General features: G+C 46.8%; 2 protein-coding genes across 2 annotated transcripts; both read right to left on the reverse strand.

The window, feature by feature from the left end:
* Nucleotides 1-4,712: 4,712 nt before the first annotated feature.
* LOC144257330 (uncharacterized) lies at nucleotides 4,713-16,577 on the reverse strand. Its single transcript, XM_077803577.1, has 9 exons — nucleotides 16,487-16,577; nucleotides 15,315-15,520; nucleotides 14,873-15,078; nucleotides 13,691-13,805; nucleotides 12,227-12,342; nucleotides 11,830-12,060; nucleotides 10,632-10,746; nucleotides 8,254-8,354; nucleotides 4,713-4,984 (listed from the first exon to the last, which is right to left on the reverse strand). Exons 1-9 carry the CDS (start codon nucleotides 16,546-16,548, stop codon nucleotides 4,979-4,981), a joined length of 1,158 nt encoding a protein of 385 aa, XP_077659703.1. The 5' UTR covers nucleotides 16,549-16,577; the 3' UTR covers nucleotides 4,713-4,978.
* Nucleotides 16,578-42,701: 26,124 nt separating this feature from the next.
* LOC144257326 (uncharacterized) lies at nucleotides 42,702-60,095 on the reverse strand. The gene is made up of 10 exons (XM_077803560.1): nucleotides 60,015-60,095; nucleotides 54,499-54,686; nucleotides 53,327-53,532; nucleotides 52,885-53,090; nucleotides 51,703-51,817; nucleotides 50,243-50,358; nucleotides 49,846-50,076; nucleotides 48,648-48,762; nucleotides 46,243-46,343; nucleotides 42,702-42,973 (listed from the first exon to the last, which is right to left on the reverse strand). The coding sequence occupies exons 1-10, from the start codon at nucleotides 60,054-60,056 to the stop codon at nucleotides 42,968-42,970; spliced, it is 1,326 nt and encodes a 441-aa protein (XP_077659686.1). The 5' UTR covers nucleotides 60,057-60,095; the 3' UTR covers nucleotides 42,702-42,967.
* Between the last annotated feature and the right edge of the window lie 11,552 nt (nucleotides 60,096-71,647).

Here is a 71,647-nt window from a genome sequence, read left to right on the forward strand (position 1 = left end):
CCCCCTGGAAGCCTCCTATTTCCACCTTCCAGGTGATCACAGCCCTGCCATCCAAGCATGGAGGAGTCCTCCCTGCTGAGAGACATCAATGTGGAGAATGGAGAGGCCTGGATGAGGCCCTATTGAAGGGAGGATGGGATCTGAGGAGTGGACCAGAGAGGAAAGATGGGAAAGGGCAGGAAGCTGGCGAGGGCAGGGCAGCAGCATCACTGGAAAAGAGGCCCCAGGAGGAAATGCTACAGACTCTCAGCTGAAGACACCCGTGCGGGCCTGAGGAGTTTTCAAGCACAGCCTTCCTTGCCAATATGTGTGAGCTTCGTGTTCAATAGACACTTTACAATTCTTTTTTTTTTTTTTTTTTTATTCCGAGAACCACTACCATGCTGGACTTGGATGAGTTGAGTGATAAATGACATGCAGGGACCCACATGCAACAAACAGGTTTGCTGATGGCACAAAGGCTTCAAAGTGAAACTGTGTCTGCCAGTTATTACAAGTATTCTGTGGCACTCTAGTTCAAACAGGGACAGCCACAAATTCTTCACTGGGAACACACTTTACTGCCACAAGTGGAAGCTGCTTGGATGAACCGCTTCACTTCTGAACTTCTAAGCTCTCCTAAGCAAGCACATTCAGAACCCACTTCAGGCCCAATAGGAAAAGTGTACCTATGAGAGAACCCTTGTAGCTCCAATCACCAACGTTAAAGAGGAAAGCTGCTCTTTGAAGAAAATCCATTTGCCAATGATTCACTGAAATCAATGGTTCTCCCTTACTCAGAAAACAAACTGGAAATGCAGGAGCCTTCATGCAGTGAATCTGAATTTCCAGTGGAACAGATGCTTCAGAGAGAAACTGAGAGTGCCGGCTCTGAGAAGCGGTTCCACTTCATGCAGCTTCAACCAGAAACAAACCTCAATGTGCTTACAGAGAACAAGACCATTCCTTCAATCAGAAGCTGCCTGCACAAAATGCTTCTGTTCTGCACTTCCAAGCTTTTCTCAGCCAGCACGTTCAGACGACGTTTACACCCAAAGTGCAAATTGTGCTCCCCAGAGATCCCCTGGGACATCACCAATATTCATGTGGAACATTGGACGGTTGACAAGATTAATGGCCCAGAGTTTCATTGAAATATTTTTCTCAATTTTTTTCTGAGAACTCACTGGAAATGACGGTGCCCATGAGAAACAAACTCTGCTTTATACAAGACACAGAAACTTCTAAGTAAAGCCCGTAACTGCTGGCTCTAAGAAGGATTCCAATTCCTACTAGTTCAACCAAGCCCAAATCCCAATATGCTCTCTAGAAACACTTTTACATCCTGCAACTGAAGCTGTTGCACACCCTGCTTCTCTTCTGCACTTCACACTCTTCTCACCGAGCACATTCAGAGAGCAGTGCAGGCTCAATATCCGAAGTGTGCTAGCTGGAGAGCCCTTGTACCTCGGAGCACTTGCTCAGATAGGAAGCGATGGGACTGCTGGGTGGATCAATTCCTCAAAGAATCTTTGGAATCCATTCCTCAAGCAGATTCTGAAAACTATCTTGAAATTGCATGAGCCTGTCTGCAATGATCTGTGCTTTACTGAGTGCATAGATGGTTCGAAGTGAAACGGTGCCATCAGCTCTGACAAGAGGTTCTGCTTCCTGCATGTTCAACCAGGGAAAAACCCACACGTGTTCACTGAGAAAGCTACTTTGTGCACAAATTTTTTCTGTTTGCCCCCTACAAATGGATCTCAGGATGCACATTCAGAACACATTTCCTGCAAAATCATGACAAAGTATCATTGCAAAAGTCCATTCTGGTGTAGCATCACCAACATTAATTAGGAAATGAATTGCACAAGTTTCATTGTATTCCCTTGGTCTCCTTCTTCTAAAAACTCATTGAAACTGCAAGTGCCTGACAGCAACCAACTTACCATTGACAAACAGCACAGTTGTTTCCAATAGAAACTGGGCCTGCTAGCTCTCAGAAGCCATTGGATTTAAGGCTACTTCAGCCAGGTACAAAGCTCAATGGGCACGATGAGAAAAAAGTCATTTCCTAATGTGGGAGCTGCTTGCCAAAGTTCTTCTGTGCTGCACTTCCAAATATTTTCGGGAAGCACACTCATAGCCCATATGCAAAGAGTGCTAGCAAGAGAGCCCTTGGACCTAGGTTCAGCAACTGGAGGAGAACTGTGGGCCCACTGGGAAGAGCAATTCCCCAAGGTTGAATGAAATCCATTGCTCAATTGTTTGTCACAGAATTCACTTGAAATCCAAGTGCCTGCCTGCATTGAACTCACATTGACCAATTGTACAGACACTTCAGAGGGAAACTGCCACCTCTGAGAAGCGGTGGTTCTTCATGCTAGTTTAAGTAGTGACAAACCTCAATGTGCTCCCTGAGAACAAAATGAGCTCCTGAATATTGAAGCTGCTGAGAGACTGCTTTACTTTTGCACTCCCAAACTACTCTCAGCAAGCACATTCAGAGCCGAGGTCAGGCCCAAAATACAATGTTGGCTGACAAGAGAGTCCTTGCACCCAGGATCACCAATTTTGAGAAGGCAATGAGGACTGCTGAAAAGAACAATTCCACAAAATTCCATGGAAACCCACTCATCAGACCTTTCTGAAAACACTGGAAATGCAGGTTTCATGCAAGGAACTCTGGGTGACAGATGGCAAAGTTTGCCAAATGCAAACATGCCTACCAGCTCTGAGAAGCCCTTCTCATCCACACTGCTTCAACCAGGGAAAAATCCCCATGAGCTCACTGAGAACAAGTTAGCTTGTGCCACTTGAAGCTGCTTCCACAAACAGCTTCACTTATGCACTTCTAAGCTGTTCTCCTCAAGCCCTTTCAGAGCACAGTTCAGGCATGAAACACAAAGGGTGCCAGAAAGAGATCTCTTGAATCTAGCATCACCAACTTGCAGGGCAAAAGAGGACCAGCTGAGAAGATCAGTTCTCCAAAGTCTCACTGACATCCATTTGTCACACTTGTTTACAACATTCACTTGAAGTGCAGGTGCCCACATGAGTGAACTGTTTTTGATCAATGGCACAGAGGCTTCAATGTGAAAGCATGTGTGTCACCTGTAAGAAGCAGTTTTGATTTCTTCTAGGTCATACAGAAAAAAAATAGCATGTGCCCACTTACAAGAAAGTTAATCAACAAAGCAAATTGAAACTGCTTGCAGCAAATGGCTTCCATTCTCCCACTCCGCAGCTATTTTCAGCAATCACATCCAGAATCCAATTCCAGCCCAATATAAAATGTGTGCTCCCAAGGAAGCCTGTATAATTGACATCACCCAACTTGGGGAGGCAAGGGGAATGCTGAGAAGATCAGTTCTCCAAAGGTTCATTGAAATCCAAAACACCTATTTTTTCATAAAACTCATTGAAATGCAGGGGCCTCACCTGCAGCCATCAGTGGTTGAACGATGGCACAGAGGCTTCAATGTGAAACCATGAATGTCAATCATTACAAGTGCTTCTGACACACTCTAGTTCAACCAGGGACAAACCAAAGTGCTCAAGGAGAACAAACTTTGAACCTGCAAGTGGAAGCAGCTTGCAAGAACTGCTTCAGTCAGGAAATTCCAAGCTCTTCTCAGCAAGCACATTCAGAGCACAGTTCTGGCCCAATAGAAAAAGGATCCTAGCAAAAGGGTCCCACACCTACAATCAGCTTCATAAGGTAGCTTCCCATCTTCTGTGTGGAAGTGGGTTTCTCCTTGGCCCTTATGCTGTGGAGGAGACCACTAGGAGCTCAGCTTCATGCAGGACCATCTGACCTGGACATTTTGCAAGCCCTATGAAGCCCTCACACATGCTCAAATGCTACAGGACTTTGCAGACTAGTCCAGGCAACAGTAGACATTCATTCATTGTCTAGAGTCTACAGGTTCCTAGATGCATGGCATTCATTATCATCAAATGCACAATTTTGATCAAAAATCATATATATATATATATATAGATAGATAGATAGATAGATATATCATTCCAATCTGAATCAAAAAAATCAGAAATATCCCCAGATCCAAAGAGTGGATCCCCATTGTGATGCTACCAGTGGAAAATTCCACAGCTGACCTCATGGGATGGTTCACAGTCAAAACACAGCTGCATGAAAAATATTATATGACATGACCTTCCTGCTATGTGAAAAGTGGCATGTGAAGTACACATGCATGTCTTCCTCAGACATGGGTTCATTTGCAAGACACCTTGTGCAATTGAAAATACTCCAAAAGGGGAGAAATCAGAACCACGTCTCCAAAGTATTTCAGCAGAGACCAACTCCAGCTGTGTATCTATCTCTCAGTGACTGTGTGTGCTCTAGTGTGTGTGTGTGTGTGTGTGTGTGTATGCTCTAGTGTGTGTTTGTGTGTGCTCTAGTATGTGTTTGTGTGTCTTTGTTTGTGTTTGTACCATGATAGCCGATACTTCATTGCCCCCATTGGAAAACTGACTCAGATAATGCCATCTGCCAAATTCCTAAAAACCAAAGTTCTTGCTGATAGAATGAAACATTCCTTCCTGTTGGTTTGGATGTGTCCTTTAGGAATCACTGCTACATTTAGTATACTCAAATCATCACAGTAGATCAGGTAACAAAAACATATATATTTTAAAATAATAATATATTAATGGAAACAACAAATACAGGATAGAGTAACAACTGTGTTACTAAACAAGGTCAAGGACAATGGCAAACTATAGATTCAAACTTTGAAGCAAATAATTATCAATGTAAATATTCCTGGGCTGCCTCAGCCCCGCCCAGGCACACAGCAGCAGAATGGTTTTGCAAGCATCCTCAGGAGGGCTGGAGCCTTCTTTGCAGGACGAGAGGGAGGTTGAGGCTGGATCCATTCATCATTCTTTTGGGAGAGGCTCCTTTTCCTCAGCACAAAGTTGGATTTTTTGTGAGGATTCTTGGCATAAAATACATTGGCCTGCGCTGGAATCCTCAGCTCTGGGGAGAGAGGGGTGTACAAAAAGAAGGTGGCACTCAGGAGGTGCTCCCTAGGACACGCCAACATCTGAGAGCCTGTGCCAGAAAAGGCCAGAGCCACACACCTGAGAGCTCTCCAATTCAGCACCAATACCAACAAAGACAGCCTCCACAGTCCTCCCTGAGGAAGAACTAGGCAGAGCACTTCAACAGACCTAATGTCTGTTCCTACCAAAGGCTTTGGACTCCAGAACATTTCAGGTCCTCTTGCATCTGCCAAAGCACACCACTAGATTTACATCTGAAATCTCCTACAAAAGGCTCCTGTGCCGAAGATTCAGTTCCCACATGAGCCATCTTCATAGGTGGGTTTGGAGGGAAGCTTTGGATGGTGAGTGCTCTGATGTCAACATGAAACTCTCATTCAAGATGAATACACTACTGGGAGGTGGGAGGGACTGGAAGAAAGGTTGAGCATGGTTGGAGGAGGACCTATACAAGGGTGTGCCCTGGACAACAATACCTTGTACCTGTTGGCTCCACTGAATCCTCATTCTCCAAGTAGAGGTCCTCCTTCTCCTCTCCATCTTTCTCTCTCTCCCTCTCTGCCACCCTCGTTCTCTCTCTCCCAGTCTATGCCTTTATGGCAAGGGCTGAGGAGCTCTCCACTGCCACACACTAGAGCTTTATGGACAGCCTCAGTGCACAACCAAAGAGAAAGTTGTGAAACCCAGAGACAAGGCCTAGGATTCCTCAAGTATGGCCACAGTGAGGACAGGCTGACCAGCATGGACACCACATTAGAGCCATGCTTCTGCATCGGTGGAGCCCGCCTCCATGTGAACCAGGCTTCTGAGAATGGAGGCCACATTCCAAATGCTGCCCTACTGAGAACAATGGTTCCAAAGACCAGCAAAAGGACTGCTTCCCTCCAACATGATGTATGGCCCAATGGTGCCATGACACCGAGTGGGGGAATACAACAGTCCGCTTCTCCTTCTTCTGAACACCTGTTTCCTGTCGCCCTCCTCTAACCTAGAGCCTGTTCTCCATCCCTTCTGGGTTGGATGTGGGGATCTCTGCTATGAATTTCTTAGGCTACCAAGGCCCCAGACAGACTTCCTCTTCCATAGACTCTACTAACCTAACAGTACGTTAAGATAGGAGACAAGTGATTCTTGAACTCATAGGGATGGTGGTCTTCAGCGTACATAGGCTGGGATAATGGCTGCTGTGGTGTTTGGCTCACAAAAAACAACCAACCAACCAAAGAAAAAGCACTGGCATTATTATCAGATGAGCTCTGTGGCTACGTGCTCAGGAAGCCCTCATCTGACTTTAGTTAGGGATCACAACCTGGCTACTGTGATCACTCCTTGGCAAGTGGACTCAGGTCGGAAGACCATGGAATTTATGCAAAGACATGATTCAAGCTGTCTCCCAGGCTGTGTTTTCTTCCCAATTTCATCCTGTTACTGCTTGCTAGAATCTTGGCAATTCTCTGCCAAGGCAGTGGTTTTCTGGTCACACAGAAGGCTTTAATAGTACTGCTTCAGTCCACAAAATGCCAGTTCCATCTTTAGCCCATGCATTCCCATGTTCCTTTGAAACTACTCCTATCCCAGACCATGAAAGCATACTGCTCCTGGAAAGAGGCTTTCCTCCTCACTCCTCAATGATGTCAGCTTTGGATGCCTGTTCATGTCCAGGGGAGGGCACCTGGTGGGGAGCCGCAATATCCACTGGGGTATACTATTGGACCTCAAGACCTTCCACCAGCAGAAGTGCAGTTGGCTTTGTGCACGAACCCAACACACCTGTTGGAGTGTTCTTGGGGGTCAGAGACTACTCTTTGTTGCTAAGAGTTGACCTGAGTCCACATCCTGACCCTTGCTCTCTGCCATCTGATTGTCTCACTTACTCTGACGGCGAGAGATGATTTGGCCCAGCTCATAATCCTCTGGATTCTCCTCAGTAAGGAAGTGTAGGTCGAGGGCCCTGCGGATGACGACAGGAGCCCTATCGTGGCAGGTCACCTGGAGCAGCATGGGAGACAGGCCTTCAGGAAATGGGCCTTGAAGTGACTACTCAAGGACAGTGGGCAGGGGCATTCTGGAGGCACCTCCACTCTAAATACAAGGGCAACATCCATGACCCTACTACCTGAGGCTGACCTCCTGCTCATCCTGTGGGCTCTTCCCATAGGCTACTAGCCCAATCCTTGTACATAGGACTTCCTGGGCTTGCCATTGCTCTTTGTGGAGCTGCACTCCTCTCGGAGTGAAAGGACCCCACTACCTGCATACAGATGCAATCTCATCCCACAAGTTGGGAGGAATGGGACAATAGCCTCCAAGATACCAGGTCTGCCTGAGGATGCAGGCGGCATTGGGAATGGCCTAGGCACAAAACCTAGAGGCTTTGGTCTGGATTGCCAGGGCCCAAATCAGACCCAGGAACATGACCACACACAGGAGTGCTGAAAGATAGCCTGAGATCTCCTGGCCTCCAGAGGCTCAGTGCTGGCTGGGGTGTACGAGGGCACCTCTTCCGGCAAGGGTGGTCATTGGGTTATCTGGACATTTAATGTGCTTGCTCCACATCCATATCGACTCTGCAAAAGAGACCCTCTCAGCTCCTTGTTCGAGGAACATGCAGAACCTCACACTGCTGTCCTCCTCCATAGACGTCAGCATCCCATACAGGGGAACCTGCAACCTAGGTCCTGTCCTGTTCTCATCTGTCACCCATACCTGCCTCTGCCCTTCTGGACTGCATGCTGCCACCTGACACACAGACTCCCTCAGACATGGCAGTGGACAAGCTGCTGCACTCCCTCATCTCAGCTCCAGCCCTTCACACTGACCTCTCCCTTCTTGATTCCCATCTATCCTCCTGATCATCCAGAAGCTCCAAATTCAAGAGGGCATGAGTAGTCCATGGTATTGGACCAGTGTCTGCTCCCCACCCAGGTGTAAGCACCAGGGGACACCCCTGCTCCCAGGCTTACCAAAACAGTCTTGGCCATCTTTGGACTTTGTCTTTCTAAGTGGACACGAATTAAGCAGGTGTCTCCCACCTGCTTGTGGGAAAGTGGCCTGGAGGACTTGCAGGTTGATTCTGAGAACTGTGGGGGATGGAACATCAGCAAACCCAGAAACAGAAAGCCACCCAGCCTGTCAGTTATTCTATGGGCTTCTAGCACATATGTCCAGGTGCTGAGGCTTCTTATTTCCCAGGTGGGACTGGAAAGGCAGCACAAGTACAGCTTGAATAAGGTAGGTGTTTACCTCCTTTCCCTTGACCTCGAGGCGTTTCCTCACGATGAAATAATATTTTATTTGTGGATTCATGGACAGATACATGAGTGAGTGGTCAGGGACCTTGATTTCTGCAGAGTGAAGTGGAGAAAAATGTTAGGTGGCACTCAAGGATTATACCACAAAACACCCACAACCCCTGAGAGTCTCCAAAAGGGCATGCCAGCACCAGAATTGAGAGCCCTCCTATCCAGCTACAGTGCCACCAAAGACTCCCTTAGTGATTCTTCCCTGGAGAAGATGATGTACAGGATTCTAAACCAAAAGAGCACCTGGCAATGGAAACAGCACCTTGGGCCCAGAACTTCTCAGTGCAGGTTGGATCTGCCAAAGGGACATAGGCTCTGCATCAGGATTGGCAAAGGCTCCTGTGCTTAGGCCTTTCTCCCCAGGGCAGCCATGCTCACACATGGGCATTCAGGGAAGCTTTGGATGGTGGGCGAATTCATCCACTTGCCCTGGATGAATCAACTCATGGATGAATACGCGGAGGGGAGGTGGTATCCATCAGAGGTGTGTTGGGCATGGACATGGGAGGACGTCAGCAGGGTGGTGCCCTGGAGAACTCTATTGTTTTCTAGGTTCGCTCTCCTTCCCCTTGTTTCTCATCATGAGCTGTCTGCTTGGTACTTTTATTCTGGTTCTTGTTCTACTTCTGGCTCTTCTTTCTGTCCTGCATCTTCTTGTAGTTCCTTCTGGGTCTTTTTCTTGTTCTTACATGATTCCTTCTTGTTCTTCTTCTTGTGTATCTCCCTCCACCCTTCCTTCAGTTCACCTCCTTCTTTTTCTTCTTCTTCCTCCTGATCTTCATCGTGTGATCTTCTCCCCACTCAGGAGTGTCTCTTTCTCCTCCTCCTCCTTCTCCTTCTTTCTCTGGCAATGGTTGGGTGTCCTCTGAGGAGTTCAAATCTATCACACTCTTCTGCCCAGATGCAGCCTCTGTTCAGTAGTCCAAGATGAAATCAGTTCTCAATTAATTGGCAGCAGTGAAACCAAGACCAAAGACAAGTGACTTCCTTTCTTTGTCATTGTCACAGTCAGGAAAGACTGAATAACAGACACCGCATTCTGGATAGGCTTCTACCTATGGTAGTCAGCACCTCATCTGGACCAGGATTGCTAAAATAGATTCCACCTCCATAAAGCTTCCCCAATGAAAACAAGGTTTCCAAAATCTAGGAGAGGGCCAGCATCACTGCCACCCTCCTGCCATAAGGCTTAGATGCCATCATACCTAGTGGGTTCCAGGCCCCCCGTAGTCCTCCCTTTTGACGTCTGTTACACACAAACCTCCCCTGGTCTGGAGCCTGCTCTCAACTGATGCTTGGGTTGAAAGTGTCTGTTTCTGAAATCACCTTTGTAGATTCTCAGTTTGGTAATTCCTTTTGACTGGCTTATTTTTTTACTAGGGATAAAACCAGAGGCACTTAAGCACTGAGACCATTCCCAGGCCGTTTTACTTGGGTACAGAGTCTCCCTAAGTTTCTGAGGCTGTTTGGAAATCCCCATCCTCCTGCACTGCCTCCCAAGTCCCTGAGATTCGCAGACACTGCCCCTTGCCCAGCTCCTTGCACCTCAGTCTTCCTCATGTGTGAGACAGAGCCAACTCAAATGAGGCGGTGTGTGAAAATGGGAAAACTCACTTACGTGCCCAACAGATGGTGGGTTCTATTGTGGACAGGCTGGGATGGTGGAGGCTAGAAGTGTCTTGCTCACAAGAAAGGAAAGAGCACTGGCATTGTGGACAGCTCAGCATTGTGGCCTCTGTTCTTCAGATGCCCTTCTTTGTTGCTGGAAGGAATAATAACCTGGCCATTCTGATATCTTCAGGAGATGGGCACCCAGGCACAGAGGACTTGGAATTGTTCCCAAAAGAACCCAAACAGGCTGTCCCCTGGCCTTGACTTCCTCTTCACTGAGTCCTGTTCCCAGTTGCTGCAATCCTGACATTCTTGTGAGAAGGCAGGACTTCTCATATCCTGGCCATGGATTGGGACCTGTGCTGCTTCCGTCCATAGCGATGCTGACCCAATCAGGACCCATGCTCTCCTCCTCTTCATTTGAAGGCATCCTTATCAGTGAGCCATAAACCAAACTGATGATGGATTGAGCCTCTCTCTTCCTTGCCCTCATCGATATTAGCTTTGCATTGCCAGACCAGGTCCAGGGGAGAACACATTTAGGGAGGTCCAGCCCACATTGGACACGCCCATCACTGCACTTGGTTTCCTGCACCAGGCCCACCACACTCTGGCTATTTTAGGGCCAAGGCCCACTTTCTCTTGGCTGTGAGTTATCCTGAGCCCACTGTGGATCATGTCTCCCCACTGTCTGATTGTCCTACTTACTCTCATGCAGAGACATCATTCTCAGAAGCTCAAAGTTGTCCACATCCTCATGCTGCAACGAATTTTGGTCCAAGGCCCTGCGGATGAGGCTTGTCACCCTCTCCTGACACGTCACCTAGATCAGGGTGGGACAAATGTCATCAGAGAATGGCTTTTAGAGGAGCTACCCAGAAGACTGTGGTCAAACATTCAGGAGAAATCTCAGCTACATATACAAGGGCACAATCTTGTTATCCTGCTACCTGAGTGTGGCCTCCATATAACCCCTGGGTTCTTGCAACGTGCTACTAGAACAATCCTGGTACAAATATCTGCCTGTACCTGCCATCTCCCCTCCCCCTGGGGAGCCACATTCCACTCAGGTCAAAGGACCAAACTGCCTATGCACACATACACTCTCATCTCACTGAGATGACAGCAATGGGCCAGGGATCTGTGCACCAAGTGTTCTCTGGGATGCAGGCGGCCTTTGGGGGTGGAAGAGGCAGATGCACTGAAAATTTTGGTCCTGACTGCCACTACACAAAACAGACTCAGATACAAGAGTGTGCACTTGAGTGCTTCATGATAGCCTGGAGAGGCCCTGGCCTCTGAAAGCTGAGTGCGGGTCTGGTTGTAATGATGTACTTGACTCAGCACTGGCAGTCACTGAACATGTCTCCTCTGCAGCTGGACACCTGCAGCATTAGTGTGTCTACTGCACATCCATAGAAATACTGCCAAGAACCCCTTTAGCTCCGCATTTACATACATGCAAAGGCTGACATTCCGAAGCTTTGGCATGACCCCCCAGGTGATCCCGACCCCAAATTTCCACACCTAGTCATGCTAAGGAGGTTCTCTTCCCTGCCACCAGGAACACATCCCCTCCTACACATGTGACAAGTCACTGCCACCTCCTCTGCTCCAACTTCACTCATTGAGAATACCAAGTTCTAGGCACTGCAGCCTGCACCCTGGACATATCTCTGCCTTCATCTGTCCTCAGCACTTCCGTCTGCACTTCTGGCCTGCCAAACCCACAATACACAGGCCCACTCACCGCTGGAGCTGGGCATGCTGAGGCTCTCCCTCCTCAGGTCAAGCCCTTAAGACGGACCTCTCTCTTCTTAATTTCCCACCATAGCCCCGGGGTTGGCTGTGTCTCCTGCCTTCCACTGTGTGGACACCCAGGAGGCAGCCCTGCTGTCGCGCTTACCAGGATGCGCTTTGTCTCCCTCAGGCTCTGTCCCTCTAGGAGGACGTGAACAAAGCGGCTGTCTTCCACCTGCTCGCTGGAGTGAAGCAGTGAGGAGCTGCTACTGGTGACTTTTCTCAAGCAGCACTCATTGCTTTGGGTGGCCTGGGGCAATGGTCCTGCAGCCACTGCAGAGCTGCTGCTCACAGCTGCTGGGGTCCTGGATGCCACTGCCACAGAAGGCTCCAAGAACTGTGGGGGATGACAACATCAGCAAAGCCCAGCACCTGCACCCCACCCAGCCTGGCAGTTGGCCCTGTGGGCATTCTCCAACATCCATCCAGAACCTGAGGTTCTTGTCCCCTTGGAGGATGTGGAGTGGCACCAGGAGTAAAGACTGAAGAAGGTGGCTGTTTACCTCCTTTGGCTTGACTTTAAACAACTTGCTGGCAGCTGTTTCCCGAAGGAGAAAGTTATAATCCACTCTGCCATCCAGGGCGTAATATACGTTTCCATCTGCAGGGATCCTTAGCTCTGGAGAGGCAGGGGCAGAGACATGGTAGGTGACACTCAAGGAATACACTACCCAACATCCCCCACAACTGAGAGCCTCTGCCAGCTCAGGTCTCACACACAGACCTGAGAGCCCCCGAATCCAGCTACTGTTCCACCAAAGACTCCCCACTGATTCCTCCCTGAGGACCCTCTATGCACAGGAGGTCCACTACAGGAACACCTTTCAAGGATATAGCCCCTTGTACCCCAGACACTCTTAGTTCAATTTGGACCCACCAAAGAAAAACAGCTAGACTTTGTATCTGGATTGGTCCCCAAAGACTCATGTGTTGAAAGTTTTCTCCCCACTGTAGCAATGATCACAGGTGGGTTTGGGGAAAAGCACTTGATGGTGGGTGCCTCCACCTTGCCAGTGGATTCATCCACTCATACAGGGCTACACTAATTGGAGCGGTACGGTTTGGAGGTGTGTTGAGCGTGGGTGGAGGATGCCCACAGCAGGGCTGTGCAATCCAGAGCAATATATTTCTCTTGAGTTCCCCACTTCTGCATTTCCTCCTCATGAGTATAATTCTCATTCACATTTTTAATCAATTTATTGTTATACTTCTTGTTTGGCTTGTGTTTCTCCTTCTTGTTCTTGTTCTTCTTCATCTTCTCCTCATGCTTCTTATAGTCATCTTGACCTTCTTATTCATGGTCTCCTCCTTCAACTTATTTTCATTTTTCTCCTCCTCCTCCTCCTCCTCCTCCTCCTCTCATCCTCCTCCTCCTCCTCCTCCTTCTTCCTCTTCTTTTCTCTTTCTCTCTTCCTCTCTCTCTCTTCCTCCTTCTTCTTCTTCTTTTCTCTCTCTCTCTCTCTCTCTCTCTCTCTCTCTCTCTCCAAGAAAAGTTTACAAGCTGTGAAGGGTTCTATTCTACCACATACTTCTCTCTAGAAATGGCCTCTGGTCCTAAGTGGACTCAGTTTGCAATGAATAGAAAGATTGGAAGCCAGAAATGATTCTTCATTGAACTGCTTTTCTCATGTACTCGTCTAGGTCAGGAAAGGCTGCCAAAGTAGGCACCCTGTGGTTGTCTGTCTTCTTTGACACAAGACAAAGAAGCCTCTCTTCTTGGCCCCATGTGGATAATAGCTTTGCAATGCCTCCTCAGGCCAAGGAAAGAAAACATGATAGGCAGGTCCACAGCCCCTGGGGAACATGAAGAACCTGCAGATTTATGCCTCATCATTACACTTTGTTTTGGGCACAAGTCCCACCATACTCTTCCTGGACATTGGGTCAATGCACACTGTGTTTGGGCTCCCAGTTATCGTGAGCCCACTGTGACTCACTGCTCCCTACCCTCTGATGGTTCCACTTACTCTGATGGTTCGAGCCAATTTGCAGAAGCTCGTAGTTTTCTGGATCCTCCTGCTGGAGCAAGTGAGCATCTAAGGCCCTGCGGATGATGACTGGTGTGCTGTCCTGGCAGGTCACCTGAGCAGGGTTGGAGAAAGCTCATCAGAGAGGGAATTTAGGAGTAGCTACCCAGAGGACAGTGCTCAAGGACAATCAGAGACAAGAGAGCTCTCAACACAAGGGCACCATCTTGTTACCCTGCTACCTGAGGCCTTCATGTGATCATGTGGGGTCTTCCTATGAGCCTCTAGCCCAATCGTGGTACAAGAGTTTTCTTCAACCTGCTATGCCCTACAGGGACAAGGGAATAAGGACCAAAAGGCTTTGTACAGACACACTCTAGTCCCTTAAAGATGGGAGGAATGGTCTAGTGGACTTCCATATCCCTGCTCTGGTCTGGGATGCAGCTGCATTTTCGTGTGGACCAGGCACAAACCCTAGGTGCTTTGGTCCTGACAGCCAGGGCACAACACACACTAGGACTCTTTAATGATAGGCATGGAAGCTGCTGGGCTCGAGAGTGTCAGTGCTTGCTGGGGTGTCAGGAGGTTCGGACCCAGCAGGTGCAGTGGTTCAACATGGCTCCCCTGGAGGTGGACACCAGAGTTTCATGATGGATACTCCACACCCAGGAAAATTCTGCAGAGACACCTGCTAAATCTCTATTCACATACATGCAAACTAGGACACTAATGGGCCCCTCCAAGGCCCCCAGTTGTCTGTGACCCACACCTACCCACCCTAATCATTCTACAATAGCTCCCTTCAACAACCAGCAACATATCCCCTCCCACACACAAGAAAATGACTGCCAACTCCCCTGCTTCAACCTCCACGGTTCAATATACTCCTCAATACCAAAATCAGTAGAGGATGGCCTGTACCCTCGATATTTCTCTGACTTCCTGTGAACCCAGCACTCACTCCTGCACTTCTGACCTGCACACCCCAAAACACGCAGGCCCACTCGCACCCAGACCTGACATGCTGCTGCTCTCCCGCCTCTCTCTTCCTCACTTTCTGCTCTCCTTCCTGACCTTCCAGAAGCTCCAGTTCAAGAAGACAGGCCTAGTCCAAGGTTTTTGCTGTGGACTCGGTCTTCCCCACTGTGGGCTCCCAGGAGACTCCCCTGCTCAAAGACTCACCAGGACGCTCTTATAGTGTGTCGTCCTTTCATTTTCCAGGTAGACGTGAATGAGGCACCTGCCTCTCATCCGCTTGTTATATTGGGGCCGTGGGGAGTCCCGAGTGGAGACCCCTGATGTCCTGGACTCCGGCTCTGCCCCTTCCCTGGGAGAAGGCTCTGGCTCTGGGGTTGGCTTAGGAGCCGTGACAGGAACTGAGCTTGTAGCTAGAGGAGAAAAGATGCCAACATGACTGCCTTGCCCTGAGCTTCGCACAGACAGACAACACCCCTGCTGCCAGGAAGAACTCAGGCCCTTAGCCCACACAGGACCTCTTTGCAGACTGGGGTCACTTCCTGAATGGACAAAGGCTTATCCTAATTTCCAGCCCAACACCAGGCATACAGACTCCCTGCAGTGGGACAACAGTCGGACCTTTCCTCATATACCCTTAGGTACTCACCACAGTCCGTCTGGCTCTCAGGCTTTGCCTGGCTTGATATGCCATCTTCAATGGGGGCCAGGAGGTGGTGTGGTTGGGGCTCCAGGCTCAAGCCACCCAGCAGGAGCCACATGGATAGCAGCTGCTGCAGACTCTGAGAGCCTGGGTGCTGATGAGAAGCCTCGGTGTAGAAGTTCACCCAGGTCCCCAGGAAGGAAGGTGAGGCACTGTGGGGAAGCAGGTGTGGAGTCAGCAAAACCCTGGCCTTGCCTTCACCATGGCCTCCAGAGAAAACCTCTGACCCTACACTGGGGAGAGGAGTCTTTCCTCAGCCTTCCCAAGTCAAATCACCTTGCAGGTCCCTATTCTGGAAACAGGAGCCCACCCTCTTGACCCCAAGCCCATTCCATGTTGAAGTTGGTCCAGGGGTCCACCACAGTCACTGAAGAGGACAACGTGCAGTTATGCCTCATGGAGTCAGGGATGCAGTCACATGTAGGATATGTACTCATGGCACCTGCGGTTTTAGGCTGACCCCCATGAATAGGGACACAATGGCAGTCATTTGCACCCCATTTTTCACTCAATTATGAAACGTGACTGGAAACGTGTCTTCATACAGTGGGTGCTTTCTCCATGTTCATCAGTGAATGAGCCCAAACTGCTGATTCCCACATATCTCTGGGTGTGGGAGCTGCCATGTCCAAAGCCCCTGTCCAGCTATGTCCCAGCTAGGACGCTCTGTCCCACTATGTATACTAACATGTCTTTATTAACCCAAAAGTGCTTCTCCCAAGGCCCGAGTTTTGAGATGCCTCTGGCACAGATCTACGTTCTTCACAAAGCCAACATCACACCAGAAAGACCACCTGGCCTCACTGAGTCCACCTGGGAATGAGCTCAGTGCACACCATTGAGCTGTGGTGCCCAGTGTGTGGGGACTGCTCCCGGACCTCTGTGGATCAGCTGGAGTCAGGATGGTTTCTCTGCCTGAGAGGGGGAGTTCACTGCCCTTGCAAGGCTGTGGCAGGCACCTCCAGGACTCGTCCCATTCGGGGCTGACATTCCACTATGAGTGTGGTCCTCTATCTCATTAGGTATCACAAACCTTTGGGTCCCTGAAAGGTTCATGGCAGCCCCAAGACCCAGGCATGAGGAGGCTACACACTTGGGCTTGGTGGTCTGGTGCTTACCTTGGGAACAGCAGGTCCAGCACCTGCTGGGTGAAGATGGAATCCCAGGAGATTAACCCCATGTTACTGCTGAAATGTAGGTTCCTCCCACAAATGACAGGCAGGAGCTCATTCCTAAGCTGGTCCTGCCTGTAAGGTTCAAGGCTCTGTACCCTGAAGGGCTCCTCCGTGTTCTCATCATTTTCACCCTGGGTTGGGACCAAGAATGGTGGGTTCAAAATGGAAATGGTGACAAACAGAAAAATGACTTGTGCCAATACACTAGAGTCAAAGCACAATGGGACAGTTCCCATCAGTACAAACACACACACACACACACACACACACACACACACACACACACACAAACACACACACAGAGTAAGAATAGGAGTCCTTTGCCATTCATCAGGGATCAGACTAGAGGGCCTGCTGGGCACACCTGCCCTGTGCTACTCACTGTTACTCTTGAGCTCCTCTGCGACAATCGCCAGAGGCTCTGGCGTCTAAGATGAAGCCTCACCCAGTGTATCCACAAAAGGGCTAGTTGGCCCCCCTGAGATTCCTGGGAGCCTGAGGCTCGGCATTGTCTGCAACCACAGGAGAACATCCTTCTCCCTCCAGTGGCTCCAACCAAGTGAGCTCGGATGGCTTGGTCAGTGAAGTGGGTGCCTGGATACCAGGGTTCCATGTTCTGTTTGATCCATTGTCAAGGCAATGATGTCATTTCCTGTGCCCATACCTGAGCCTCTTTTCACATAAGACCACTTTCAAAAGCCCTATGGGCTGCTGATTTCTCCTCCATGCCTACCCATCTCAGGTGTGCAGGTGTTCACCAACAACTACCCAAACATCCCCACCAGCATCTGCCCTGCTTGGTGCCACTAGAGTTCCAGCTTGGAGCCTTCAAAAATGCATTCACAACCAGTCCTTCCCTCTCAGCAGCTTTTGGACCCTGGTCCCATCATTGTGCAACTCATGGTGTGCCCAGTCTTTTCTGGAAAGTAGGGTAGCATCTAATCTCTAGGGTTTATTGTGTCTATTGGTCCATAACACCCTCTATTCTCTCTGAAACCAGAGATGGGACTCACAAGTGGCTAAAGCACAAATGTAGAGATGGGACAATCACAAGAAGGGGAGAGACAAAGAATGCACCCTATCTCAATCAGGCCTGTGTCCCACACAGGGACGTGGCCAATGTCCGTCCCATCGTGGCTACAGTTCCCTCTCTACACCATGGCAAGTTGGAGGGGACTGAGATGCAGAGGCTGCTCCCCTCTGCCATACAACTTCCCAAGGCTTCTCCTAAGATTTCAAAAGGGCCAAGTGTGTCTAGTGTTGGGGTCTCACAGAGACTCCGAGGTACCACAGCATCCTGCTGCCCAGAACCAGTTCACCCCTCACCTCAAGGGGGCTCAGCCTCTGGATTCATGGGAATTGAAGTGGGTACAGGCGATGGGATATCACCTCCAAGACTGAGTTATGCCAAGTCCATGACCCTGTCTGCATCCCTGTCTCCAGCACCACTCCCCCCTCTCTCTTTCCTCCTCAGAGCAAACAAATCCATTTAGCAAGTGTGTCCTGTGATAAAGACATGACGGTCACCCATCCTCTCATTACAAAAACACTGAGGCTCAGCCAACATGGATCCTACAGGGAACACAGGCATAAACTCAGACTCTGATCCTCCCAGCCGAGCCTCAGTGGAGCCTGGACTCCCAGCCTCCTGAGTCAAGGAAACAGAGGTGCCTAGCCGAGCCATCTTGGATGCAGCCGCACACAAACTGAACTCATCAATGCCCCTTGCTCTCAGTTGTGAGTAAGAGGGGAGGTGGTGTTTCACAACCCTGGACATCAAGTGCAGTCTCCAGGCTTTGGGGTGTGCCCTGGCCTCTCTCTATCTGCCCAGGCCCTCCAACCCACACTGGCCTCTTACCCAACCTCCTCCTAGGGCCAAAATCAATCCTGCCTCTCAATTTCTGCTGCCTTCCCCAACACACTGCTCCCCAAAATGAGCAGGGCTGGCTCTCGGTTATCATGCTGGTGCCAGCAGCAATGCCACCCCACTGACATAATTCTGAGTCCCAACCTAGGCACTCCAGCTGTCTTTGCCACACCTGGCCTGTTTGGGCTCTGGCTCTTGCTCTTTTCTTTCATGTGCATGTGTTTTGAGGTTTTGAGTTTCTCCCACTGCAGAACTGCAGCTGTGGCAGGGTAGAGCTCATGAGGGTGACATTCTGAGCCACATCCAATCCCATTAGGACTGTTAACTGGGGTGACTGCTGGAACACAGTGATGAGTGAACACATGGGAGGTGGTTGGACCCACCTTGCCTCTGAGTGGCTTCCTTTCAGGAAAGGAATGTAGGGATGGGAGCCCCTGGCATGGGATGCTTTGCACAAGGCATGACCACGGGCTCTTTCCTGGCAAAAATGGCTCCACTCAGCATGGAGAGCACTGTCATTCCTGGTGGCTAACAACAGCCCTGGACCCCAGAAAGGAACCCACACTTAAGTTTTACGTCTGAGTGTGCGTGTCCTCGAGGAAATGAGGTCTCCTGATCCCAGGTGCAAAGGAGTAAGTCCTCTAACTCCAGGGGCCATGAAGGGACATCTGAGTTTCCCTCGTCCTTCTTTCCCTCTCTGAACCCAGGATGTCCTCACACTAACCACAGTTAGGACCCTGGCCTCATTCCTCAGTGAGGATCATTAGGCTCCATAAAGGACAGTCTCTAAGATGCTCAGTGGACCAACACCCTCTGCACAACCCATAACCCTATTCACCCAAGAGGCAAGAGGATTTCTAGTCAGGAAAACCAGGAAAGGGAGAGCCTTTCTCAAGGACACAAGGACATTAGTGAGTGAGGGAGTGATTAATGGATGGAGAACTATTTCCAACACCAACTTCCAGGAGCATATATGGCCCTTTGGAGAATTCTGCAGTGTGTTGGTGATTAAGGAGAACGTGTGAATCCAGGGGTCACTAGGTCCTCTCAGCCATAAGGAGGGAAACTGCCATAAAGGAACTAGGACAAGGGTGCGAGGAATGCTCACTGGTGGGAGATCGGAAGGAAGGAAAGTGTACTCATTAGAAAAGTGTCGCCTGAAAATTCTTAGCCAGCCAAAAGTCGTGCGAACTTGTGTGGGAAAAGAGTCTTTGCACAGTGATGAAGCTAAGAGCTCACATGATGGAACACAGCATCAACTGGGACCAAATCCAATATCTGATATTCTTGTAGGAAGAGGAGAGTCTGGACCCAGTTACCAGGGAGACTTGGGGATACCGGCTATGTGAGGTTGGAGCCAGGACGGGATGCCCATATGGGAACCACAGATCGTGGACAGCAATAGGAGAGTGGGCAAGGGCTGGGAGAGTTGGGGGGATAGTCCCCTAGGAACCTGTGAGGTGTTTTGGCAGTGGGACCGCCCAACACCTTGTGTGTTGAGCCCCTGGAGCTTGAGGGAAGGCCCTTCCTCTGTTGTTGGCCACCCAGTTGACAGAGTTTGGTTGTAGCAGGCCTAGGACCCAGCTGAAGGTCTGAGCATGTTGGCCATGCAGATTGGATCTGGACCACAGACAGCCTCATCAGAGACTATAGGATAGGGTCTCAGCCCTGAGGCAAGACAAGCACTAAGTCAGGCCAGGTGGGGAAATGGCTAGGCACACACTCTGGGGGCTGGTGCCTCTGTTACTGGGAGCACTCCTGATCCCAATTCCCTGATCTGCTGCCAACACAGGCTACAGAGGAGGGTACAGGGACACAGAACACGGATCTGCCCCACTCAGTGGGCCCAGGCCAACACCACACTGAGCAGCCTCGTGCCATGCCCAATGAGTCTCGAAGTGGCCCCCTCTTCCCATCCTGAGAGCTCTTCCCTTCCTCATGTGCCACTAGCTCCCTACTGTCTCTGGCAAGATCTACTCTGTGAAATGAACATCCATGGGTACTGCTCTCTCATCCCAGGACAGTGTGGTTCCACACACCCTGGTGAAATGGGCCACCTGGAGGCTGGACCTGGAGGTTTTTGAGGCTGAATGGCAGGTGTGGTCCTCTGGCACTTTATTATTTAAGTTAAAAAAACAAAAACAAAAACAAAAAACGGGTCTTAGTGCTCAAAAATGTTTGATTTGCATATTCTCATCCCCTAACCCCAATATTTTCATTATTTCCTCACATATGAAATCTTACCTGCAGAAAGTTAATTTCGTATTATACAAAGTTGATTGAAATAACATTGGTATAAATAATCAATCACCATACTTTCAATTTTTGTTCTGCTTTCCTGTTAGAAACCACTTGGATACAAGAGAACAGAGGACAGACTCATGGAAATGCTTGAAATGACAAGAAGCTCCCACTCAAGCTCAGCATTCAGTCCTGGACAGGGTAAGACCAGGCCACTTTGACATCTGTTTCAAAGAGTCTACCAGACAGAATCCTCTGACTGATCCCTGACTGAGCCATAGGAACTGGCTAGAAAAGCCTTCACATCCTCAATACATTCTTCACTTCAGAATACTTGACAACCATTGATATCCATCTCTCATCACCTTGCTCCCCAGCCAACCATTCTTCAACAAATTCAAAGGAGCAACTCATGCAAGCACACAGAAAGGGGTGTTCACTACACACATCCATGTGTGAAAAAGACAACTGGTATTTCTTGCTTGGGCTATTTCAAATGAAATCCCTTCTGCATGACCTCCACAAACCAAAGGAAAATATTTGTGAAATTCCCACATAGAAGACAAGATACACTTGCCAAGGAAGCAGTGCCAAGAATTTTGACACTCCAAATGTAGAGTGTGTGTTTAGGAAGCAGTCACAGTTTCCATGAGAGAGTCCCATGAAATCAATTAGGAAGATCCATGCTCTAGCCCTACCATGCAAGTGATGTGACTTGAAAGAGTCACTTAGTCTTAGTAACCATCATCACTAACCACTAAGTCAATGAATAAAGGTCCTCAGGTGTCAAGCTACAAAATGTGGGATGAGCATGGATTAGGATGGGTGGGAGAAGTCTCCAACTCTAACACAATTAGGGAAGGCTGTGCCTGCCCTCAAGTGGCTGGGGGGGCTGGGATCCTGCCACAGAGAGGGATTCAAAACCTCACATCCCCTGACCCAGGCCAGAAGACCAGGTAGAGTCCAAGGATCCTGGGGTGGCCCAATGGCAATAAAGGTTCAAAGGAACTAGGGATCTGCCTGGACCCTCAATCCCCTACTCTGAGCAGGGCTGCATGACGAGGCCAGAGGCCATCCACAGCAATCTGCCTGTACAGGAAAACAGGGACTGCAGGCTGCCTCTGGCTCACTGAATCAGGGTGGTGTTTTCATAAAGCAAGACCACTTCCTCACATTTGACCAGCAGCTCATGCGCTGACAGCACAATGGCTGGCTTGACTCAGGCCCTGAGAAATGAAATAGAAAATTCATAGCAAACACATCTTTAGCTCTTCCACATCATCAGGGGGGTGTGATTCATTTCTGTCAACAAAGGGGTCTGAAATGGTGTCTAAACATGCTGGGGACTCACCTCTGTGTGGAACTCTTCAGGAAAAAGGGGATCAAATCTCATGAAGCAACTCTTCTCTCTTCTAGCCCATGGGCAATGCAAGGAACCTGCATGATACCAGAGGCTCACTTCTCTCTTCTCATGTCTTCTGGAAATGAATCATTAATGCTTCCTTCAAGGTGAAGCAGAAGCCTGCATTCCCAGCTGCACAGAAGTGTCTGAGGGCACTGTCTCCCTTAAAACCCAAGAAGAAAAACAGGTCATTAAAGTGGCATATGGATTAGAGTACATGTTCAATGATCCATCCTGCCTGGAGCCTTCCACACGCCCATCTTCCACATTCACATAGCAATGCTTGGCCATTCTCAAAGACCAGGAGACCATGATGCTCATCACCAGGAAGTCATTAAAGGACTCGAACAGAGCAGCATGGATTGCAGAAGGTGGCACACCAAGGATCTTCAGCTCTGCTGCTACAACACAAGACCTTAACTTCAGTATTGATTTTCTGCCACCTACCAAGTACGATATTAGTGTCAAGCACAACATGCAGACATGCAAGTAGCAGGTGACACCCCACATCCATTTACAGAAGTGGGCAACATCTGCATTGGAACAAGGAAGTATCTTATCCTTACTGATAAAAATCATAAGAAACAAAGAATAAAATGGATGCAAGATTTCTCATTTCACTATTATGTAGCTGTTGGAATTCCCTATTAAAAAATACCTCCTCCAAAATAAAAAGTATCTCAGACATGTGTCAACTATTCAATGGATGACATTTTAAAACTATGGCCTTTACTTAATATTTATGTATGCTATAGCCCTGCCTAATGCTCTCTGAGAAAGGAGCACATAGAATTGGATCTTTGAAAATCTCACATTTGCTGATAAATATTACTGCCTATGTCAGGCATGGTGAAGTGAAAAGTGGGACTTTGGATACTCAAAGAACACAATGTTGTGGGATAGGTCCCTGATTCATAGACAGTATGTGGTTTCTATGAAAGCCAGTGAGGGAGCAGGAGTAATGAAGCTCATTGAACAGAGGACCTCAGGGTATACTGGCAAATAGGCCAAACTGAAGAACATGTTCCAGCTAACAATGGTATTTGGGCTCCTGAGCCCAGACTGGTTGTTAACAAAGGTGCAGACAGGCAGTGTTCATGTACAAAATGTCTACCATTTAAAGGTAGGTAATTTAAATGGCATCTAGTTACACATCTGAAAAAATGGTCTGCCAACTTATGAATTTCATTTTAACAACAACAACAAGAAAAAAAATCCAGACAATTGTGGGAGGCCATCCTCGCATGTGACTTGACTTACCTCCCTGGCTGGGTGAGAGGCGCTCAAACACAGTTGTGTTAGAGCCATTCCCCACCCTTTCCCAGGTCCGAGGGCTTGTCCATGCAGAGGCATGCCTGGCCACTGACCTGAAGACCCAATCGTTGTCCTTGACCTTGGGATGCTGCCCCCCTTACCTTCACTGGATGGGATTTTCCCTTGAATTTTTTATTCCCCAATAAAAGCTCACTCCCTGCATGCTCTCCCTCTCTCCCTAGTCTCTTGTGTAAACCTTGCCACCACATTAGGTGGCTAGAAGTGGGAGCTAGGAGAAGCCGTCTCGGAGCTGTGTGAAAGGTAATGAGAATCTTGTCTCTTTAATTTAAAACTCACTAGCAATTTCTTATGAACTGAACTTTCTTTCATGAAGCTCGAGCTGGTCGCAAGGCAGAAACAATGAGACATATAAAGATAAAACCTTGTCTTCACCAGGATGCCTAGAAATAGGTTTTATTTGGCTCATGCAAATAGCTTTCAATAGAAATTCTGATTTCTGAATGAACCCATTCAATTTTATAATGCACAGATCACAAGGTTTTCTTTGCAGAATATTCTCTTCTTCTTCTTAAAGCCTCACATAGAAAATGTCTCACAGGACATCTGAGGGGAATGACCCAAAGGATGAGAGAATGGTTGGAACCGTTCTCAAATGTGCCCATATAGCCTAAAGTGTAAAGGCATCTAATTGTACTCTAAAACAATTATGAACCTATTTGATCCATTATTAATAAATATCACCACTTTTCCACTTGAACCAAATCACAGAAAATTGGAAACAGATGATCATTGGCTTTGATACCTTTACTTCCATTTCATTACCCAGAGATGATCAATTCTATACTTCAAATGATGCACATTTATTACAGAATGCCTAAGACCCTGAGGATATATTTTGGCTCAGCCCATGGTATTGCTTCATTATTTTATTATTTTGTAAGTAATAAAATGTAACTTCATGTTGGATAATATATTCAAGCCATGAAAATATCATCCAACATCATTCTTCCCATTAGCCCAATTTCTGTGCATGCTCACTTACTCTTTAGGAATTTTACTAATTATTTGAAGGTTCTAGAGGACCTGTTAGACTCCTAATGGACAAACCATACAACATACTCCAGAGAATGTACAAGTGCCATAAGAAGAAAATAAGGTCAGCCTACAGCAATGGGCAGCTGCCTGCCCCAGGCTGGGAGGAGCCCTGGCCATGGCACCAGGGCTGCTGGGCAGCAGAAGCCTCCACAGCCCTGCAGGGAGCCTGGAGCACAGCTCTGCAGAACCATGCTCAGCCCTGGACAGATGCACATGAGTTCCCATCACAGGCTCGAGTGTGACAGTCCCAGGTGCATGCCTGTCATGCCAGCCACCAGGGAGGCTGAGGAAGAGGAACCTTTGAGGCCAGCCTTGGCAATTAGACCTTGTGGCCAAGGGGGAAAAAATTACAAGGGTCTCTGAGGGTGGAGCTCAGGTAGGTCACTTGCCTAACAGGCTCAAGGACCTGGGTTCAATCCCCAGAACCACACATACACCAAAAAGTGACCTTGGCACATGGTTTAAAATGATGGGTCAGGTACACAGAAGGAAACAGGAGAGGGTTTTTAAAGCGAGGACTTAAAACAAAATCCACAGGTGCCACAGGAAAACAAAAGGATACAGAGTCAGTGAGACCTGAAATACCTGGGAGGGTCTGTCTTTTAAACCGCCTCCTGCTCCCCAGGTCACCTGGGCTCCTCCGTCGCCCTCCCCTCTCCAGGGGGCCTGCGGGTCAGGCCACCTCTTCTCCTCTGAGGTCCACGGCGCAGGCCACACTGCTGAAGCCACCGCATCCTGAACAGGACCCTGCAAATCAAAACCCACCCGCTGTGACCAGCAGCTCCGCCGAGGAGAGCCCTCAGGTGAGAACCGGGACCGCGGGGTCGGGCGGTGGGCGCTGTGGGGACCGCCCGGCGGCTCCAGGGGACAGGCAGCCCGGGACCCAGGCTCCAGGGAGGAGGCAGAGTCCTCCCGGGGTCCCACCCTCGTGTGGGCGCCTAGACCCGGGCCGCTCCCGGCCAGCTCACCTTCTCCGCTCCCGGCCAGCTCACCTTCTCCGCTCCTGGATCCCGGGAGCCGGACCCACCAGACCCGGACCTGCAGCCCCGCCTCCAGGGCGCTACTTCCGGGCTCCTCCCCCACGGAGCTGTGCGCGACCGCGGCTCCAAGTTCCCGCCCTGGCATAGGCCCCGCCCCCGTCTCCCTGGCGACGGCCCCGCTTCGCTTCCGCGTCAACCTCTGCGTGCTGAGGGCGGGGCCTTTGGCGCCCCGCCAGCCGCGCTGTCACCTCAGCTGATGAGCTAGGGTGGGACAGCAACTAACTAGCATCCTCACCTGTCTCCAACTTCCTAGGAGTGAGGCCTGCGGCTGCCCCTCGTGGCCCTGGGACAGAGTGGACGCGGCCCTGGATGCTGGGCTTTCCCGTGCGAAATGGGCCTCAGCCAGAGGGATAGGACTGCTGCCCAGGAGGACAGGGCTCCTGAAAAGGCGCCTGCCAGTCCCCTTGCTTTGAGGGACCGCCTCCAAGGGCCTCCTGGACTGACAGCTGCTGGCGAGGGCTTTCCTGGGCATATGTTGTGAGTCTGCCCCAGCCTCAGGTCTGGAAGTGGGACCTTCCTTCAAGCAGGCACGACACTCAGGGTAGCCCTGCCCTGTGGTGGCCCTGTGCAGTCAGCGATGTGGTAGAAAACAGTCTCTCCCGGGGTGTTGGGACTAAGCACCTAAGAGAAACCACACCAAAAGAAAGCCCAGGACCCTCGCTGCCCAGGCTGCCCAGGAGATGGGCCTTGGAGTCCCCAGGGCGGCTGTGCCCTGATGTGCTTCCTCCTAGACGCTTTCCTGCTTAACTGCTGAAGCGTTTGCTGTCACCCTGACCTCCATTACTGTTCCCATGCACTCCCATTAACTAAGGTAACCTGGAAGGAGAACTCAGTTCCCTGTTGTTTGGAATGGCCAAAGGATGCAAAGAGGCAGCACAGGTATGGATCAAATAGATGGTAGCTGATTGTATTAAGTAAAGGAAGTGTCAAGTAAGTGAAAGAATTGTCACTGCAGATATGATGGTGCCCTCCCTAATATTGTGTGTTATTTCTCTTCTTCAGTGTGTAGCACCCCTAGTGTTTGGCTGTGGTTGGTTCGGGATAATACATGCTCTAAGATGTACAGTCTTAGAGAGATTCAAGACTTCGGTTAATGTTTTGATTTAGATAGAATGCCCCCACCCTTGGGATATGATTGAAGAAACACAGCAGCTCTGATTGCAGTGGCAGACATTTACCCCTATGGTAGAATGCAGTCTGAGGACAAAATTGCTAAGAGAAATAAGGTAGGCCCAAGCCACCACAGAGGCATGAAGGTTCAGTCCTGGTCCATCTATGATCAGTGAGTCAATAAATTCCTTTTGGTAAGTAAGCCAGTTAGCATTGGGATTTGCTGTTATTTGTTTCCATGTACAAAATGTTTTGGGAAGAAGAGTTTTCCAAGTTGGAAAACAATGATCTCTCAATAGTGAGACAGTTTGAAAAACTGTTCATAAGGCTTGCTATTATGTGGTGCATCCAATAAGTCACTTATCTGTGGGACTAGAAAAATAATCTCAAACAATTATTTAGAAAACTAACTCCTAAGAGATATCAAAATTTTATCATATGTTTATGACAGTAAATAGTATTAAAGAAGAGTGGATAAATGGTTTGGCATCAATATTCAAAGTCTTAAAGGAAAAGAGGAATTTCTCCTGTCTTATGTCCACAAATACATTGCCTTTTATGTAACAGGAAATATTATATGTATACATGGACACTTAATTGAATCAATTAATTACTGTGGAAAAAGATAATAGGGGGCTGGGCTTGTGGCTCAGCAGAAGAGTGCTCACTCAGCACATTCGAGGCCCTGGGTTTGATCCTCAGCACCACATAAAAATTAAATAAAGATATGTGTCCATCTACAACTAAATATATATATATATATAGATAGATAGATAGATAGATAGATATATAGATATATAGATATATATAGATATATATAGATATAGATAGATAGATAGATAGATAATAGGAATAGAAATCAAGAGCACTAATCAACATTTTCCAGGTTTTGAGAAAGGTTAGAACTGAAACTTCAGGGATATTTTTCTATGTATTAATACATAGGATATTCTGTCACTTCTTCCCCTTCACTGTGGGTTTTGTGTATTGTATTAGTCATGTCTCTTCAGGCTCCTTTATTTGGACATCTCCACAGCCTTCCTAGGTCTTTTATAAAATTAACATTTTTGAAAGCTATAGTCCTCCTCACCTTTGTTTTTCAGTTGACCTAGCATGAGATGAACTTTCCTTTTGGCTTACAGTTCTTTGAATTTCAATGTACATTGAGAAAGTTGTTATTGCCTAAACTCCTCCATCCTATGCCATGGTAGTAGGAGTATTAGTATCTTTATAAAAAGCCAAACAGTTGATTGTATTGGTTTGGGTCCATTTAGGAACCCTCTATTCTAATACACCAATATATGTATCTGTCAATATTTTCTTGAATACCATGTTGTAATGGTTGCAATATTTTTATGGTAAGTTTTCATATCAGTTGGAATGAATGTCTCAACTGTATTTTTTTTCAGAAATCCTTTTGATATTGTGATCCTTCTAATTCTCTTTATGTTAAAATCAAGTTGGAAAATCTACAAGAAATCTTGTTCAATTTTTTACTATAATTCCATGGAAATTATACATTTCACTTCTGTGAAGTGACAATATTATTAAGCCTCCTTTTCTATGAACATAGTACATATCTCCATTGATTTAGATCTTTATTTCTTTCATCAACATATTATAGTTCTTATCATAAAGCTCTTGCATTTATTTTGTTAGATTTACCCAAGTGTTATAGTTTGGATCACAAATGTCACCCAAAAGCCCATATGCTGAAGGCTTGGTCACCAACCTGCAGCATTTGTATTGGTGGAAGCTTTAAGAGGTGAGTCTTCTTCATCAAGAGATTAGGTCATTGGGGATATGCCTTTGATGGGCACATGAGGACTCGGTTCCTTTCTCCATATCTTTTAGTTACCTGGCCTCCGTGAGGTAAGCAAATTTGTTCTACCACCATCTCACCATGATTTTCTGCTGGACCACAATTCCAAAAGCAATGGAGCCAGCTGGCTCTAGACTGAAACCTAAGAAATCATGGGACAAAATATATCTTTTTCATTATAAATGTTTTTCTGAGGTATTTTGTCACAATGGGATTTTGACAATGACTAAATAGTTCATTATTTTTAGTTCATTTACAAATGATATTTGTATTGTATTTCAAATGCCAATTGTTTATTGCTGCCAAATAGGGATATGATAAAATACTAAACATGGATCATATGCCCTGAAAACTTGCTAACCTTATTAGTCCTAGGAATATCTTATAGAATTTGAAGCACTTTTAACATAGACAAATGCAATATTTATTTAATTTTTAAAATTTTTTTAAAGAGAGAGAGAAAGAATTTTTTAATATTTATTTTTTAGTTTTAGGTGGACACAACATCTTTATTTTATTTTTATGTGATGCTGAGGATCAAATCCAGTGCCTCATGCATGCCAGGCGAGCGCGCTACTGCTTGAGCTACATCCCCAGCCCCAGTATTTATGATTATATAGGAAGTTATTTATTTCTTCTTTTCAAATCTGTATGTTATTTTTGTTTCATCCTCCCTCCCTCCCTTCCTCCCTTTCTTTCTTTCTTCTATTTTTTTTTCTGCTCCTACTGACCAGACTGACCAGGTTAAGGAATGATGCTTAAAGGAGACTGAGAGTATGCATCCCTCCTTAGCAGAAAACATCAGATCTGTTTTGGACCATGACTTTACCTGTAGGCAACTGAAGACATCCTTTATGGTGTCTAAAAAGAAGCTTCGTTTTTGTTCTCCACCTAGTGATATGATCATGTTTTCTTTTACTTAGTCCCTTAGATTGTCCTGACAGATTTTCATATGTTAAAGCCTTCTTGGAGTTTGGGGAAGAATCCAGCTTGATTGTGCTGAAGTTAACTTTTTTTTTTAATTTGCATGTTAATATGCTTATAGTTTTAGGAGACTTTGTAGCCTACAACCATTTTGTTCTCTTGTGCTGTCACTGCCCAGTTTTTTTTAACTAAGTTGGGAAGTATTTTCTCTTATCCTGTTTTCTGAATCAGAGTTTAGAGAATTGTATTCTTTCTTCTTTAAGTGTTTAGTATAATATAGCAGCAAAATCACTTGGTTCTAATGTTTTGGCAGGTTTTTGACTGCAAGCTCAGTTTTCTCAAAAGTGTAGGACTATTCAGATTCTCTATTTTTTCTTGACTGAGTTTTGATAGTTTGTATCTTTTAAGGAATTTGTTAGCTTTATCTAGTTTGTAGAATTATGTGCTTACAATTGTTCACAATAGTCAATATTTTACCCTTTTGTTATTGATAATAGCTCACCATCTTTGCAAAACATATCTATGAATTGGGGCATACTCTTAATGTTCCTGCAGGCAGTTTACAGCTCTGTGTTTGTTTTTACATCCCAGTTTTACAGGTCCCCAAAGCTAAATTATATTTTCTTTTAAGCTTTTTGTCACCCCAAATTATTTTCCCAGTCATTTTCAGTCCCTATACCTTACCTGCATTCCTTGACTTCTGATCCCTTCAACTTCAAAGTTAGCCATATGATATCTTTAAATCTCTCTTTCTCTCTCTCCTCTCCCTCATGTGATCCAAAATTTGTATATATTAAAAATTTTACATGTGCATTTCTTGATATCACCCTAATATTACATTTAAGTTTTCCAGAACCCAGCAGATGAGTGTTTGTTGCTTACAATAAATAATATCTGTAAAGTTCCCTGGTGTCAAGATTCTTTACTCTGAGGAAATGCTATAAAAGCTAGATGTGGTTCTGCACATCATGGGTTTGCATTGTGGGCAAGTGTGGGTAGAAATAAATAAAATCAGTCTCCGTTTCTCTTATTTTACACTTATAATGTGCTTCTGATACCAGATGTTTGTGTGGGGGTTCCTCCAAGCAAGCAAAGCTACTGGAAACAAAAACAACCAAACATAGCTAGGTATCCTCTGATTTAATGCAATTCCGACACAACCTACCTAGAGTTGGCATTTGATCCCACAGGTTGATGGAGTCACCCCTAAGTCTGTCCCCCCCTTGAATCTGGTTGGTTGCAAGCCCCAGGTTGTTTTTTGCCTGTGCTTCTGACCAGCTATACATCGGGCATCCTGAAATTCCTTCTCGGGTTCAGTTATCTTACTCAAGTGGCTCAGGGAACATTTTATTTGCTGGTTTGTTATATAGGATGTTACAGACAGTTCAGGTGAACAGATGCATGAGGCAGAATGTGGGAGATGGTCATAGGCTCCACCCTCCAGGAGGCTCCTAGTCATTCAGGCTGCCTCCTTTCCCAGATGTGGAGGGATGGGACTGAACATCCCGGCCTAGTAATCCTGCAACTCATGCTGCCCCCACCCATCAGTCAGCTCATTAGTTGACAAAATATACCATCCCTTCAGAGATTCCCAGGCTTTTAGCAGCTTACCCAAATGAAACAGGAATAAGACAGATACCTATTATTGCACAATACTGGGGTGAATAACCCCCCAAAAAATGAATGTGCATATTTTCATATGAGATAAAGATTGCTAGTTCCCTTCCTCTTCAGAATCTTTTGGGAACCTTAATGAAATAAAATTTATGTTCTTACTCTAACCCTTTAGAATGTCATTAAATCCATCAGGGGGAAGAGAAGATCAGGGTATCCTGCTCTAGAATTTACATTATCCCCATGTTCTGGGTCTCTCCCATGACCACCATCATTATAACAAAAAAATATTTAGAAAATTAGCTTGATCTGTGAGATCAAAAGTTAACTTCTAAGACTTGACTTTTAACCCACATCCCAAATTTCAGTAAAACTTTCTTAACAACCTCTGTTCAGAAACAAAAAGGTCTCCTTTACCATCCACAGAATATTTTAGTCCATTTGGAATTGTCACAATGTTCTTGGATGCACTTTTGTTTTTCTCAATCTTTTTTTTTTCTTTTTGAGTCTTAAGCTGTGTAAAATCTATAACATTTGTAAATTCATTTCCCTCTAGTTGTGTGAGATATACCAAAAATCTTTCAAAGATAATCTTTCTACATTACTGTTTCTTATTTTGATTTTTCTTTGTTTTTATTTTTGTATAGTTTCAATCTCTGTGCTGATGTTACTATCTGATCTTATGTGTCATCTGCCTTTTTTTACTAGAATCTATAACATTATTAATAGTTATTTTAAATTTCCTCTGTGATATTTCTAATTTCACCCTCATTCCTCTGTCTGATTCTGATGACTCTTTTGTCTGTTTGGACTGTGGGTTCCTTTTGGAACAGGAACCTATCCTTTCATATGAAATGTATGTTTTGTTGAAAGCTAAAAATGTTGTATCAGGAGAGTGTACAGTGAAGAATCTGCACCCTTAGATAAGAGAATGAGTTTCGCAGGGTGCAGCAGCACACGCTTGTAATCCCAAGGCTAAGGCAGAAGGATCAAAAGTTCAAGGCCAGACTCAGCAATTTAGCGAGGCCCTTAGCAACTCAATGAAACCCTGTCTCTAAATAAAATATGAAAAAGAGCTAGGGATATGGCTCAGTGGTTAAGGAACCCTGAGTTCAATCCCTGGAATGCCCCTCCCCAAGGAAAAAAAAAAAAGCATGACTTTCCTTCTGCTAAGATTTCAGTTTAAACAATGTGTTATTTTAGTTGGAATTTGGGGTGGTTTTAAGTTCTGTGCTGCTATAGCTGCCTGTGTTCAGCAGCCTTGACTTTCTTCTCATGACTCCTTGTGTTTAGGGTATGGGCGACTTTGCCACAAACTTGTCCTCCACGTCTGTTCTCCACATGCCCCTGTGCTTCCCATTGTGTATTCCCTAGACAGACTCCTTGTGACACTGGTCTTGGAGATCAGGAACAGGACCTTGTTCTCGATTAAACACCAGAGGAATGTCAAGGCAAGGATAGAAAGCAAGTTTCATTTAAGAAAGGGACTGAGACAGATTTCTGCAAAGGGAAGGGGCCCCAGAGCTGAGAGTCCATCAGAAGGGGTGTGCCTTGCTCTTTTATAGACCCCAGAACTCCTCTTTTAATTACTGCCTTTTTTTCTTCTTCTTCATGTAGGAGAATAAGAGCAGGGACACGGAGGTTCATTGTTAGCAACCCAGAAGGCCCAGGACCAGGATGGCAGAGGTTCACAGTCCCTTGTCTTCTCTGTTTGATAACCAGTGATGACCACTCATCCTCCTCTCTCAACCCCCATCCTTCATTACCTCCACTGACTGCCTGACCTTTGCCCCTGCCTCAGTGCATTTTGGGGCTCAGGTAATAGCAGTGAGGAAAACTCATTATAAGCCCTGCAAGAAGACAGTGTGCAGCCCTGTGACATGCCATCTGATGTTCGAGAGGGGTTTCACTGAATCCAGGAAGCTTTGCCTGAGGATAAAACCACCCTTTCACCAGTATTTGTGGGAGGAATGTGGCAGTGGCCCACGGAGGTGCCCTCAGGCAGTGTGGTCCCTGTCACCTGCAGTATCACCCCAGCTTTGAAAAGCACTTCTTTTTCTTTGCTTTATGGATCAGAACCTTTCACTTTGTCCACCAAGGATAACTGACAAGCATTATTCTCATGTCTCAGCTTTTAAAAGTGCTTCCTGTATGACAGATGTCCTTGTTCTAAGCTAACATTTCTGCATAGACATTTCCCCTTGGACGTCTGCAGCAATCAAAAATAATTTAAATTTCTTTCTCGGGTTTTTGTGGCAGTGTTGAGCTTACCAACGATGTCCTAACTTGTACACAAATTCCAGTAGTCCTGTTTAACTTTCCACAGGGCCACTCGAGTTTCAGTGAAACAACAGGTAATTAATTTTCAAAATAGAAGAAAATGAATCAGAATGAGCAACATGTGATTTGAAAATCATTTTAAAACAGCAGACCTGGTAGATAGGACTTAAAGTTCTAACGTTGCATAACTATTAATTCTTGGGCAGTAGATAAACCACTGGAACAGCAGTGCATTAAAAAAAAAAAGAGAGAGAGAGAGCAAACAGAGGCCTTTATAAAAAGAATTTTAATGGACTCTGGGAAGCTTACTATTTTAAAATTGTTTTTGTACTCATTTAATTAAACTAATTTTTCTTGAGCACTATGAGGCTTTGGATTCTTCCAGAAGCTGAATCTGAGTCATTTAAATACAAGCAGCTTATTTAACAGGTTATTTCTAGAAACAAAGGTAGAAACTGACGAGATGTTCCACAGGTGCTGAGGTGGGGAACCCACGTGCCAGCCCAGGCTGCTCCTGAGCACCTCTACCTGGATTCGAAAAACGTGACTCTGCATTAGAGGCATCACATCAATGTATCCCGGCCCCCCACCCCAAAAGTTCTCTCAGAGACACTGAGGTTCCACTGGCTCTGGACTTGCCCTTTTCTCTGGGATTCTGGGGGCCCATTAATTAGGAGGTCACAACAATTCTCAGCACACAGGCTGAGCCCACTGAGATCCCAGGAGTATCCAGGCATTGCTTCTGTTTATAGTCCATCATGACCCACAACACAGTGGACACGTATTGCACTCACCTAAAGAAACCACCAGGCCCAGGGCCTTTGTGCCACTGGCCTGCAGAGACCTGGAGGAGCAGGCAACCTATATGCTGCGTGGAACCAAAGACCCTGGGATCTGAGCTGGACACACAGCTCATGTGCACACAGTCACCACTGTCACTGAGAGTGCAATTGAAACACCCGCAGAGTTGGCAGTGGACCTGGTATGCCCACGAGTGGGGGTGATCTGCATCCCTTGAAAATGACCGTGTCCAGAGAAAGGCAAATTTTGTAGAATTATCTCAGATTCTCAATTGTCAGGTTCATAAAAAGTAAATACAATGTTCTTTTCCTGGGCCTCAAGGGCACTAGAATTCAGCACTGATGGCAAGAGTATGTCCACGTGAGTTCTGGAGATGCATGATGGTGACGCCTATACACCAACACGAACATGCTTAATGCCACTCAACTGTGTACTCCAAAATGGTTTAATTACAAAAGGGATGTTTGGTGTCAATTACCACAATGTAAACACTTGGGAGACTGCTGATTGACTCATCTTAGCATAGTTTGTGTTGTGATGGCAGAATACAAGACACTGGGTAATTCATAGCACAGATTTTATTTCTCAAACTTGGGAGGCTGGAAGACCAAGACCGGGGGCCAACTTGTAAGAACGTTCTTGTTGTGTCCTCCTGGGGAAGCAGGTGAAACAGGGACAAGGGCTGATTTGAGAAGCCCTTTCCCAGGGAAGGAGAATCCATGGCCTAAGCACATCTTCAAGTTCCCACCCGCTAACACATCATAATGTACAGACAGAATAGAATGACAGCCCATGCTCCCCAGAACATCCAACTTTTGGCATGAGTCCGTTTCTGCAACATTTCACAGGTCATGATTTTGGATAAGACAAGAGTTAAGCTGAACACATGGGGAGAGGGCTCCCTTCTCGTCTGCTGCTTGCACTGTTGCAGGTGGCCTTACAAGCCATCACTGAGGTTCTGCACAACAGCTCCGACTGCCCCCCATCACATCCCCATGAGGCTGACTCACACACAAGTCCTGAACACTCCCAAGCCCAGAAACCAGAAACGTTACAAGAAATCCAAGGGAGATTTGTTCAAAGTCTGCCCAAAACACCAGTCCACACAGGCTCAAGTCTCTTACAAAAGTCCCTGACTGTGGAGCTGTTTTTTTGTTGTTGTTTTGTTTTTTTGGGACCAGGGGTTGAACCTAGGGGTTCTTAACCACTGAGCCACATCCCCAGCCCTTTTTTATATTTTATTTAGAGACAGGGTCTCTCTTTGTGGCTCAGAGTCTCACTAAATTGCTGAGGCTGGCTCTGAACTCATGATCCACCTGCCTCAGCCTCCCAAGCTGCTGGATTACAGGAGTGCACTACCACATCCAGCTGGAACTGACTCCTTTGAAGGAAAAATCACCCTCTTTTTAAAATTATTTTTTAGTCATATATGGATATAATATCTTTATTTTGTTTATTTATTTTTATGTGGTACAGAGGATGGAACCCAGTGCCTCACATGTGTGAGGCAAGCTCTCTGCCACTGAGCCACAACCCTCGCCTTGGAAAATTTACTCTCTTATGGTGACAAATCAGGATTTTTTTTTTTTAGGCAAAACCTCTCCAAATGAAGAATAAATTAATTTCTAGAGTTATAGTTCATATTCCAATGCCTAGGATCAGGTTTCCATTCCCAGAGGTCTCCAAATGCCGAGTATCTAGCTTTGTCTAGTTTCTTTTCTAAATATATTAAGAGGGGGGAAAATGCATGTATAGAACTAGTTTCATGTCACATTATCAGATTTGTCACATTATTGCTACATCTTATTTCTAACTTCATTTTATGACATGATCATTATATATACATTACTATTCTTTGATCTAACAAATCATAGATGGCAAATAAAATGAAAATACTCTACAACGATCACAATTTAACAGCATATTGAACTTTCTCAGCAGGGACATTTTGAATAGATGCACTCTTACTTGATAATGGAGTACATCATTCAATCACCCTGTAGGAAGGCTTCTATTAATAGCATGATCTACATGGACCCCCAGCACTCCTTATCAGGATTTTGCTTAGTCACTTTGTGACAACAACTGGCTGGTACACCCTGTCTTCCAGTTCCTAATCACTTCCTGTTCCCACCTGGAGTTTTCTAGCATCGCCTCCCAAGAAAACTACTTGCTAACAAATCTGGATCACAGGGTCCACACACTTTAACCTCAGGGAAGCCAGAGCATGACAGAATGTTCTAGAAAGGTGTGCAGTGATCCAAGTCTATCTGGCCATTTTACGCCTGTTTTTAGTTCTCCTTGGCTGCTCTGACTGCCCTGATAGGTTTAGGAGAAAAGACAAGCCATATTTTGGCATGTAAAATGCATTCAGGCCAAGTCTCTTTCACACAACCTACCAAGTAGGGGTAGAATGAATTTTAAGTACAACAGAATGCCAAATGACTACTTATTCCAGTGAAGACGTGCTACAAATAAGACTTAGAAGATGGGCTGCAATTAAAACTTTGAAAAGTGTCCTCAGAGAAGATTCTATCATTCTGCACTTGCTTTTGAAAGTTGAGGACACCTGTTGGTACACAGTTCTAATGAGCCCAGGAAGACAAGGTTGATACCCAGTTGAGTTGGCATATGATGTGCCAGAGCTCAGGACTTCAGGGCTGCTGTCAGGTGGTTCCTGGGCTCTTCTGGTCCTCACCTTCACTCAGTGTCTTTTTGTTGGTGATGTAGTTCAGCAATGGATTACTGGCCCAGAGACTTGTTCAGTATTGCTCAGCAGTAGCAAAACACTGTCACCAGATGTAGGTAGCCAACTCCAGGTGAGAAACATAATAGATATTAATGCTCACAGCTCCACACCCCCAACCTTCTCCTTAGCGAAAATGCTCTCTAAAGTGTGCATCAGGATTAATTGTGTGGAAGAATTCTACATCTAGCCAAACCACAGGAGCTCTCAAAAGCCAGCCCAATAACATTTAGAAGATTCACTCTCCAAAGCAAGCTTGCCAATGCCTGAGTGCCCACACACTCTATTGGCGCCAACCTCACCTCCTTTTAGAATGCACACATCCACCAAGATATCACTGCCTGTGGTGGTTGAGCTGCCTTTCCAATGGACGAGGTGGATGTGAATGTAACACGTGAAGGAATTAGCATTTACCAACAACTGGAAGAAAAAAATCCATTCTCTAAGATATGATGATGAAGCTGCTCTGTGATCTAGACCATCCCCCTCTCCTGCATCCTCTCTATTTTCCTCTGCCTCGATGGACCTCCAACTCAGCCCAGAAGGATGTGTCCTTTCTAGTCAGAAGCCCTGTCATGGCTTCCATTTCCAGGCCCTGATTCCTGGTTAACGCAGCCAGAGCTCGCTGTCAAGGTAGTCTCTTCAGATCCCTTCCCTACCCTAGCCACAGTGTGGGCTCTGGCCCCACCCTTACTCTCTACACCACCATTCCACATTATGGTCTTCCTGTCCCTCTCTGTGACCCAGGACTGCCCATGACCGACCCCACTCAACAACAAGCTATTGAACCAGGTGCCATCAGGGGTAGAAATGACCAGAGATGGCTAACTTGAAGATTTCACAGATAGTTAATGAGACATCCTGACTAGTCAAATGACATAAGAGGAAGTCAATGAATTCTAACCTCAAGGGCAAATCCTACAGTACACTGGCTGTCAAATTCAGCTACACACTGGAGCCACCTGGGAGCTGTGCATAGTACTGACCGCTGGACCACCCACTGGCCCTGGGCTGATGGAATGGCTCTGGGCTAAGATGGGACACTGGGGTTTGTAAATTACCAGTTGAGTATAATATAAAGCAAACTTTGGAAACATTGCTTTTTCCCCCACATGAAGAACTGTGTGCATACAGATGCAGAAGTACACAAATCTGCAGCATAAGACTCCTTGAGGGCCATAGATTAAAAGCACTGCAGTCACCAGCACCCTGGCTAGGAACACCACCAGCCCCCTGGAAGCCTCCTATTTCCACCTTCCAGGTGATCACAGCCCTGCCATCCAAGCATGGAGGAGTCCTCCCTGCTGAGAGACATCAATGTGGAGAATGGAGAGGCCTGGATGAGGCCCTATTGAAGGGAGGATGGGATCTGAGGAGTGGACCAGAGAGGAAAGATGGGAAAGGGCAGGAAGCTGGCGAGGGCAGGGCAGCAGCATCACTGGAAAAGAGGCCCCAGGAGGAAATGCTACAGACTCTCAGCTGAAGACACCCGTGCGGGCCTGAGGAGTTTTCAAGCACAGCCTTCCTTGCCAATATGTGTGAGCTTCGTGTTCAATAGACACTTTACAATTCTTTTTTTTTTTTTTTTTTTATTCCGAGAACCACTACCATGCTGGACTTGGATGAGTTGAGTGATAAATGACATGCAGGGACCCACATGCAACAAACAGGTTTGCTGATGGCACAAAGGCTTCAAAGTGAAACTGTGTCTGCCAGTTATTACAAGTATTCTGTGGCACTCTAGTTCAAACAGGGACAGCCACAAATTCTTCACTGGGAACACACTTTACTGCCACAAGTGGAAGCTGCTTGGATGAACCGCTTCACTTCTGAACTTCTAAGCTCTCCTAAGCAAGCACATTCAGAACCCACTTCAGGCCCAATAGGAAAAGTGTACCTATGAGAGAACCCTTGTAGCTCCAATCACCAACGTTAAAGAGGAAAGCTGCTCTTTGAAGAAAATCCATTTGCCAATGATTCACTGAAATCAATGGTTCTCCCTTACTCAGAAAACAAACTGGAAATGCAGGAGCCTTCATGCAGTGAATCTGAATTTCCAGTGGAACAGATGCTTCAGAGAGAAACTGAGAGTGCCGGCTCTGAGAAGCGGTTCCACTTCATGCAGCTTCAACCAGAAACAAACCTCAATGTGCTTACAGAGAACAAGACCATTCCTTCAATCAGAAGCTGCCTGCACAAAATGCTTCTGTTCTGCACTTCCAAGCTTTTCTCAGCCAGCACGTTCAGACGACGTTTACACCCAAAGTGCAAATTGTGCTCCCCAGAGATCCCCTGGGACATCACCAATATTCATGTGGAACATTGGACGGTTGACAAGATTAATGGCCCAGAGTTTCATTGAAATATTTTTCTCAATTTTTTTCTGAGAACTCACTGGAAATGACGGTGCCCATGAGAAACAAACTCTGCTTTATACAAGACACAGAAACTTCTAAGTAAAGCCCGTAACTGCTGGCTCTAAGAAGGATTCCAATTCCTACTAGTTCAACCAAGCCCAAATCCCAATATGCTCTCTAGAAACACTTTTACATCCTGCAACTGAAGCTGTTGCACACCCTGCTTCTCTTCTGCACTTCACACTCTTCTCACCGAGCACATTCAGAGAGCAGTGCAGGCTCAATATCCGAAGTGTGCTAGCTGGAGAGCCCTTGTACCTCGGAGCACTTGCTCAGATAGGAAGCGATGGGACTGCTGGGTGGATCAATTCCTCAAAGAATCTTTGGAATCCATTCCTCAAGCAGATTCTGAAAACTATCTTGAAATTGCATGAGCCTGTCTGCAATGATCTGTGCTTTACTGAGTGCATAGATGGTTCGAAGTGAAACGGTGCCATCAGCTCTGACAAGAGGTTCTGCTTCCTGCATGTTCAACCAGGGAAAAACCCACACGTGTTCACTGAGAAAGCTACTTTGTGCACAAATTTTTTCTGTTTGCCCCCTACAAATGGATCTCAGGATGCACATTCAGAACACATTTCCTGCAAAATCATGACAAAGTATCATTGCAAAAGTCCATTCTGGTGTAGCATCACCAACATTAATTAGGAAATGAATTGCACAAGTTTCATTGTATTCCCTTGGTCTCCTTCTTCTAAAAACTCATTGAAACTGCAAGTGCCTGACAGCAACCAACTTACCATTGACAAACAGCACAGTTGTTTCCAATAGAAACTGGGCCTGCTAGCTCTCAGAAGCCATTGGATTTAAGGCTACTTCAGCCAGGTACAAAGCTCAATGGGCACGATGAGAAAAAAGTCATTTCCTAATGTGGGAGCTGCTTGCCAAAGTTCTTCTGTGCTGCACTTCCAAATATTTTCGGGAAGCACACTCATAGCCCATATGCAAAGAGTGCTAGCAAGAGAGCCCTTGGACCTAGGTTCAGCAACTGGAGGAGAACTGTGGGCCCACTGGGAAGAGCAATTCCCCAAGGTTGAATGAAATCCATTGCTCAATTGTTTGTCACAGAATTCACTTGAAATCCAAGTGCCTGCCTGCATTGAACTCACATTGACCAATTGTACAGACACTTCAGAGGGAAACTGCCACCTCTGAGAAGCGGTGGTTCTTCATGCTAGTTTAAGTAGTGACAAACCTCAATGTGCTCCCTGAGAACAAAATGAGCTCCTGAATATTGAAGCTGCTGAGAGACTGCTTTACTTTTGCACTCCCAAACTACTCTCAGCAAGCACATTCAGAGCCGAGGTCAGGCCCAAAATACAATGTTGGCTGACAAGAGAGTCCTTGCACCCAGGATCACCAATTTTGAGAAGGCAATGAGGACTGCTGAAAAGAACAATTCCACAAAATTCCATGGAAACCCACTCATCAGACCTTTCTGAAAACACTGGAAATGCAGGTTTCATGCAAGGAACTCTGGGTGACAGATGGCAAAGTTTGCCAAATGCAAACATGCCTACCAGCTCTGAGAAGCCCTTCTCATCCACACTGCTTCAACCAGGGAAAAATCCCCATGAGCTCACTGAGAACAAGTTAGCTTGTGCCACTTGAAGCTGCTTCCACAAACAGCTTCACTTATGCACTTCTAAGCTGTTCTCCTCAAGCCCTTTCAGAGCACAGTTCAGGCATGAAACACAAAGGGTGCCAGAAAGAGATCTCTTGAATCTAGCATCACCAACTTGCAGGGCAAAAGAGGACCAGCTGAGAAGATCAGTTCTCCAAAGTCTCACTGACATCCATTTGTCACACTTGTTTACAACATTCACTTGAAGTGCAGGTGCCCACATGAGTGAACTGTTTTTGATCAATGGCACAGAGGCTTCAATGTGAAAGCATGTGTGTCACCTGTAAGAAGCAGTTTTGATTTCTTCTAGGTCATACAGAAAAAAAATAGCATGTGCCCACTTACAAGAAAGTTAATCAACAAAGCAAATTGAAACTGCTTGCAGCAAATGGCTTCCATTCTCCCACTCCGCAGCTATTTTCAGCAATCACATCCAGAATCCAATTCCAGCCCAATATAAAATGTGTGCTCCCAAGGAAGCCTGTATAATTGACATCACCCAACTTGGGGAGGCAAGGGGAATGCTGAGAAGATCAGTTCTCCAAAGGTTCATTGAAATCCAAAACACCTATTTTTTCATAAAACTCATTGAAATGCAGGGGCCTCACCTGCAGCCATCAGTGGTTGAACGATGGCACAGAGGCTTCAATGTGAAACCATGAATGTCAATCATTACAAGTGCTTCTGACACACTCTAGTTCAACCAGGGACAAACCAAAGTGCTCAAGGAGAACAAACTTTGAACCTGCAAGTGGAAGCAGCTTGCAAGAACTGCTTCAGTCAGGAAATTCCAAGCTCTTCTCAGCAAGCACATTCAGAGCACAGTTCTGGCCCAATAGAAAAAGGATCCTAGCAAAAGGGTCCCACACCTACAATCAGCTTCATAAGGTAGCTTCCCATCTTCTGTGTGGAAGTGGGTTTCTCCTTGGCCCTTATGCTGTGGAGGAGACCACTAGGAGCTCAGCTTCATGCAGGACCATCTGACCTGGACATTTTGCAAGCCCTATGAAGCCCTCACACATGCTCAAATGCTACAGGACTTTGCAGACTAGTCCAGGCAACAGTAGACATTCATTCATTGTCTAGAGTCTACAGGTTCCTAGATGCATGGCATTCATTATCATCAAATGCACAATTTTGATCAAAAATCATATATATATATATATATAGATAGATAGATAGATAGATATATCATTCCAATCTGAATCAAAAAAATCAGAAATATCCCCAGATCCAAAGAGTGGATCCCCATTGTGATGCTACCAGTGGAAAATTCCACAGCTGACCTCATGGGATGGTTCACAGTCAAAACACAGCTGCATGAAAAATATTATATGACATGACCTTCCTGCTATGTGAAAAGTGGCATGTGAAGTACACATGCATGTCTTCCTCAGACATGGGTTCATTTGCAAGACACCTTGTGCAATTGAAAATACTCCAAAAGGGGAGAAATCAGAACCACGTCTCCAAAGTATTTCAGCAGAGACCAACTCCAGCTGTGTATCTATCTCTCAGTGACTGTGTGTGCTCTAGTGTGTGTGTGTGTGTGTGTGTGTGTATGCTCTAGTGTGTGTTTGTGTGTGCTCTAGTATGTGTTTGTGTGTCTTTGTTTGTGTTTGTACCATGATAGCCGATACTTCATTGCCCCCATTGGAAAACTGACTCAGATAATGCCATCTGCCAAATTCCTAAAAACCAAAGTTCTTGCTGATAGAATGAAACATTCCTTCCTGTTGGTTTGGATGTGTCCTTTAGGAATCACTGCTACATTTAGTATACTCAAATCATCACAGTAGATCAGGTAACAAAAACATATATATTTTAAAATAATAATATATTAATGGAAACAACAAATACAGGATAGAGTAACAACTGTGTTACTAAACAAGGTCAAGGACAATGGCAAACTATAGATTCAAACTTTGAAGCAAATAATTATCAATGTAAATATTCCTGGGCTGCCTCAGCCCCGCCCAGGCACACAGCAGCAGAATGGTTTTGCAAGCATCCTCAGGAGGGCTGGAGCCTTCTTTGCAGGACGAGAGGGAGGTTGAGGCTGGATCCATTCATCATTCTTTTGGGAGAGGCTCCTTTTCCTCAGCACAAAGTTGGATTTTTTGTGAGGATTCTTGGCATAAAATACATTGGCCTGCGCTGGAATCCTCAGCTCTGGGGAGAGAGGGGTGTACAAAAAGAAGGTGGCACTCAGGAGGTGCTCCCTAGGACACGCCAACATCTGAGAGCCTGTGCCAGAAAAGGCCAGAGCCACACACCTGAGAGCTCTCCAATTCAGCACCAATACCAACAAAGACAGCCTCCACAGTCCTCCCTGAGGAAGAACTAGGCAGAGCACTTCAACAGACCTAATGTCTGTTCCTACCAAAGGCTTTGGACTCCAGAACATTTCAGGTCCTCTTGCATCTGCCAAAGCACACCACTAGATTTACATCTGAAATCTCCTACAAAAGGCTCCTGTGCCGAAGATTCAGTTCCCACATGAGCCATCTTCATAGGTGGGTTTGGAGGGAAGCTTTGGATGGTGAGTGCTCTGATGTCAACATGAAACTCTCATTCAAGATGAATACACTACTGGGAGGTGGGAGGGACTGGAAGAAAGGTTGAGCATGGTTGGAGGAGGACCTATACAAGGGTGTGCCCTGGACAACAATACCTTGTACCTGTTGGCTCCACTGAATCCTCATTCTCCAAGTAGAGGTCCTCCTTCTCCTCTCCATCTTTCTCTCTCTCCCTCTCTGCCACCCTCGTTCTCTCTCTCCCAGTCTATGCCTTTATGGCAAGGGCTGAGGAGCTCTCCACTGCCACACACTAGAGCTTTATGGACAGCCTCAGTGCACAACCAAAGAGAAAGTTGTGAAACCCAGAGACAAGGCCTAGGATTCCTCAAGTATGGCCACAGTGAGGACAGGCTGACCAGCATGGACACCACATTAGAGCCATGCTTCTGCATCGGTGGAGCCCGCCTCCATGTGAACCAGGCTTCTGAGAATGGAGGCCACATTCCAAATGCTGCCCTACTGAGAACAATGGTTCCAAAGACCAGCAAAAGGACTGCTTCCCTCCAACATGATGTATGGCCCAATGGTGCCATGACACCGAGTGGGGGAATACAACAGTCCGCTTCTCCTTCTTCTGAACACCTGTTTCCTGTCGCCCTCCTCTAACCTAGAGCCTGTTCTCCATCCCTTCTGGGTTGGATGTGGGGATCTCTGCTATGAATTTCTTAGGCTACCAAGGCCCCAGACAGACTTCCTCTTCCATAGACTCTACTAACCTAACAGTACGTTAAGATAGGAGACAAGTGATTCTTGAACTCATAGGGATGGTGGTCTTCAGCGTACATAGGCTGGGATAATGGCTGCTGTGGTGTTTGGCTCACAAAAAACAACCAACCAACCAAAGAAAAAGCACTGGCATTATTATCAGATGAGCTCTGTGGCTACGTGCTCAGGAAGCCCTCATCTGACTTTAGTTAGGGATCACAACCTGGCTACTGTGATCACTCCTTGGCAAGTGGACTCAGGTCGGAAGACCATGGAATTTATGCAAAGACATGATTCAAGCTGTCTCCCAGGCTGTGTTTTCTTCCCAATTTCATCCTGTTACTGCTTGCTAGAATCTTGGCAATTCTCTGCCAAGGCAGTGGTTTTCTGGTCACACAGAAGGCTTTAATAGTACTGCTTCAGTCCACAAAATGCCAGTTCCATCTTTAGCCCATGCATTCCCATGTTCCTTTGAAACTACTCCTATCCCAGACCATGAAAGCATACTGCTCCTGGAAAGAGGCTTTCCTCCTCACTCCTCAATGATGTCAGCTTTGGATGCCTGTTCATGTCCAGGGGAGGGCACCTGGTGGGGAGCCGCAATATCCACTGGGGTATACTATTGGACCTCAAGACCTTCCACCAGCAGAAGTGCAGTTGGCTTTGTGCACGAACCCAACACACCTGTTGGAGTGTTCTTGGGGGTCAGAGACTACTCTTTGTTGCTAAGAGTTGACCTGAGTCCACATCCTGACCCTTGCTCTCTGCCATCTGATTGTCTCACTTACTCTGACGGCGAGAGATGATTTGGCCCAGCTCATAATCCTCTGGATTCTCCTCAGTAAGGAAGTGTAGGTCGAGGGCCCTGCGGATGACGACAGGAGCCCTATCGTGGCAGGTCACCTGGAGCAGCATGGGAGACAGGCCTTCAGGAAATGGGCCTTGAAGTGACTACTCAAGGACAGTGGGCAGGGGCATTCTGGAGGCACCTCCACTCTAAATACAAGGGCAACATCCATGACCCTACTACCTGAGGCTGACCTCCTGCTCATCCTGTGGGCTCTTCCCATAGGCTACTAGCCCAATCCTTGTACATAGGACTTCCTGGGCTTGCCATTGCTCTTTGTGGAGCTGCACTCCTCTCGGAGTGAAAGGACCCCACTACCTGCATACAGATGCAATCTCATCCCACAAGTTGGGAGGAATGGGACAATAGCCTCCAAGATACCAGGTCTGCCTGAGGATGCAGGCGGCATTGGGAATGGCCTAGGCACAAAACCTAGAGGCTTTGGTCTGGATTGCCAGGGCCCAAATCAGACCCAGGAACATGACCACACACAGGAGTGCTGAAAGATAGCCTGAGATCTCCTGGCCTCCAGAGGCTCAGTGCTGGCTGGGGTGTACGAGGGCACCTCTTCCGGCAAGGGTGGTCATTGGGTTATCTGGACATTTAATGTGCTTGCTCCACATCCATATCGACTCTGCAAAAGAGACCCTCTCAGCTCCTTGTTCGAGGAACATGCAGAACCTCACACTGCTGTCCTCCTCCATAGACGTCAGCATCCCATACAGGGGAACCTGCAACCTAGGTCCTGTCCTGTTCTCATCTGTCACCCATACCTGCCTCTGCCCTTCTGGACTGCATGCTGCCACCTGACACACAGACTCCCTCAGACATGGCAGTGGACAAGCTGCTGCACTCCCTCATCTCAGCTCCAGCCCTTCACACTGACCTCTCCCTTCTTGATTCCCATCTATCCTCCTGATCATCCAGAAGCTCCAAATTCAAGAGGGCATGAGTAGTCCATGGTATTGGACCAGTGTCTGCTCCCCACCCAGGTGTAAGCACCAGGGGACACCCCTGCTCCCAGGCTTACCAAAACAGTCTTGGCCATCTTTGGACTTTGTCTTTCTAAGTGGACACGAATTAAGCAGGTGTCTCCCACCTGCTTGTGGGAAAGTGGCCTGGAGGACTTGCAGGTTGATTCTGAGAACTGTGGGGGATGGAACATCAGCAAACCCAGAAACAGAAAGCCACCCAGCCTGTCAGTTATTCTATGGGCTTCTAGCACATATGTCCAGGTGCTGAGGCTTCTTATTTCCCAGGTGGGACTGGAAAGGCAGCACAAGTACAGCTTGAATAAGGTAGGTGTTTACCTCCTTTCCCTTGACCTCGAGGCGTTTCCTCACGATGAAATAATATTTTATTTGTGGATTCATGGACAGATACATGAGTGAGTGGTCAGGGACCTTGATTTCTGCAGAGTGAAGTGGAGAAAAATGTTAGGTGGCACTCAAGGATTATACCACAAAACACCCACAACCCCTGAGAGTCTCCAAAAGGGCATGCCAGCACCAGAATTGAGAGCCCTCCTATCCAGCTACAGTGCCACCAAAGACTCCCTTAGTGATTCTTCCCTGGAGAAGATGATGTACAGGATTCTAAACCAAAAGAGCACCTGGCAATGGAAACAGCACCTTGGGCCCAGAACTTCTCAGTGCAGGTTGGATCTGCCAAAGGGACATAGGCTCTGCATCAGGATTGGCAAAGGCTCCTGTGCTTAGGCCTTTCTCCCCAGGGCAGCCATGCTCACACATGGGCATTCAGGGAAGCTTTGGATGGTGGGCGAATTCATCCACTTGCCCTGGATGAATCAACTCATGGATGAATACGCGGAGGGGAGGTGGTATCCATCAGAGGTGTGTTGGGCATGGACATGGGAGGACGTCAGCAGGGTGGTGCCCTGGAGAACTCTATTGTTTTCTAGGTTCGCTCTCCTTCCCCTTGTTTCTCATCATGAGCTGTCTGCTTGGTACTTTTATTCTGGTTCTTGTTCTACTTCTGGCTCTTCTTTCTGTCCTGCATCTTCTTGTAGTTCCTTCTGGGTCTTTTTCTTGTTCTTACATGATTCCTTCTTGTTCTTCTTCTTGTGTATCTCCCTCCACCCTTCCTTCAGTTCACCTCCTTCTTTTTCTTCTTCTTCCTCCTGATCTTCATCGTGTGATCTTCTCCCCACTCAGGAGTGTCTCTTTCTCCTCCTCCTCCTTCTCCTTCTTTCTCTGGCAATGGTTGGGTGTCCTCTGAGGAGTTCAAATCTATCACACTCTTCTGCCCAGATGCAGCCTCTGTTCAGTAGTCCAAGATGAAATCAGTTCTCAATTAATTGGCAGCAGTGAAACCAAGACCAAAGACAAGTGACTTCCTTTCTTTGTCATTGTCACAGTCAGGAAAGACTGAATAACAGACACCGCATTCTGGATAGGCTTCTACCTATGGTAGTCAGCACCTCATCTGGACCAGGATTGCTAAAATAGATTCCACCTCCATAAAGCTTCCCCAATGAAAACAAGGTTTCCAAAATCTAGGAGAGGGCCAGCATCACTGCCACCCTCCTGCCATAAGGCTTAGATGCCATCATACCTAGTGGGTTCCAGGCCCCCCGTAGTCCTCCCTTTTGACGTCTGTTACACACAAACCTCCCCTGGTCTGGAGCCTGCTCTCAACTGATGCTTGGGTTGAAAGTGTCTGTTTCTGAAATCACCTTTGTAGATTCTCAGTTTGGTAATTCCTTTTGACTGGCTTATTTTTTTACTAGGGATAAAACCAGAGGCACTTAAGCACTGAGACCATTCCCAGGCCGTTTTACTTGGGTACAGAGTCTCCCTAAGTTTCTGAGGCTGTTTGGAAATCCCCATCCTCCTGCACTGCCTCCCAAGTCCCTGAGATTCGCAGACACTGCCCCTTGCCCAGCTCCTTGCACCTCAGTCTTCCTCATGTGTGAGACAGAGCCAACTCAAATGAGGCGGTGTGTGAAAATGGGAAAACTCACTTACGTGCCCAACAGATGGTGGGTTCTATTGTGGACAGGCTGGGATGGTGGAGGCTAGAAGTGTCTTGCTCACAAGAAAGGAAAGAGCACTGGCATTGTGGACAGCTCAGCATTGTGGCCTCTGTTCTTCAGATGCCCTTCTTTGTTGCTGGAAGGAATAATAACCTGGCCATTCTGATATCTTCAGGAGATGGGCACCCAGGCACAGAGGACTTGGAATTGTTCCCAAAAGAACCCAAACAGGCTGTCCCCTGGCCTTGACTTCCTCTTCACTGAGTCCTGTTCCCAGTTGCTGCAATCCTGACATTCTTGTGAGTAGGCAGGACTTCTCATATCCTGGCCATGGATTGGGACCTGTGCTGCTTCCGTCCATAGCGATGCTGACCCAATCAGGACCCATGCTCTCCTCCTCTTCATTTGAAGGCATCCTTATCAGTGAGCCATAAACCAAACTGATGATGGATTGAGCCTCTCTCTTCCTTGCCCTCATCGATATTAGCTTTGCATTGCCAGACCAGGTCCAGGGGAGAACACATTTAGGGAGGTCCAGCAGCCCCCTGGGGCCTCATTGAACACCTCCACATTGGACACGCCCATCACTGCACTTGGTTTCCTGCACCAGGCCCACCACACTCTGGCTATTTTAGGGCCAAGGCCCACTTTCTCTTGGCTGTGAGTTATCCTGAGCCCACTGTGGATCATGTCTCCCCACTGTCTGATTGTCCTACTTACTCTCATGCAGAGACATCATTCTCAGAAGCTCAAAGTTGTCCACATCCTCATGCTGCAACGAATTTTGGTCCAAGGCCCTGCGGATGAGGCTTGTCACCCTCTCCTGACACGTCACCTAGATCAGGGTGGGACAAATGTCATCAGAGAATGGCTTTTAGAGGAGCTACCCAGAAGACTGTGGTCAAACATTCAGGAGAAATCTCAGCTACATATACAAGGGCACAATCTTGTTATCCTGCTACCTGAGTGTGGCCTCCATATAACCCCTGGGTTCTTGCAACGTGCTACTAGAACAATCCTGGTACAAATATCTGCCTGTACCTGCCATCTCCCCTCCCCCTGGGGAGCCACATTCCACTCAGGTCAAAGGACCAAACTGCCTATGCACACATACACTCTCATCTCACTGAGATGACAGCAATGGGCCAGGGATCTGTGCACCAAGTGTTCTCTGGGATGCAGGCGGCCTTTGGGGGTGGAAGAGGCAGATGCACTGAAAATTTTGGTCCTGACTGCCACTACACAAAACAGACTCAGATACAAGAGTGTGCACTTGAGTGCTTCATGATAGCCTGGAGAGGCCCTGGCCTCTGAAAGCTGAGTGCGGGTCTGGTTGTAATGATGTACTTGACTCAGCACTGGCAGTCACTGAACATGTCTCCTCTGCAGCTGGACACCTGCAGCATTAGTGTGTCTACTGCACATCCATAGAAATACTGCCAAGAACCCCTTTAGCTCCGCATTTACATACATGCAAAGGCTGACATTCCGAAGCTTTGGCATGACCCCCCAGGTGATCCCGACCCCAAATTTCCACACCTAGTCATGCTAAGGAGGTTCTCTTCCCTGCCACCAGGAACACATCCCCTCCTACACATGTGACAAGTCACTGCCACCTCCTCTGCTCCAACTTCACTCATTGAGAATACCAAGTTCTAGGCACTGCAGCCTGCACCCTGGACATATCTCTGCCTTCATCTGTCCTCAGCACTTCCGTCTGCACTTCTGGCCTGCCAAACCCACAATACACAGGCCCACTCACCGCTGGAGCTGGGCATGCTGAGGCTCTCCCTCCTCAGGTCAAGCCCTTAAGACGGACCTCTCTCTTCTTAATTTCCCACCATAGCCCCGGGGTTGGCTGTGTCTCCTGCCTTCCACTGTGTGGACACCCAGGAGGCAGCCCTGCTGTCGCGCTTACCAGGATGCGCTTTGTCTCCCTCAGGCTCTGTCCCTCTAGGAGGACGTGAACAAAGCGGCTGTCTTCCACCTGCTCGCTGGAGTGAAGCAGTGAGGAGCTGCTACTGGTGACTTTTCTCAAGCAGCACTCATTGCTTTGGGTGGCCTGGGGCAATGGTCCTGCAGCCACTGCAGAGCTGCTGCTCACAGCTGCTGGGGTCCTGGATGCCACTGCCACAGAAGGCTCCAAGAACTGTGGGGGATGACAACATCAGCAAAGCCCAGCACCTGCACCCCACCCAGCCTGGCAGTTGGCCCTGTGGGCATTCTCCAACATCCATCCAGAACCTGAGGTTCTTGTCCCCTTGGAGGATGTGGAGTGGCACCAGGAGTAAAGACTGAAGAAGGTGGCTGTTTACCTCCTTTGGCTTGACTTTAAACAACTTGCTGGCAGCTGTTTCCCGAAGGAGAAAGTTATAATCCACTCTGCCATCCAGGGCGTAATATACGTTTCCATCTGCAGGGATCCTTAGCTCTGGAGAGGCAGGGGCAGAGACATGGTAGGTGACACTCAAGGAATACACTACCCAACATCCCCCACAACTGAGAGCCTCTGCCAGCTCAGGTCTCACACACAGACCTGAGAGCCCCCGAATCCAGCTACTGTTCCACCAAAGACTCCCCACTGATTCCTCCCTGAGGACCCTCTATGCACAGGAGGTCCACTACAGGAACACCTTTCAAGGATATAGCCCCTTGTACCCCAGACACTCTTAGTTCAATTTGGACCCACCAAAGAAAAACAGCTAGACTTTGTATCTGGATTGGTCCCCAAAGACTCATGTGTTGAAAGTTTTCTCCCCACTGTAGCAATGATCACAGGTGGGTTTGGGGAAAAGCACTTGATGGTGGGTGCCTCCACCTTGCCAGTGGATTCATCCACTCATACAGGGCTACACTAATTGGAGCGGTACGGTTTGGAGGTGTGTTGAGCGTGGGTGGAGGATGCCCACAGCAGGGCTGTGCAATCCAGAGCAATATATTTCTCTTGAGTTCCCCACTTCTGCATTTCCTCCTCATGAGTATAATTCTCATTCACATTTTTAATCAATTTATTGTTATACTTCTTGTTTGGCTTGTGTTTCTCCTTCTTGTTCTTGTTCTTCTTCATCTTCTCCTCATGCTTCTTATAGTCATCTTGACCTTCTTATTCATGGTCTCCTCCTTCAACTTATTTTCATTTTTCTCCTCCTCCTCCTCCTCCTCCTCCTCCTCTCATCCTCCTCCTCCTCCTCCTCCTTCTTCCTCTTCTTTTCTCTTTCTCTCTTCCTCTCTCTCTCTTCCTCCTTCTTCTTCTTCTTTTCTCTCTCTCTCTCTCTCTCTCTCTCTCTCTCTCCAAGAAAAGTTTACAAGCTGTGAAGGGTTCTATTCTACCACATACTTCTCTCTAGAAATGGCCTCTGGTCCTAAGTGGACTCAGTTTGCAATGAATAGAAAGATTGGAAGCCAGAAATGATTCTTCATTGAACTGCTTTTCTCATGTACTCGTCTAGGTCAGGAAAGGCTGCCAAAGTAGGCACCCTGTGGTTGTCTGTCTTCTTTGACACAAGACAAAGAAGCCTCTCTTCTTGGCCCCATGTGGATAATAGCTTTGCAATGCCTCCTCAGGCCAAGGAAAGAAAACATGATAGGCAGGTCCACAGCCCCTGGGGAACATGAAGAACCTGCAGATTTATGCCTCATCATTACACTTTGTTTTGGGCACAAGTCCCACCATACTCTTCCTGGACATTGGGTCAATGCACACTGTGTTTGGGCTCCCAGTTATCGTGAGCCCACTGTGACTCACTGCTCCCTACCCTCTGATGGTTCCACTTACTCTGATGGTTCGAGCCAATTTGCAGAAGCTCGTAGTTTTCTGGATCCTCCTGCTGGAGCAAGTGAGCATCTAAGGCCCTGCGGATGATGACTGGTGTGCTGTCCTGGCAGGTCACCTGAGCAGGGTTGGAGAAAGCTCATCAGAGAGGGAATTTAGGAGTAGCTACCCAGAGGACAGTGCTCAAGGACAATCAGAGACAAGAGAGCTCTCAACACAAGGGCACCATCTTGTTACCCTGCTACCTGAGGCCTTCATGTGATCATGTGGGGTCTTCCTATGAGCCTCTAGCCCAATCGTGGTACAAGAGTTTTCTTCAACCTGCTATGCCCTACAGGGACAAGGGAATAAGGACCAAAAGGCTTTGTACAGACACACTCTAGTCCCTTAAAGATGGGAGGAATGGTCTAGTGGACTTCCATATCCCTGCTCTGGTCTGGGATGCAGCTGCATTTTCGTGTGGACCAGGCACAAACCCTAGGTGCTTTGGTCCTGACAGCCAGGGCACAACACACACTAGGACTCTTTAATGATAGGCATGGAAGCTGCTGGGCTCGAGAGTGTCAGTGCTTGCTGGGGTGTCAGGAGGTTCGGACCCAGCAGGTGCAGTGGTTCAACATGGCTCCCCTGGAGGTGGACACCAGAGTTTCATGATGGATACTCCACACCCAGGAAAATTCTGCAGAGACACCTGCTAAATCTCTATTCACATACATGCAAACTAGGACACTAATGGGCCCCTCCAAGGCCCCCAGTTGTCTGTGACCCACACCTACCCACCCTAATCATTCTACAATAGCTCCCTTCAACAACCAGCAACATATCCCCTCCCACACACAAGAAAATGACTGCCAACTCCCCTGCTTCAACCTCCACGGTTCAATATACTCCTCAATACCAAAATCAGTAGAGGATGGCCTGTACCCTCGATATTTCTCTGACTTCCTGTGAACCCAGCACTCACTCCTGCACTTCTGACCTGCACACCCCAAAACACGCAGGCCCACTCGCACCCAGACCTGACATGCTGCTGCTCTCCCGCCTCTCTCTTCCTCACTTTCTGCTCTCCTTCCTGACCTTCCAGAAGCTCCAGTTCAAGAAGACAGGCCTAGTCCAAGGTTTTTGCTGTGGACTCGGTCTTCCCCACTGTGGGCTCCCAGGAGACTCCCCTGCTCAAAGACTCACCAGGACGCTCTTATAGTGTGTCGTCCTTTCATTTTCCAGGTAGACGTGAATGAGGCACCTGCCTCTCATCCGCTTGTTATATTGGGGCCGTGGGGAGTCCCGAGTGGAGACCCCTGATGTCCTGGACTCCGGCTCTGCCCCTTCCCTGGGAGAAGGCTCTGGCTCTGGGGTTGGCTTAGGAGCCGTGACAGGAACTGAGCTTGTAGCTAGAGGAGAAAAGATGCCAACATGACTGCCTTGCCCTGAGCTTCGCACAGACAGACAACACCCCTGCTGCCAGGAAGAACTCAGGCCCTTAGCCCACACAGGACCTCTTTGCAGACTGGGGTCACTTCCTGAATGGACAAAGGCTTATCCTAATTTCCAGCCCAACACCAGGCATACAGACTCCCTGCAGTGGGACAACAGTCGGACCTTTCCTCATATACCCTTAGGTACTCACCACAGTCCGTCTGGCTCTCAGGCTTTGCCTGGCTTGATATGCCATCTTCAATGGGGGCCAGGAGGTGGTGTGGTTGGGGCTCCAGGCTCAAGCCACCCAGCAGGAGCCACATGGATAGCAGCTGCTGCAGACTCTGAGAGCCTGGGTGCTGATGAGAAGCCTCGGTGTAGAAGTTCACCCAGGTCCCCAGGAAGGAAGGTGAGGCACTGTGGGGAAGCAGGTGTGGAGTCAGCAAAACCCTGGCCTTGCCTTCACCATGGCCTCCAGAGAAAACCTCTGACCCTACACTGGGGAGAGGAGTCTTTCCTCAGCCTTCCCAAGTCAAATCACCTTGCAGGTCCCTATTCTGGAAACAGGAGCCCACCCTCTTGACCCCAAGCCCATTCCATGTTGAAGTTGGTCCAGGGGTCCACCACAGTCACTGAAGAGGACAACGTGCAGTTATGCCTCATGGAGTCAGGGATGCAGTCACATGTAGGATATGTACTCATGGCACCTGCGGTTTTAGGCTGACCCCCATGAATAGGGACACAATGGCAGTCATTTGCACCCCATTTTTCACTCAATTATGAAACGTGACTGGAAACGTGTCTTCATACAGTGGGTGCTTTCTCCATGTTCATCAGTGAATGAGCCCAAACTGCTGATTCCCACATATCTCTGGGTGTGGGAGCTGCCATGTCCAAAGCCCCTGTCCAGCTATGTCCCAGCTAGGACGCTCTGTCCCACTATGTATACTAACATGTCTTTATTAACCCAAAAGTGCTTCTCCCAAGGCCCGAGTTTTGAGATGCCTCTGGCACAGATCTACGTTCTTCACAAAGCCAACATCACACCAGAAAGACCACCTGGCCTCACTGAGTCCACCTGGGAATGAGCTCAGTGCACACCATTGAGCTGTGGTGCCCAGTGTGTGGGGACTGCTCCCGGACCTCTGTGGATCAGCTGGAGTCAGGATGGTTTCTCTGCCTGAGAGGGGGAGTTCACTGCCCTTGCAAGGCTGTGGCAGGCACCTCCAGGACTCGTCCCATTCGGGGCTGACATTCCACTATGAGTGTGGTCCTCTATCTCATTAGGTATCACAAACCTTTGGGTCCCTGAAAGGTTCATGGCAGCCCCAAGACCCAGGCATGAGGAGGCTACACACTTGGGCTTGGTGGTCTGGTGCTTACCTTGGGAACAGCAGGTCCAGCACCTGCTGGGTGAAGATGGAATCCCAGGAGATTAACCCCATGTTGCTGCTGAAATGTAGGTTCCTCCCACAAATGACAGGCAGGAGCTCATTCCTAAGCTGGTCCTGCCTGTAAGGTTCAAGGCTCTGTACCCTGAAGGGCTCCTCCGTGTTCTCATCATTTTCACCCTGGGTTGGGACCAAGAATGGTGGGTTCAAAATGGAAATGGTGACAAACAGAAAAATGACTTGTGCCAATACACTAGAGTCAAAGCACAATGGGACAGTTCCCATCAGTACAAACACACACACACACACACACACACACACACACACACACACACACAAACACACACACAGAGTAAGAATAGGAGTCCTTTGCCATTCATCAGGGATCAGACTAGAGGGCCTGCTGGGCACACCTGCCCTGTGCTACTCACTGTTACTCTTGAGCTCCTCTGCGACAATCGCCAGAGGCTCTGGCGTCTAAGATGAAGCCTCACCCAGTGTATCCACAAAAGGGCTAGTTGGCCCCCCTGAGATTCCTGGGAGCCTGAGGCTCGGCATTGTCTGCAACCACAGGAGAACATCCTTCTCCCTCCAGTGGCTCCAACCAAGTGAGCTCGGATGGCTTGGTCAGTGAAGTGGGTGCCTGGATACCAGGGTTCCATGTTCTGTTTGATCCATTGTCAAGGCAATGATGTCATTTCCTGTGCCCATACCTGAGCCTCTTTTCACATAAGACCACTTTCAAAAGCCCTATGGGCTGCTGATTTCTCCTCCATGCCTACCCATCTCAGGTGTGCAGGTGTTCACCAACAACTACCCAAACATCCCCACCAGCATCTGCCCTGCTTGGTGCCACTAGAGTTCCAGCTTGGAGCCTTCAAAAATGCATTCACAACCAGTCCTTCCCTCTCAGCAGCTTTTGGACCCTGGTCCCATCATTGTGCAACTCATGGTGTGCCCAGTCTTTTCTGGAAAGTAGGGTAGCATCTAATCTCTAGGGTTTATTGTGTCTATTGGTCCATAACACCCTCTATTCTCTCTGAAACCAGAGATGGGACTCACAAGTGGCTAAAGCACAAATGTAGAGATGGGACAATCACAAGAAGGGGAGAGACAAAGAATGCACCCTATCTCAATCAGGCCTGTGTCCCACACAGGGACGTGGCCAATGTCCGTCCCATCGTGGCTACAGTTCCCTCTCTACACCATGGCAAGTTGGAGGGGACTGAGATGCAGAGGCTGCTCCCCTCTGCCATACAACTTCCCAAGGCTTCTCCTAAGATTTCAAAAGGGCCAAGTGTGTCTAGTGTTGGGGTCTCACAGAGACTCCGAGGTACCACAGCATCCTGCTGCCCAGAACCAGTTCACCCCTCACCTCAAGGGGGCTCAGCCTCTGGATTCATGGGAATTGAAGTGGGTACAGGCGATGGGATATCACCTCCAAGACTGAGTTATGCCAAGTCCATGACCCTGTCTGCATCCCTGTCTCCAGCACCACTCCCCCCTCTCTCTTTCCTCCTCAGAGCAAACAAATCCATTTAGCAAGTGTGTCCTGTGATAAAGACATGACGGTCACCCATCCTCTCATTACAAAAACACTGAGGCTCAGCCAACATGGATCCTACAGGGAACACAGGCATAAACTCAGACTCTGATCCTCCCAGCCGAGCCTCAGTGGAGCCTGGACTCCCAGCCTCCTGAGTCAAGGAAACAGAGGTGCCTAGCCGAGCCATCTTGGATGCAGCCGCACACAAACTGAACTCATCAATGCCCCTTGCTCTCAGTTGTGAGTAAGAGGGGAGGTGGTGTTTCACAACCCTGGACATCAAGTGCAGTCTCCAGGCTTTGGGGTGTGCCCTGGCCTCTCTCTATCTGCCCAGGCCCTCCAACCCACACTGGCCTCTTACCCAACCTCCTCCTAGGGCCAAAATCAATCCTGCCTCTCAATTTCTGCTGCCTTCCCCAACACACTGCTCCCCAAAATGAGCAGGGCTGGCTCTCGGTTATCATGCTGGTGCCAGCAGCAATGCCACCCCACTGACATAATTCTGAGTCCCAACCTAGGCACTCCAGCTGTCTTTGCCACACCTGGCCTGTTTGGGCTCTGGCTCTTGCTCTTTTCTTTCATGTGCATGTGTTTTGAGGTTTTGAGTTTCTCCCACTGCAGAACTGCAGCTGTGGCAGGGTAGAGCTCATGAGGGTGACATTCTGAGCCACATCCAATCCCATTAGGACTGTTAACTGGGGTGACTGCTGGAACACAGTGATGAGTGAACACATGGGAGGTGGTTGGACCCACCTTGCCTCTGAGTGGCTTCCTTTCAGGAAAGGAATGTAGGGATGGGAGCCCCTGGCATGGGATGCTTTGCACAAGGCATGACCACGGGCTCTTTCCTGGCAAAAATGGCTCCACTCAGCATGGAGAGCACTGTCATTCCTGGTGGCTAACAACAGCCCTGGACCCCAGAAAGGAACCCACACTTAAGTTTTACGTCTGAGTGTGCGTGTCCTCGAGGAAATGAGGTCTCCTGATCCCAGGTGCAAAGGAGTAAGTCCTCTAACTCCAGGGGCCATGAAGGGACATCTGAGTTTCCCTCGTCCTTCTTTCCCTCTCTGAACCCAGGATGTCCTCACACTAACCACAGTTAGGACCCTGGCCTCATTCCTCAGTGAGGATCATTAGGCTCCATAAAGGACAGTCTCTAAGATGCTCAGTGGACCAACACCCTCTGCACAACCCATAACCCTATTCACCCAAGAGGCAAGAGGATTTCTAGTCAGGAAAACCAGGAAAGGGAGAGCCTTTCTCAAGGACACAAGGACATTAGTGAGTGAGGGAGTGATTAATGGATGGAGAACTATTTCCAACACCAACTTCCAGGAGCATATATGGCCCTTTGGAGAATTCTGCAGTGTGTTGGTGATTAAGGAGAACGTGTGAATCCAGGGGTCACTAGGTCCTCTCAGCCATAAGGAGGGAAACTGCCATAAAGGAACTAGGACAAGGGTGCGAGGAATGCTCACTGGTGGGAGATCGGAAGGAAGGAAAGTGTACTCATTAGAAAAGTGTCGCCTGAAAATTCTTAGCCAGCCAAAAGTCGTGCGAACTTGTGTGGGAAAAGAGTCTTTGCACAGTGATGAAGCTAAGAGCTCACATGATGGAACACAGCATCAACTGGGACCAAATCCAATATCTGATATTCTTGTAGGAAGAGGAGAGTCTGGACCCAGTTACCAGGGAGACTTGGGGATACCGGCTATGTGAGGTTGGAGCCAGGACGGGATGCCCATATGGGAACCACAGATCGTGGACAGCAATAGGAGAGTGGGCAAGGGCTGGGAGAGTTGGGGGGACAGTCCCCTAGGAACCTGTGAGGTGTTTTGGCAGTGGGACCGCCCAACACCTTGTGTGTTGAGCCCCTGGAGCTTGAGGGAAGGCCCTTCCTCTGTTGTTGGCCACCCAGTTGACAGAGTTTGGTTGTAGCAGGCCTAGGACCCAGCTGAAGGTCTGAGCATGTTGGCCATGCAGATTGGATCTGGACCACAGACAGCCTCATCAGAGACTATAGGATAGGGTCTCAGCCCTGAGGCAAGACAAGCACTAAGTCAGGCCAGGTGGGGAAATGGCTAGGCACACACTCTGGGGGCTGGTGCCTCTGTTACTGGGAGCACTCCTGATCCCAATTCCCTGATCTGCTGCCAACACAGGCTACAGAGGAGGGTACAGGGACACAGAACACGGATCTGCCCCACTCAGTGGGCCCAGGCCAACACCACACTGAGCAGCCTCGTGCCATGCCCAATGAGTCTCGAAGTGGCCCCCTCTTCCCATCCTGAGAGCTCTTCCCTTCCTCATGTGCCACTAGCTCCCTACTGTCTCTGGCAAGATCTACTCTGTGAAATGAACATCCATGGGTACTGCTCTCTCATCCCAGGACAGTGTGGTTCCACACACCCTGGTGAAATGGGCCACCTGGAGGCTGGACCTGGAGGTTTTTGAGGCTGAATGGCAGGTGTGGTCCTCTGGCACTTTATTATTTAAGTTAAAAAAACAAAAACAAAAACAAAAAACGGGTCTTAGTGCTCAAAAATGTTTGATTTGCATATTCTCATCCCCTAACCCCAATATTTTCATTATTTCCTCACATATGAAATCTTACCTGCAGAAAGTTAATTTCGTATTATACAAAGTTGATTGAAATAACATTGGTATAAATAATCAATCACCATACTTTCAATTTTTGTTCTGCTTTCCTGTTAGAAACCACTTGGATACAAGAGAACAGAGGACAGACTCATGGAAATGCTTGAAATGACAAGAAGCTCCCACTCAAGCTCAGCATTCAGTCCTGGACAGGGTAAGACCAGGCCACTTTGACATCTGTTTCAAAGAGTCTACCAGACAGAATCCTCTGACTGATCCCTGACTGAGCCATAGGAACTGGCTAGAAAAGCCTTCACATCCTCAATACATTCTTCACTTCAGAATACTTGACAACCATTGATATCCATCTCTCATCACCTTGCTCCCCAGCCAACCATTCTTCAACAAATTCAAAGGAGCAACTCATGCAAGCACACAGAAAGGGGTGTTCACTACACACATCCATGTGTGAAAAAGACAACTGGTATTTCTTGCTTGGGCTATTTCAAATGAAATCCCTTCTGCATGACCTCCACAAACCAAAGGAAAATATTTGTGAAATTCCCACATAGAAGACAAGATACACTTGCCAAGGAAGCAGTGCCAAGAATTTTGACACTCCAAATGTAGAGTGTGTGTTTAGGAAGCAGTCACAGTTTCCATGAGAGAGTCCCATGAAATCAATTAGGAAGATCCATGCTCTAGCCCTACCATGCAAGTGATGTGACTTGAAAGAGTCACTTAGTCTTAGTAACCATCATCACTAACCACTAAGTCAATGAATAAAGGTCCTCAGGTGTCAAGCTACAAAATGTGGGATGAGCATGGATTAGGATGGGTGGGAGAAGTCTCCAACTCTAACACAATTAGGGAAGGCTGTGCCTGCCCTCAAGTGGCTGGGGGGGCTGGGATCCTGCCACAGAGAGGGATTCAAAACCTCACATCCCCTGACCCAGGCCAGAAGACCAGGTAGAGTCCAAGGATCCTGGGGTGGCCCAATGGCAATAAAGGTTCAAAGGAACTAGGGATCTGCCTGGACCCTCAATCCCCTACTCTGAGCAGGGCTGCATGACGAGGCCAGAGGCCATCCACAGCAATCTGCCTGTACAGGAAAACAGGGACTGCAGGCTGCCTCTGGCTCACTGAATCAGGGTGGTGTTTTCATAAAGCAAGACCACTTCCTCACATTTGACCAGCAGCTCATGCGCTGACAGCACAATGGCTGGCTTGACTCAGGCCCTGAGAAATGAAATAGAAAATTCATAGCAAACACATCTTTAGCTCTTCCACATCATCAGGGGGGTGTGATTCATTTCTGTCAACAAAGGGGTCTGAAATGGTGTCTAAACATGCTGGGGACTCACCTCTGTGTGGAACTCTTCAGGAAAAAGGGGATCAAATCTCATGAAGCAACTCTTCTCTCTTCTAGCCCATGGGCAATGCAAGGAACCTGCATGATACCAGAGGCTCACTTCTCTCTTCTCATGTCTTCTGGAAATGAATCATTAATGCTTCCTTCAAGGTGAAGCAGAAGCCTGCATTCCCAGCTGCACAGAAGTGTCTGAGGGCACTGTCTCCCTTAAAACCCAAGAAGAAAAACAGGTCATTAAAGTGGCATATGGATTAGAGTACATGTTCAATGATCCATCCTGCCTGGAGCCTTCCACACGCCCATCTTCCACATTCACATAGCAATGCTTGGCCATTCTCAAAGACCAGGAGACCATGATGCTCATCACCAGGAAGTCATTAAAGGACTCGAACAGAGCAGCATGGATTGCAGAAGGTGGCACACCAAGGATCTTCAGCTCTGCTGCTACAACACAAGACCTTAACTTCAGTATTGATTTTCTGCCACCTACCAAGTACGATATTAGTGTCAAGCACAACATGCAGACATGCAAGTAGCAGGTGACACCCCACATCCATTTACAGAAGTGGGCAACATCTGCATTGGAACAAGGAAGTATCTTATCCTTACTGATAAAAATCATAAGAAACAAAGAATAAAATGGATGCAAGATTTCTCATTTCACTATTATGTAGCTGTTGGAATTCCCTATTAAAAAATACCTCCTCCAAAATAAAAAGTATCTCAGACATGTGTCAACTATTCAATGGATGACATTTTAAAACTATGGCCTTTACTTAATATTTATGTATGCTATAGCCCTGCCTAATGCTCTCTGAGAAAGGAGCACATAGAATTGGATCTTTGAAAATCTCACATTTGCTGATAAATATTACTGCCTATGTCAGGCATGGTGAAGTGAAAAGTGGGACTTTGGATACTCAAAGAACACAATGTTGTGGGATAGGTCCCTGATTCATAGACAGTATGTGGTTTCTATGAAAGCCAGTGAGGGAGCAGGAGTAATGAAGCTCATTGAACAGAGGACCTCAGGGTATACTGGCAAATAGGCCAAACTGAAGAACATGTTCCAGCTAACAATGGTATTTGGGCTCCTGAGCCCAGACTGGTTGTTAACAAAGGTGCAGACAGGCAGTGTTCATGTACAAAATGTCTACCATTTAAAGGTAGGTAATTTAAATGGCATCTAGTTACACATCTGAAAAAATGGTCTGCCAACTTATGAATTTCATTTTAACAACAACAACAAGAAAAAAAATCCAGACAATTGTGGGAGGCCATCCTCGCATGTGACTTGACTTACCTCCCTGGCTGGGTGAGAGGCGCTCAAACACAGTTGTGTTAGAGCCATTCCCCACCCTTTCCCAGGTCCGAGGGCTTGTCCATGCAGAGGCATGCCTGGCCACTGACCTGAAGACCCAATCGTTGTCCTTGACCTTGGGATGCTGCCCCCCTTACCTTCACTGGATGGGATTTTCCCTTGAATTTTTTATTCCCCAATAAAAGCTCACTCCCTGCATGCTCTCCCTCTCTCCCTAGTCTCTTGTGTAAACCTTGCCACCACATTAGGTGGCTAGAAGTGGGAGCTAGGAGAAGCCGTCTCGGAGCTGTGTGAAAGGTAATGAGAATCTTGTCTCTTTAATTTAAAACTCACTAGCAATTTCTTATGAACTGAACTTTCTTTCATGAAGCTCGAGCTGGTCGCAAGGCAGAAACAATGAGACATATAAAGATAAAACCTTGTCTTCACCAGGATGCCTAGAAATAGGTTTTATTTGGCTCATGCAAATAGCTTTCAATAGAAATTCTGATTTCTGAATGAACCCATTCAATTTTATAATGCACAGATCACAAGGTTTTCTTTGCAGAATATTCTCTTCTTCTTCTTAAAGCCTCACATAGAAAATGTCTCACAGGACATCTGAGGGGAATGACCCAAAGGATGAGAGAATGGTTGGAACCGTTCTCAAATGTGCCCATATAGCCTAAAGTGTAAAGGCATCTAATTGTACTCTAAAACAATTATGAACCTATTTGATCCATTATTAATAAATATCACCACTTTTCCACTTGAACCAAATCACAGAAAATTGGAAACAGATGATCATTGGCTTTGATACCTTTACTTCCATTTCATTACCCAGAGATGATCAATTCTATACTTCAAATGATGCACATTTATTACAGAATGCCTAAGACCCTGAGGATATATTTTGGCTCAGCCCATGGTATTGCTTCATTATTTTATTATTTTGTAAGTAATAAAATGTAACTTCATGTTGGATAATATATTCAAGCCATGAAAATATCATCCAACATCATTCTTCCCATTAGCCCAATTTCTGTGCATGCTCACTTACTCTTTAGGAATTTTACTAATTATTTGAAGGTTCTAGAGGACCTGTTAGACTCCTAATGGACAAACCATACAACATACTCCAGAGAATGTACAAGTGCCATAAGAAGAAAATAAGGTCAGCCTACAGCAATGGGCAGCTGCCTGCCCCAGGCTGGGAGGAGCCCTGGCCATGGCACCAGGGCTGCTGGGCAGCAGAAGCCTCCACAGCCCTGCAGGGAGCCTGGAGCACAGCTCTGCAGAACCATGCTCAGCCCTGGACAGATGCACATGAGTTCCCATCACAGGCTCGAGTGTGACAGTCCCAGGTGCATGCCTGTCATGCCAGCCACCAGGGAGGCTGAGGAAGAGGAACCTTTGAGGCCAGCCTTGGCAATTAGACCTTGTGGCCAAGGGGGAAAAAATTACAAGGGTCTCTGAGGGTGGAGCTCAGGTAGGTCACTTGCCTAACAGGCTCAAGGACCTGGGTTCAATCCCCAGAACCACACATACACCAAAAAGTGACCTTGGCACATGGTTTAAAATGATGGGTCAGGTACACAGAAGGAAACAGGAGAGGGTTTTTAAAGCGAGGACTTAAAACAAAATCCACAGGTGCCACAGGAAAACAAAAGGATACAGAGTCAGTGAGACCTGAAATACCTGGGAGGGTCTGTCTTTTAAACCGCCTCCTGCTCCCCAGGTCACCTGGGCTCCTCCGTCGCCCTCCCCTCTCCAGGGGGCCTGCGGGTCAGGCCACCTCTTCTCCTCTGAGGTCCACGGCGCAGGCCACACTGCTGAAGCCACCGCATCCTGAACAGGACCCTGCAAATCAAAACCCACCCGCTGTGACCAGCAGCTCCGCCGAGGAGAGCCCTCAGGTGAGAACCGGGACCGCGGGGTCGGGCGGTGGGCGCTGTGGGGACCGCCCGGCGGCTCCAGGGGACAGGCAGCCCGGGACCCAGGCTCCAGGGAGGAGGCAGAGTCCTCCCGGGGTCCCACCCTCGTGTGGGCGCCTAGACCCGGGCCGCTCCCGGCCAGCTCACCTTCTCCGCTCCCGGCCAGCTCACCTTCTCCGCTCCTGGATCCCGGGAGCCGGACCCAGCAGACCCGGACCTGCAGCCCCGCCTCCAGGGCGCTACTTCCGGGCTCCTCCCCCACGGAGCTGTGCGCGACCGCGGCTCCAAGTTCCCGCCCTGGCATAGGCCCCGCCCCCGTCTCCCTGGCGACGGCCCCGCTTCGCTTCCGCGTCAACCTCTGCGTGCTGAGGGCGGGGCCTTTGGCGCCCCGCCAGCCGCGCTGTCACCTCAGCTGATGAGCTAGGGTGGGACAGCAACTAACTAGCATCCTCACCTGTCTCCAACTTCCTAGGAGTGAGGCCTGCGGCTGCCCCTCGTGGCCCTGGGACAGAGTGGACGCGGCCCTGGATGCTGGGCTTTCCCGTGCGAAATGGGCCTCAGCCAGAGGGATAGGACTGCTGCCCAGGAGGACAGGGCTCCTGAAAAGGCGCCTGCCAGTCCCCTTGCTTTGAGGGACCGCCTCCAAGGGCCTCCTGGACTGACAGCTGCTGGCGAGGGCTTTCCTGGGCATATGTTGTGAGTCTGCCCCAGCCTCAGGTCTGGAAGTGGGACCTTCCTTCAAGCAGGCACGACACTCAGGGTAGCCCTGCCCTGTGGTGGCCCTGTGCAGTCAGCGATGTGGTAGAAAACAGTCTCTCCCGGGGTGTTGGGACTAAGCACCTAAGAGAAACCACACCAAAAGAAAGCCCAGGACCCTCGCTGCCCAGGCTGCCCAGGAGATGGGCCTTGGAGTCCCCAGGGCGGCTGTGCCCTGATGTGCTTCCTCCTAGACGCTTTCCTGCTTAACTGCTGAAGCGTTTGCTGTCACCCTGACCTCCATTACTGTTCCCATGCACTCCCATTAACTAAGGTAACCTGGAAGGAGAACTCAGTTCCCTGTTGTTTGGAATGGCCAAAGGATGCAAAGAGGCAGCACAGGTATGGATCAAATAGATGGTAGCTGATTGTATTAAGTAAAGGAAGTGTCAAGTAAGTGAAAGAATTGTCACTGCAGATATGATGGTGCCCTCCCTAATATTGTGTGTTATTTCTCTTCTTCAGTGTGTAGCACCCCTAGTGTTTGGCTGTGGTTGGTTCGGGATAATACATGCTCTAAGATGTACAGTCTTAGAGAGATTCAAGACTTCGGTTAATGTTTTGATTTAGATAGAATGCCCCCACCCTTGGGATATGATTGAAGAAACACAGCAGCTCTGATTGCAGTGGCAGACATTTACCCCTATGGTAGAAAGCAGTCTGAGGACAAAATTGCTAAGAGAAATAAGGTAGGCCCAAGCCACCACAGAGGCATGAAGGTTCAGTCCTGGTCCATCTATGATCAGTGAGTCAATAAATTCCTTTTGGTAAGTAAGCCAGTTAGCATTGGGATTTGCTGTTATTTGTTTCCATGTACAAAATGTTTTGGGAAGAAGAGTTTTCCAAGTTGGAAAACAATGATCTCTCAATAGTGAGACAGTTTGAAAAACTGTTCATAAGGCTTGCTATTATGTGGTGCATCCAATAAGTCACTTATCTGTGGGACTAGAAAAATAATCTCAAACAATTATTTAGAAAACTAACTCCTAAGAGATATCAAAATTTTATCATATGTTTATGACAGTAAATAGTATTAAAGAAGAGTGGATAAATGGTTTGGCATCAATATTCAAAGTCTTAAAGGAAAAGAGGAATTTCTCCTGTCTTATGTCCACAAATACATTGCCTTTTATGTAACAGGAAATATTATATGTATACATGGACACTTAATTGAATCAATTAATTACTGTGGAAAAAGATAATAGGGGGCTGGGCTTGTGGCTCAGCAGAAGAGTGCTCACTCAGCACATTCAAGGCCCTGGGTTTGATCCTCAGCACCACATAAAAATTAAATAAAGATATGTGTCCATCTACAACTAAATATATATATATATATATATAGATGGATAGATAGATAGATAGATAGATATATATAGATATATATAGATATAGATAGATAGATAGATAGATAATAGGAATAGAAATCAAGAGCACTAATCAACATTTTCCAGGTTTTGAGAAAGGTTAGAACTGAAACTTCAGGGATATTTTTCTATGTATTAATACATAGGATATTCTGTCACTTCTTCCCCTTCACTGTGGGTTTTGTGTATTGTATTAGTCATGTCTCTTCAGGCTCCTTTATTTGGACATCTCCACAGCCTTCCTAGGTCTTTTATAAAATTAACATTTTTGAAAGCTATAGTCCTCCTCACCTTTGTTTTTCAGTTGACCTAGCATGAGATGAACTTTCCTTTTGGCTTACAGTTCTTTGAATTTCAATGTACATTGAGAAAGTTGTTATTGCCTAAACTCCTCCATCCTATGCCATGGTAGCCACACTCCTGTCCCCTGCCTAATCCCTGGCAAACATGATTTATTCTTCATTATGATAGTTTTGAACAGACATCTTATAAAGGAAAACAGCATGTAAACTTTTGAGCGGGGGTTCTTTCACTCAGAATAATGCCTTTCGATTCATCCAAGATGTTACATTTATCAGTAATTTGTTCTTTTTTATTGCTGCCTACTAGTCATTGTATGAATGCATCACAATTTGTTTATCCATTCAATGTCGTGTTCCTCACAATTAAAACACTCAGGGTCACTCCAGGGGAACTGGGCTGCACGAAATAACCACACAAGAGACAGAGATACCTTTTTCTTCGGGGTCCTGTCATGGCTCTTCTGACTTTAAGGGCCCACAGAAAGAGAGAGAGAGAGAGAGCAGGATCTGAACCCTTTTATTAAGGAGAAGCCATTCAAATGAGGCAAGAGGTCAGGTTTCAGGAGGTTGAGTCTAGCTTCATGATGTCTGTTGTCAGAGATTGACTGACATCTAGGAAGGCCACACCCAAAGGCCGAGCAAGAGAAGGGGACACACAAAGAATCATTTCCATGGAACATTCTGTCCCAAACAGGGCAAAGCGTTAATATTACAAAGGAATAGGTGAATGTAGCTCACTCCATGGGGCTACATGCCTATGTCTGAAGACACGCCCTCAAACTTCCTGGACCAGAGCAATGTCCAGATCACTACAAGATGTAGTGACCAGTCAAAGTCTTTCCACTCCTGGATGGAAGGTGTTAATCATTCAGAGTAGCTCCCCACAATTCAACAGTTTAGGGACTTTTGAATTCGTTTCAGTTTGGGGTGATTATGAAGACAGCCATCTAAACATTCATGTACAGGCTTTTGTGTGAGCCTAAGTTCTTATTTCTCTAGGAGAAATAGCTAGGAGTGAGATTTGCTGGGTTCTGTGATGGGTATGTGTTTGATTTTATTAAGAAACTGCCAAACTGGTCTTCCTGATCATTACCCAGGATGCAGCTGAGAGGAGATGATCTCTTTTTGGGGACAGCTGCATTTAGTGACCAACTGCTTGAGCAAGATGTACACACCAAAGATAAGGGAAGCCACCAATAGCCTATTTGAGTTGATATTTGAACAACTCATCAGGGTTGAGAACATCACTGCAGAAGAGTGTGGAGTAGGGAAGCAGCTCAGGACAGGACACCTGGGAAGCAGAGAGAGAGCTCCTCTCACCAGGACAGAATAAGAAACCCCAGGGGCAGTCCCTAGAGACCTACCTCCTCCAACCACACCCTACTGCATACATTACCACCCAGTTAGTCCCCCCAGGGGTTCAATGCACTAATTAGGTCAAGGCTCTCCTCACTTGCACTGTCTCACACAGGAACTTTTGAGGGACACCAACAAACCATCACATCTGTGAGCTGCAAACCTTTGTCCCTCACCCTTTCTTATAGGACGTTTTCCCCAAGCTGTCGGCCTTCAGGCCTTTTGTAGTTTCATGGATTGGAAATCTCACTTTTTAAAATAACTATTTCTTCTTTCAGTTGTAGTTGGACACAATAGCTTTATTTTATTTATTTATTTTTATCTGGTACTGAGGATGGAACCCAGAGCCCCCTACGTGCTAGGCGAATGCTCTACCACTGAACCCCAGGCCCAGCCCCAGGAAATCTCACTTTTAAATGGTGCATCCTACTGAACACAGTGCTCTACAGGGAAGTCAGACAGGTATTTCTGGACATATATACACTGAACAGAGAGATGTTGAGGTCCTACTAGGTATCAGGTACTGTTCAATATTCTGGGATGCAGCACAGACCTGGGCCTTGGCCTCCCAGAGTCTGTCATCTAGCTTGCTTGTTTCTGTGTAGCCTGAGATTAAATACGTTTGAACAGGGAAGGTAGGGGCATGTGTGTGTATGTGTGTGTGTGTGTGTGTAAAGTGTCACCATCATGGATTAAAGTTATGATTAGTGTTGGGTGCATCAAAGGTAAGTGAAACAAAATCTCATGCCAGGGCAAAATAGGGGAGTTAGGGTACATACTCAAGTTTAAGTACTTTTATACGTACTTCCTATATACTGTTATGGGGTGATTTTTTTCTGAGTCTCTATGGTTCTACCTCTCATAAAAGAAGGTAACTGTAATTAAGCTTCACATCTGGTATGCTGGTGCATGCCTTTAAAGCCTTGGGAGGCTGAGGCAGGAGGATCAAGGGTTCAAAGACCAGCATTAGCAATTTAACAAGACTCTAAGCAACTTAGTGAGATCATGTCTCTAAATAAAACATTAAAAGGGCTGAGGATGTGATTCAGTGGTTAAGTTCCCCTGAGTTCAATCCCTGATACAAAAAATAATAATAATAATAAGAAGAAGAAGAATTAAGTTTCACATTTTTCATGGGATTGGCTGTTAGGGAAATGCTGTTACCCTGACTACTTCTATGTTTATGAATTAAAAAATTCTTTGTCCCAGAGTCTGATCTCTTCTACCAGTATCCATGAGATCATGGCAAGCTTGCTTAACTTGTAAATAGGATAAAAATCTCAAACCCTCAATTCTTGACAGACGTCACTCAAATCCCTTCTGCCTTACATTTTCTCTGCCCCTCATGAAACCCCCAGTATCACTCAGACTTTGGCTCTCTCTTCACAGGAACAACCTGATAACATGTTGCTATACCTGTGTTGCTGTACTTCTTTCTTCCTATCTTGGGGCTTCTTCAAAATTCCCATGCAGCAAGAATCTAGTCAGTTTGCAGGCATGCACAGCTGGTGTTGCAGAGGAGACCAGCAGGTGTCCCCAGAGCACGCCAGATAAGGATGTTTCTGTCCCAGATTCTTAGGTTCTTGCTTAAGATGATTCCAGGCAACACAGGAGATTTAGTAAAAGAAAAAAGTTTTTTAGCAGGGATAGAACAAGAGAAAATGAGCATATTCTCAATGGAAAGAGTGGGTCCTCTTAGGAAAAGGATGCACTCTCCCTGTATTCCAGCTTTATATAATTGCTTAGGGAAATTTCCAGTGAATCCCACAAAGGTCCACCTCTTGACTTTTGACAGCCGGATTGCATCAGACTTCCTAGTCTCCACTGATCATGGTTTTGGGAGTCAATGAATGAAAAATGGAAAGGCTACAAAGAGGCAGAAACTTTCTGTCTGAAAATACAAGACAGTCCTAGGCTCAACAGCATAATTTTTAAGTCTTAACAGCTGAAAGGCCAGTGGACATGGAGGATACTGTGCATTTTTTGAGTTTCCCAAAATGGACCTACAGAAAGGTAAAGGAATGAGTTTCCAGCGTGGTGACTGAGTCAACTTTGTTGTCGTTGGGTGTTTTTTTGCTGTTGTTTTCATCTTTGGATTTGTTTGTTTGGTTTCCCATATTTTAATTGGTGGATTATAATTATACATATATATATACAATTATGTATATAATTAATGATATATATTTATACTGTTATAAATGTATAAGTATATATGTATATAGTAGTGGTGTTCATTGTTACATATTCATATATGCACATTTTATAACTATGTAATTTGGTCAATTTTGTTCCCCAGTATTTCCCTTTTCCCTCCCCTGTTCCTCCCCCTGGTCCCTGTCCTCTGCTCCACTGGTCTCCCTTTCTTTTTCATGAGATTCCCCTGCCCCTGTATGTTTTCTTTCCTTTTTTTCTCTCTAGCTTCTATATATGAGAAATATATGGCAGAAAACATACGACTGCTTACTTTCTGAGTCTGGCTTACTTTGCTAAACAATGCTTTCAAGTTCTATTCATTTTCCTGCAAATGACATCGTTTCATTCTTCTTTATGGCTGAATAAAACTCCATGGGGTATATATACCGCATTTTCTTTATCTACTTATCATTGATAGCTACATAGGAAGATTCCATAATTTGGCTAGTAGGAACTGTGCTGCTGTAAACATGGCATGCATGTAATAATACAGTATGCTGACTTTAATTCTTTAGAATAAATACCAATGGTCATATAGTGGTTTCATTCCTAGTCTTTTGAGTAACTTCCATACTGATTTCCATAGCAGTTGTACTAATTAACAATTGCACCAACAGTGTAAAAGTGTTTCTTTCTCTGAACGTCCTCTCCAGCATTTATTATTATTTGTAATTGTGATTACTACTACTCTAAATAAATGAAGATGAAATCTCAATGTAGTCTTGGTTTGCAAACTGCAAATCAAATGTAATTGCTCATGTTGAACATTATATATATATATATATATATATATATATATATATATATATATATATATATATTGTTGGCCATTTGTATTTATTCTTTTGAGAGGTTTCTGTATAACTCATTTGCCCATTTACTGATTTGGTTATTTAGATTTTTGATGGTAAATTTTTGAGTTCTTTATGTATCTGGATAATAAGCTTCTGTCATATATTTATTGATTTGTATATGATAAACCTTCCTTACATCCCTGGAATAAAATCAGTTTGGTCATGATGGTCAGTCTTCTTAATATGTCATTGAATACGGTTTGCTACTATTTTATTAAAAATTTTCGCATTTAATTTCATCAAGGATATTGACCCATAGTTTTCTTTCCATGATGTGTCCTGGTAGAATTTAACAGAAAATCCATCTGGACCTGGGCTTTTCTTTGTTAGGCTTTTATTAGTATTTCCATCTCATTGCTAGATATTAGTCTGGTTAGGTTTTCTATGTCCTCTTAATTCACTTTTGGCAGGTCACATATGTCTACAAACATGTTTACTTCTTGGTTTCCAACTCATTGGAGTATAAATCTTCAAAATAGTCCCTAATGATCCTCTGGATTCCTGTGATATCGGTCATGATTTCATCTTTTTCATCTCTACTTTTATAACTGTGATATTCTCTCTCTCTCTCTCTCTCTCTCTCTCTCTCTCTCTCTCTCTCTCTGGCTCTTTCTGTTAATATGGCTAAGGGTTTTTAATCTATCTTGCTTATCTGTTAAAAGAACTAACTATTTCATTGATTTTTTACAATTTATTAAATTTTCTATTTCATTGATTTGGGGCTCTGATTTTAATTACTTCTACTGTTTTTTTAAATTGGTTTGTTATCATTTTTCTAAGGCCTTGATCTTCAGATTTTTTACTGTAGTCACTCATAGATATCAACTTTACTCTTAGAACTACCTTTATTGTGTCCTAGAGTCTCTGGAATGTGTATCAGTATTACTGTTTTATACTACAATTTCTAAAAATATTTCCATTCGTTATTCAAAGTGTATTGTTCAGTCTTCTGTGTTTTTATAGTTTCTGTAGTTTGGGGGGAGTGTTGATTTCTAATTTCATCCCACTATGATCTGATGGGATGCAAGAAATTATATCAATTCTCTTGTGTTTACTAGAGCTACTTTGTAACCTGATTTTGTAGACGTTTCCATGAGCATCTGAGAAGAAAGTGAATTCAGCTATTGTTGGATGAAATATTCTGTAGATGTCTGTTAAGTCCATTTCATTTAATTTTTTAGGTCTGAAGGGTCTTTCCTGATTTTCTTTCTGAACGACCTATCTATTAAAGCAGGGTGTGTTGAAATCACCCAGTATTGTAGTGAGGTCTAAGCCTTCTTTAAGTTGAGTAGTGTCTGCTTTATGTGTTTAAGTGCATCAACATTTGAAGCATAAATATTTACTATTGTTATATCTTCTTGTTGGTTTGTTCCCTTTATCAGTATGAAGTGACTTTTTTTTGTCTCTTCTAATTAATTTTGGCTTGAAGTTCTCTTTTTTGGATATGAGAATCTGTATTCCTGCTTGTTTGTGGGCTCCTTGAGTAGCTAGTTCTGCTTGTTTGGGGCTCCATTTGATTGGTATATCAATTTTCATTTTTTTACTTTTAGCCTTTAGATGTCTTTA

This window comes from Urocitellus parryii, chromosome 10 (genome assembly GCF_045843805.1).
Source record: "Urocitellus parryii isolate mUroPar1 chromosome 10, mUroPar1.hap1, whole genome shotgun sequence".
NCBI lineage: Eukaryota > Metazoa > Chordata > Mammalia > Rodentia > Sciuridae > Urocitellus > Urocitellus parryii.

Excerpts from the sequence above, each read along its gene's own strand:
- LOC144257330 (XM_077803577.1), bottom strand. The coding sequence starts at position 16,548 with ATGGGGTTAATCTCCTGGGATTCCATCTTCACCCAGCAGGTGCTGGAC. Across the intron at positions 15,521-16,486 it reads CTGGACCTGCTGTTCCCAAG|TGCCTCACCTTCCTTCCTGG; the intron begins GTAAGCACCAGA and ends GCTTCCCCACAG. Across the intron at positions 12,061-12,226 it reads TTAAAGTCAAGCCAAAGGAG|TTCTTGGAGCCTTCTGTGGC; the intron begins GTAAACAGCCAC and ends CATCCCCCACAG.
- LOC144257326 (XM_077803560.1), bottom strand. The coding sequence starts at position 60,056 with ATGAGATTTGATCCCCTTTTTCCTGAAGAGTTCCACACAGAG. Across the intron at positions 53,533-54,498 it reads CTGGACCTGCTGTTCCCAAG|TGCCTCACCTTCCTTCCTGG; the intron begins GTAAGCACCAGA and ends GCTTCCCCACAG. Across the intron at positions 51,818-52,884 it reads CACACTATAAGAGCGTCCTG|GTGACCTGCCAGGACAGCAC; the intron begins GTGAGTCTTTGA and ends AACCCTGCTCAG.